The sequence below is a fragment of the Mustela lutreola genome, chromosome 6 (assembly GCF_030435805.1).
Source record: "Mustela lutreola isolate mMusLut2 chromosome 6, mMusLut2.pri, whole genome shotgun sequence".
NCBI lineage: Eukaryota > Metazoa > Chordata > Mammalia > Carnivora > Mustelidae > Mustela > Mustela lutreola.
In genome coordinates this window covers 116,715,700-116,787,234 of record NC_081295.1, presented here as the reverse complement: position 1 = coordinate 116,787,234, position 71,535 = coordinate 116,715,700, and the positions used below count along the sequence as shown (strand labels likewise).

Below are 71,535 nucleotides of genomic sequence, written 5' to 3'. Positions count from 1 at the left end.
AACCCTCCTACACTGTTGGTGGGAATGCAAGCTGGTGCATCCACTCTGGAAAACAGCATGGAGGTTCCTCAAAATGTTGAAAATAGAACTGCCCTATTACCCAACAATTGCACTATTGGGTATTTACCCTAAAGATACAAACGTAGTGATCCAAAGGGGCACGTGCACCCGAATGTTTATAGCAGCAATGTCCACAATAGCCAAACTATGGAAAGAACCTAGATGTCCATCAACAGATGAATGGATCAAGAAGATGTGGTGTATATACACAATGGAATACTATGCAGCCATCAAAAGAAATGAGATCTTGCCATTTGCAACAACATGGATGGAACTAGAGCGTATCATGCTTAGTGAAATAAGTCAAGCAGAGAAAGACAACTATTATATGATCTCCCTGATATGAGGAAGTGGTGAGGCAACATAGGGGCTTAAGTGGGTAGGAGAAGAATCAATGAAACAAGATGGGATTGGGAGGGAGACAAACCATAAGTGACTCTTAATCTCACAAAACAAACTGAGGGTTGCTGGGGGGAGGGGGTTTGGGAGAAGGGGATGGGATTATGGACATTGGGGAGGGTATGTGCTTTGATGAGTGCTGTGAAGTGTGTAAACCTGGTGATTCACAGACCTGTACCCCTGGGGATAAAAATATATGTTTATAAAAAATAAAAAATAATAATTAAGAGTAAAATAAACAAAACCAACCAAAAAAAAAAAAAAAGAATAAGCAGGGGAGATAGAGAAATTTGGGAGTGAGACGAAAGGGGTGACTACCTCTACCCCTTGCTAAAACACATTAGCAAAGCCATATTAATCCAAGGATGAAAAAAAGGCAGGAAATGGACAGAATCTAGTAAGGATAAATACAGAACAAAGAGAGCATCACAATTTTGTTTCACCAAAGTTGTTTTTGAAAGAACCAGTTAGCTATTTCCATCTGACCTTCCAGCGTTAAATAAAATACATTTCAAAGAGCATAAAAAATTTACTATGTTTAAAAACAAACAAACAAACAAATGAAAATGTACTAATTCAACACTTATTTGTAGAATGCCTACCATGTAGCTGGTGTTAATGGTTCTGGGGTTACAACCACAAACAAAACTGTTGAAAGTCCCTACCTTCATGGAACTTATAATGTGATGGCAGAGATGTGGGATAAACAAATAGACAAGTATAATCAAAGTTTTGTCCAGAGTGGCAAAGGTAAAGCAGTATGACATACAGAGGGCACAGCAATTCAAAAGGCCCTGTGATGAGAGCATCCCTGGTGGGTTGGGGATAGAAAGGTCTTCAGGGTAGCTGGAGTGAATGAGTGAGGGGCAGGAGGGTGGGCTATGAGATCACAGAAGTACATGCTATCAGGCCAGAATGAAGGACACTAGAGGCCACTGTGAGTGAAACAGGAAGTCACTGAAGGGTTTTAAGTAGGAGAGTGAAATCATGCAACTTAAAAAAGATCCCTGTCTGCTGTCGTGAAAATTGACCATAAGGAAACAAGAGTAAATGCTATTTAGGGAAATCAAGGTGAGAGATGGTGGTGAAAAATGTTCAGATTATGAATGCATTTTAAAGGAATGTGAGGACATACTCAATGAGGATTTTGAGGAAAGAAAGGAAATCTCAATATGTCTCTAAGTATTTGGCCAGAACAGCTGGAAAAATAGAGTTGTCATTTACTGAGATGGGAAATCTGTGGGAGGACCATTTGGGGACACCATTAGCAGTTCAACTTTGGACATGTTAGTTTGAGACTCTGATGTGATATCCAAATGAAGATTTCAAGTGGGCCATCAGATATAGTCTGCAATCTGGGAAAGAGGTCCGGGGTTGGAGAATATAGTACTAGATATATGAATGTGTGTATATATTAGATATAATAGTACCGGAATTTTCAGAACTTAGCTAGTATTTGAAGTTGTGAGATGTGAGTAAATAAAGATGAGAAGAGAACTGAGGACTGAGCCTTGGGGCTTGAAGAAATGAGATAAAATCAACAAAGGAGACAGAAAGACACCAGTGAGGTGGGAAGAAAATCAGGAGAGTGTATTGTCTTTGAAGTCAAGAGGAGAAAAAAACTGTTTCAAGGGGAAGTGTGGATAGAGCTCAATGCTCTGGATGGTCAAAAGAACAGAGCACTGTCCATTGCATTTTTAATAAGGATTTATTTATTTACTTTAGAGAGAGTAAGAGAGTGTGCACACTCAAGCGCAAGGGGAAGTGGGGGTTGGAATGGGGAATCCCTAAGCCAACTCTTTACGGAGCACAGAGCCCCCAGTGGGCCTCCAACCCACCACCCATGAGATCACAATCAGAGCCAAAACCAAGAGCCAGCACTTAGGCCGAGCCACCCAGGCATCCCTGCACTTCGCATTTTGAAGGTGGAAGATATGGTTACAGAGTTAAGGTCTGTTGTGGTGGAGTCAATGGAACAAAACCTGAATGGCGTAGGTTGAAGAGAGAATGAGTTAAGAGGAATCAAAGACAGTGAATACATATAATCTTTTGGAGAGTATTGCCCTAAAGAGGAGCAGAAAAGAAAAATGTCTGGGAGGAGATAGCGGACTGAGGAGAGGAATTTTGGTTTCTTTGGTTGTTTATTAAGAGGAGAAAAACTGCTACAATACATTAGGTTGCCATTAGGAATTACATAATAAAAAAAAAAAAAACTGATGAGGCAGGGCAAGGAAGAAAAATTACAGAAACAATGACTTGAGCAGGTGAAGGTGCGTTCTCTTTATTTAAGATTTTATTTATTCATCTGAGAGAGAGAGAGAGAGAGAACACGAGCAGCAGGGAGAGACAGAGGATGAAGCAGGTTCCCCCTGAGCCAGGAGCCCAACATGGGGCTTGCTCCCAGGACCCAGAGATCATGACCTGACCCAAAGTCAGCTGCTTAACCATCTGAGCCACCCAGGTGCCCTGTGAAAGTAGATTCTAATGTAAAAGCAGAGGTTGACTTTCATTAGGTGAGGGACAGAACATCAATAGTTACATGAAAGAACATGGACATGCGATCACAGATTTAGGTAAAGTGGTTGATGTGGTCATCAGGTATGGTAAATAATATTTAATTAGTTGTTGTAATTTTCAATTATGTCTACCAACATTTCCTCCCAACCCTGTACTCACATGCACTTTCTCACATCAGGGGGTTGAATCTGTTTTCCATCTTTTTTTTTTTTTTTTAAGATTTTATTTATTTATTTGACAGAGATCACAAGTAGGCAGAGAGGCAGGCAGAGAGAGAGAGAGAGAGAGAGAGAGGAGGAAGCAGGTTCCCCCCGAGCCAGGAGCCCAACATGGGGCTTGCTCCCAGGACCCAGAGAGCTGAGCAGAGAGCCTGATGTGGGGCTCCGATCCCAGGACCCTGGGATCATGACCTGAGCCGAAGGCAGAGGCTTTCACCCAATGAGCCACCCAGGTGCCCCTGTTTTCCATCTTTTGAATACACCAGGTCATATGTCTTGCTTTGACCAATAGAATCAGTTTGGGGTGATGTTTGGGATTTCTAAGCACAAGGCTTAAGAAATTGGGATATCCTACTTCCTCTTTCTTAGAGCGCAGCTGTTTTGCTCTATGGAAATCCAGGCTACTGAATACTTAAGGGACTCATGTAGAGTTATGGAGGATGAGAGGCCATCTTGGAGATCTAGGCTAGCATGGCTCCTAGCTACATAACCCTAGCAGCTGCACATTGTGTATAAGAAGTTCCCAGTCACACCCTGACTAAATTCCTAGTTTGTCACACTATTAAGTTTGGGGAGCTTTATTAGACAGACCTAATTCATTGAAATATTGGTGCAATTAATTTTTTTTTCACTTGAAAGTTGAGTTGGAGAAAGTTTTAGAAGTTTGAGGGGAGAAAAAAGACATGAAAAAGTCAGAGAGTAGGAGATTTACAGAACAAATAGTACAATTGTTGGGAACATGAGGATGAATTTGAAGGGAAACCATCAGTGTGTCTGTCTCCAGTCACATTCAGCTACACTGGTGTAGGCTTGGACCTGGGTGGAGTGAGGGTTGGATTTCAGCAGACTGAGTTTGTGACAGGTGAGTATAGTGAAGGGAATGGAAGGATGTCGAAGGTAGACAAGAGATGTATTATAATGAATGGCCATGGGATTCTGTCTTATAGGCAAATAAATTTTATATTTTCAACTCCTTCTCTGCTGGTGTAAAAGAAATGACATGCTTTGTCAATCCACATTGAACTCTACTGGGAAAGAAAGAATTTAGCTCCCCTCATAACCACCCTTACCTTTTTTTGTAAGAAAGTGAGGAAGTAAAAAGTAAAAGTAAAAAAGTAAAAATAAAAGTAAAAAAAGTAAAAGTAAAAGTAAAAAAAAGTAAAAAGTAAAATAGTACCTGAGGAACACCTTGTGCAGTCATTTTTATGAGTTATTATGGATTATAAACTGTTAGAGTTTCTGTATGCCATTTTGAAAATCCTTAATAGAGCATAGCATAGTGCTTTGCAAAGTAATCTAGAAAAAAATTACTCAAGTAAATTAATAAGTGAATGTCTCTTTTAGTTTTTTTTTTAATTTTTTTTAAATTTTTTATTTCTCTTTTAGTTCTATTCTGGTTTTAAAAATAATTATTTAGTGAAAAGGGCAGACTTTATTAAATGTGAACTAGTCTAGTTGTGTGGTCAGGCTAATCAGGACACTTGGTCAACGGTAAACACGGTATTGGTCTGTTGGCTGGGTGAATGAATGATCTTTCTGGTAAAACTCACATTCTCATTAAGTGAAGAAAAAGCAAACTCTGCTAAATTTTTTTCCAAGTTTTTCACATACATTAATAAAATTTCTAATATAAGAGGGTTTTTTTCCTGAGAGAGATTAACAGTCTGACATTTCAACGTTTCTTCAAATCCTATCATCTTGATTTTCAAGAAAGTGAGTAATAACAGTTTCACTTTTAAATCTCCACTTCTTATATTTGTTGCAATATAATTGCACTGTATTCCTAAAAACATAGGTGCTTGGGTGAATCATTGACAACCTATGAGCTATCATAAATCATACAACTTCTTTTCAAATGTTTCATGCTGTGAAGTAGTAAAGTTTGGCCTATTTTGAAGTGTTAAGACATGTTGCTTTAAAGGGAATTTTTTTTTTTCTGATGTGAATGGATACAGACTTGTCCATTTCATTCCAGAAAATGAGTAAAAGTCTACTAATGTACCTCCACTTCGGGAAGATTCCAATTTCATGACCCAGCCAAGACTCAGCCAAGAAGGCAATTAAGATTCCAGAGGTAAGAAGTGTATAATCTGCCAAGGATAGACAACTGATGATACTGTGCTTCACCGTCCATTAATGCTTTCTTTCTTCAGAGAATTACCATTATCAAATTTTTCAGTTATTTTCCCAGAAAAGAGTATCACTTACATAGAATACTGTGGTGAGGGGAGAGTTCGTTGGTCAGCTACTAACATATGAAATATGATTTAGTCCAACTGTTTCAAAACCTGGTCATAGGAATTACCACAGATGCTATTGTAGAATTAAGATCCCTGGCCTCCCCCCCACCCCAAGGATTTTAATTCAGGTGGACTGGGGAGACACATATAACAAGCTCCTTGAATGATTCATCTCTAGCCAGTCTGGCACTGGTTTACTGACAGGTCTTTAAAAGTCACTGATTTACTCAACTGAAATACATGGCAGGTGCTTGCTGGTGTGACTCTATAAAAGGTGACATGGTAATAAATATGTTCTTGTCTCTGCACGAAAGCAGATGCATTTACGATTATTGCTGTCAAGTAGAGAACAACTGACACTTTTAGTCCAGCATTCAACTTTGCAAATATGTGCGGCCACCGTTGGCTGTCAGTGGATTTCTGTTCATTTCCTATGAGATGAACTTATCAATGATTCAAGAGAAATCAGCATCATACATAGCTCGGTGGCATTTCCCCTTTTGGTTGTCATTCTCTACAGGACATGTTGCTTCTTCAACACCCACCAAATCTATGATTCTGAATTAGAAAGCCACAGCCTCCAAGGAGTATAGTTGAATCTCAGAGTTGTAGAAAGAACACATGTATATGTTGATAATCATATCCAATGTTATACTCAGATTTTTAATTGGGACCAAAGATTGTTTTTAGAATAAAATCTACAGAAAATAGAGCTTAACAAAACCTTGAATAGTGGGAATACACAGAAGATAATGAAGTCCTCTGGGAACTCCCCCTCTGGCATGATATGTCAAAATTGGCAGGGATTGCAAAAGCATTCTTGTCCTATGGGTATCAAGGGAAATGTATTACAAAACATGGATCAACATGGCTTATGTGATCATTGATCATTCTCTTAAACCTTAAGGCACCATGGGTTGTAGCATCTTTCAGCAGCCCTCTGACTCACTTCTTTCCTTCCCACCATCATTTTCCAGCTCCAGGAGCCCCTTGCCTCTTCCACTGCTTCTACCCAGGTCCTAATGATACTCTGCCCTGTCCACAGTCAGGACAATTAAAAGGAAGACACTGTTGCCCAAGAGGAGCTGTCGCTTGGGTCTTGTGTACTGACTTCCAGATTAATGAGATAATTGTAAAGCTCTATTTCACCATCTCAGAATAGTCCCTGATTGAGTTTTGAAGCCATTTACCCTGAAGCTTAACCCATAAATTTGTAGTGACAATGAAATAAAGATCCAGTGAATTATGTGCAGTATCAAACACCTATTACATTTGGCATTTGGAAAATGTTAAATCACTGTAAAATAGCTGAATTTCACTTGCCAAGCATTTCCATTGCCATGATTTTTTGCTAGAAAATTTCTCAAAGCCCATTAGGTAAATTTAATGTTAACGAGGAAACATGCATCACGCACTTATTTCATGTCTTTGAGATTCAATCACCAAAATTTCCCTCCCTTTCTTTGCCATTTTAGTAGCAAAGATAGAAGATTCTGAATTTAGGTGAGAAAAGCATATAGTTCATTTCCAGGTCTAAATCTTCTCTTTCATGAATTGGCAAATTCAAATTTGTATTTTTTAATCAATGCAATATACTTTATTTTTTTATTTTATAATGGTTTTATCTGAGTATAGTTGACACCCAAGTTACATGAGTTTCACATGTACAAAATAGTAATTTGACTTCCCTGTACATTATGCTATGGTCAGACTTCTATTTTTCTAGCAGGAAAGTAAGATAGAGAAAGGTCACACAGCATATAAATAACACATCCAATGTTAGAAGCCAGACCCCATTTTATTCAGCAAATATAGTTGAGGTCTATTATGTGCCAGGCACAAAGGTCAATGGTACATACTTTCTTCTCCAGTTGCTCATTATCTGCTTGAGACAGTTGAATGACTGACAAGGCCACTGCATAACACAAGTATACACATAGATCCCTAGAAGGTTGAGTAAAAGGGGCAGCTTAGAGATGACTTCCTGGAGGAGATGGCATCTAATGTGACCTCTAGGATGTGTATAGGAAAAGAGAAGTAGAAAGATATTTCCAGCATAAGGAGTATTTCCTCAGGCTCAGAGACAAGAAAGGGCAAACTGTTCAGGGAATTCTAGCTCTCTTCTCCCTGGAGCATGGGGGGTGGTGAGTAGCAGGAGTCATGGAGAGATAGACTGGGCTGGTGAGGGGTCTTGAAAGTTGCCAATTTTAGAAACTAGGAAATTATTGTGAAGGCCTTTGAGGAATCACTGGAAGTCTTTTGACAGAGGAATAAAGACATGTAATTTGCATTTTAGGAGCAATTATCAGACTACAGTGTGAATATTGGATTGGAGAAAGGGAGAAAAAATGGGCAGGGCAATACTTCCTCAATCACAATAAAAAGGCTCTTTGTGAGAATTTTAAAAAGGCAACCCTTCCTGTTGGAACATTGTTATAACATTGAGAATTTATCAGAACAAGACTCTCTTTACTGCTGTTTGCCAGAAAATCATTGACCTAGATGTAGAAATCTACATGATACACTGTGACACCTTTGTGTAATGCGTTGCCTGTTCAACTGGCCTGAACCACACATTGCTTCTAGGAACCCTAAACTGGAAGACTGACTTTGTACAACTCTTGAAAATGTACAAGCCACTTTCATAAACATTATTTATTTATTCTTCCTGATGAGCCTGTGAGGTAGTTACAAAAGGTACTATTTTTATCCTCATACTTAGATGGTGTGTTAAAAATTGGGTTAGGGGAGGGGCGCCTGGGTGGCTCAGTGGGTTAAAGCCTCTGCCTTTGGCTCAGATCATGATCCTAGGGTCCTGGGATCGAGCCCCGCATCAGGCTCTCTGCTCAGCAGGGAGCCTGCTTCCTCCTCTCTCTCTCTGCCTGCCTCTCTGCCTACTTGTGATCTCTGTCTGTCAAAAAATAAATAAAATATTTTTTAAAAAAAATTGGGTTAGGGGAAATTGGGGAGATTATTTCAATTTCCTTTTTCAAATCTTCACTAAGAGGGGGAAAAAACTCTACGAAGTAACATTCCCTTTTTACTGCTAAGTGTTAGCACCTCTTTTATCTAACTATCTTTAAAAAGAAAGGATACAGAATAGTGTAGTTGAAATCCTCTGGTTGCTCAAAAAACAGACACAATTAAGACCATAAGTTATAATTGCATGGGAGGGAAAATCTAGGTTAGGAAGGCATCACTGTATTTACTCATATCTGGAAGTCTGAATATGTATAATACAGCATTTGCAAGCTGATTCTGAATGATGACCATACATGGTGTGAAGAAATCCCTCAAAATTCTCAAGCAGCCTTGTCATTGTTTACAGGTGAACATCATGTGAATGAATTCCAATAAACAATGTTTTAAAACATAAAGGTAAAGATCCAGGCAACATAAGCATTGATTTTCGTTCATTTAGTGGTTTATATGTTCATCTCCTCCACTCAAATAAGAGATTCTCAAAACAAGAGCTATTTAATTTTTTAAAAAATATTTTTACCTAGAAACAAAAAGTAAACTTCAATTACTTTTCAATAAAGTAATCACTCAGCAACATTCTTGCTATCTCAAAAGAGAAAAAAATTCAGGTTTGTCATGGCCCAGATAGCAGACCACTGCTCTGCATTCTGGTAACTAAAGAACATACAGCTGTGAACTTTATACCATAATTTAAAACAGACTGAAAGATACTATAACTTTCCATAGATAGTCATTTAATTATTTCCAAGGAAATACCATTCTTCTTAGATTTCAAATGTTTCAAATTTTGTAATACACCACAGTTTTGCAATAAAATGTTTAGAGAAAAGTAATTTCAAAATTTTTTGCTGTCTGGAAAAAAAGAACAGGACAGTTTTTAAAGAGCTGAGTTGTAATGGTTAGACTTCTTTTGATTACAAGCGCATGAAAATCCAAACCAAACTGGTTTTTTACCAAAATAGAATTTATTGCCTCACCTAACCCAAAAGTTCAAGAATAAATCTAGCTTTGGTCAGAATTTGACCAGACTCGGATGATATCATCAGGATATGGTTTTCTCTGTAACTCTTGGATCTGCTTTCTACTTATTGTAGAAAATTATTGTTCAAATCACAGACAAGGTTGACTTCATGCTTCTAAGTTGGCTACCACAGCTCCAGTACTTCACACTTCCAGGTTCCCACCACGGAGGGAAGAGAGGCTGCTTCTCGAGAGCTGTACTAAAACACCTGGAGAGTGAAGTCTCAGCAGCTGTGATTGGCGACCACGGCTCACTGTGGCGAGACAGAGAAGGCACCCTCCCCTCCTCCTATGGTTCTGGTCTTAGATCAAATACACCAGTTTGGGAAGCTGGGGAGAGTTAGTGTCTCCTAATGCACAAGACCTAATAATGGCAGAGAGGAGCTTGCCTCAGAGCAAAATGGTGATATCATTATTGCTTTTGGTTTAATGCTCTCTGGGTAAGTTTTCAGCTACATGAAAGTAAGGACCTTACCAATTTTGCTCACCATTTTTTCCATTATTTATCATTTTATAATTTATTGAGAACCCGTACTGTGTCCGATATAGCAGAAGCCAATAAGTTTTTACTAATTAGATGGAGATAATAACGATATGCTCTCTTTTCCACTAGGATGAATAAAGATGAGCCAGAGTAAGAATTCTTTTAGTCTGTAGCATTTGCGTTCTGCCACCCAAATACTAAACAGACCTGGCCTTGTTTAGCTTCTGAGACGAAACAAGATCGGGCACATTCAGGGTGGTATGGCCATTGACCATAGCATTTTACATTCTTGATGACCTCTGCTTCTTAGGAGTCATCCTTCCTTGGTTTTGATGATTCTATCCCATCCAGTGTCTGCTCCAAAGAGTTACACTTCCCCCAGGATTCCCATTGGTAGTTCCCAGCCATCCATTCCCATTGTCACTGTGATAGTCTTGATCTTTCTTATCTGTCACTTGTAAAAGTTATAGCCTCCTTATTAGTTCTTCTACTCTTTCTCCCTCTCTTCTCTTCAACTACATTGCTTTCAGAATACTTTGCTTAAAAGGCAGTTTGAATATTGTCATTAACAGCACTCATCTCTTATCATCTCAAGTGAAGTTCAAACTCCTTAGTACTCAAGTGACATCCTTAACGTATTACTGTATTTCTTTTTCTTTCCCATTTGTTCTCAAAAACACTCTCAATGACCTGAGAGGAAGGATTATGTCTAATTTATTGTCTTATTTTATTTGACTACTTCCCTTTCTAGAACCTATATTGATGGTTTTCTGCATAATATACCACCAATAACTAAAAGTTAATGAATAAACAAAAAAAAATACCCCACATTGAGTGTACAATGGTATTTCTGGAATTTCACCTTTTGGGGATAATAAAGAGCAAACATATATCCAGTGAGTAGAAGGTTCCTTTTTCTGCTGCTCATTGTAGCCGGTTCTGACATTCTACTTCTTGGTGGCTTTCAGAGACTTTTCCCTAAAATCAGATTTTTAACGCATAATATTTGTACAAAGGGAAAAAGAAAGTATGTCCATCTTGGTTTGAAAGATGCTTTTTCTCTCACTTACAGCATCATATCACACATGTAGCACAGACTGTGGTCTGATGTCTCTTAAAAAATCATTCCTGGGTAATTCACTTAAAAAGTAAGAACCCCATGTTTATGTAGCTACCTGTCAGGATATTTCTACTCACACATAAAAAAGCATGTTAATTCAATTGGCCATTTTCAGCATTGTGCCCCAGGCTTGTGACTTCCTGTTAGTTTGAATGAGTGGCACTTTGTTTTTCTTGAAACACAAAATAATTGAAAACAGGTTTCTGAGCATAGGTTAGCTCCATAATCAGCAGCCTGAGAAAGCAGAGCAGGGTTGCCCTCTGACTGGGACACCACCATTGACCCATCTGAATCAGACTGAGGTCTAAGAGTCAAACTCCACTCTTTTTGGCAGCATAAAGTCAACTATGCATCATAGGGTCTCATCACACATTCCATTAACTCATCAAGGGAACACTAGATAGTGTTGACATTTTTGATTCAACATAGATTTTACTAGGGTAGATCTGCCAGGTCTTTTAAAAAATAATTAACTGTTTCCTTTAATAAACATGTCTTCATGATGATGTTTTTATAATACTGACTGAAATAGGGATGTATGATTTATTTCTTAAAAGAACAAAACACATGAATTATGAATCAGAAACTGACTTGGTCAAGCAAGAAATTGAAATTCTCACAGTGTTCAGTGGGTTTTTGCTAGAATGGAGTGGCCAATGGCATTAAGTCCAGGCCATTGTCTAATGATGGCTTGGGTAAATATACATCCACAGTTGGAAGTACTGTGGCCTTCAATACAACCACATTAATAACAAGGGAAGCTTAAATAATAATGAAAATTTCAGGGTGCCAGGGTGGCTCAGTGGGTTAAGCTTCAGCCTTCAGCTCAGGTCATGATTTCAGGGTCCTGGGATCCAGCACAGCATCAGGCTCTCTGCTCAGCAGGGAGCCTGCTTCCCCTTCTTTCTCTGCCTGCCTCTCTGCCTACTTGTGATCTCTCTTCCTGCCAAATAAATAAATAAATAAAATTTTAAAATAATAATAATGAACATTTAATGTTTGTACTTTATATATTACTATCACTGGGAAATCAGAAAGCATCAGAGAACTGCTTCATCCCAATGGCTCAACCGAATGGTAACTTAACATAATTTTCCCCATTTCCTTACTTTAGGTGTGTCTGTAGCCCATAGAATTCTCTTCACACTAGTAGGGGTAGACAGTGTAGATGGTTAATATACAGTGTAGCAGTGTAGATGGTTAATAGACAGTGTAGATGGTTAATAGACAGTGTAGATGGTTAAATTGGTTCTCTGGTTTTCAGGACCATCCATGTCAGCAATACAGAATCTAATGAAAAGCAGCACAATTCCTGCAAACTGTATGTGTTGTGTTGTAGAATTTTGAATTTGTCTTTCCAGATTGTTGATTAACAGATACTAAAGCCTGTTACTCATTTCCAATGCCCCTTGCCATTTTGTAGTTAAGAAGGCAAGTGTTGGGTTTTGTTTTGTTTTGTTTTTTAAATCTATATGGATATACCCTGACCTGCAGAGTATTTTTATTCAAGGTACCTATGAGGGTATCATTTCAAATGCTTTCTCCTGCTCCTCCATAAATACATTTTAATTCTTGTTATGGCATGTTTTTTAATTTTGCACTAAATCAGAAGCATATTGGTCAAGAAAAAAGAAACTATTGAAAATCTTAGCTACTTTTCTTTCTCATAAAAGTCTATTGCTCGGGGCACCTGGGTGGCTCAGTAGGTTAAAGCCTCTGCCTTCGGCTCAGGTCATGATCTCAGGGTTCTGGGATCGAGGTCCACATCGGGCTCTCTGTTCAGTGGGGAGCCTGCTTCCTCCTCTCCCTCTGCCTGCCTGTCGGCCTACTTGTGATCTCTATCTGTCAAATAAATAAATAAAATCTTTTAAAAAAAGCTTATTGCTCACATAACCTCTTAAAATTCATTGAAATCTGTAGAAACACCAAGTATATTATGACATAGCTCTACTCCTATACCTTTGAGCAGCTAGATTTTTTTTCTGTCCCTTGTTTTTTACATAACATGTACCCAAAGTGTCTGTTTGTAACATCTAATTCAATCCCCCACCCCAATCCTAAAGGTCTAAGTTACTAAGTCCAATGTACAATGAACTAATATTTTGTATATAAACATTGTTCTTCATTTACACAGGGTTTTCATTGGTCAGTGACTATTCAGGACTTCTAAATACATCATCATATTCCTCTTGAACTACTAGAATTTCCACTTGCGGAAAATTGGACATATGCACGACACATATTTAAATAAAACTTTCACAGTGATGTGAAGAAAAATAATTGAAAATAAAGTTGTATTCATTGGTAGTTTGTTTCTTTGGTTGTGAAGCATGTTATTCTAAATAAAAGTGTCCAAAAATATGAAGGAATAAGATCACTGATGCCAACTATTACAGGATATATAAATACTTGAGTAAATCCTTATGAGAGGGAAAAACGCTTTCAAATTCTCAACTTTTCAGAACAGAAAGAGTGTTGATTCTGGCATTGACTATAAACCACCTACGTATCATTTTTCATGAGCTACCAAGAGATGAAGGCAAAGGGCAAAAATGTGCACTGAAATTCCCTGTTGAGAAGATGGGAAAAAAGAGAGAGAGAGAGAGAGAGGAACCCCCCAAATAATGGAAATATTGTCTGCATATTTAATAATCCCTGACTATGCCAACCGAGAAGTGAGAATTATAAATACTCAGTCATATTCGCATCTTATATTTCATTTGTTGTTGATTTTGAAAAACATGAGGCAGCCTGGCCTACATTTTACCCATGTGATTGACATTGTGGATTTGTCCAAGTTCAGCTTCAGGGAAATGAAATTTTTTTGTCTTGTTTTTGTTTTTGTTTTAATCTGCAGACTTTATTCCCCTGAAAAGGAAAAAGGTTAATGCCAAATCTGTTTCTGCTCTTGACTATATATCTCTATCCAAGGCCACGTTCTAACCAGAACACGATGTTTTTACTCTGTTAGCACAAATGACAAAGTCAGTTCTTTTAAATAAAACAAGAGGAAGACTATTTGATATTATTATCTTAATATGTATTTGATTGACTCCTGTGAACTGCCTACCTGTTTCTAAGAAATATTGATCTCCTTCCTTTTAGAACACTTTCAAAGAACCTCAGTCTAGCCAAATTGTTGGGTAGGATTTCTCCATTTGTGGTGTGTAGTTTATAGAGACCACTGTTGCAAGGAGTTCTCGTCAACCTCCAGGGACTGTTTGATCTCCTAGGTGCCCAGTGCGAAAAAAATTATGTTAAATCCATCATATGTGGTTATTAGTTATTCAGTAACTGTACTTATGCAGTTATTGAAAAGTGTGTTTAAAAATAATTTTAATATTATGAAATAATGCTTTCTGTAAGAAATGATGCTTTTCTCCAAAACAAAGCAAAATACATTATTTTAAATGTAGTAGGAACTTAATTACGCATACAATACATGAAGAATGAAGACAGGAAAGAAACATTTCAAAGTAGGAATATTGGCTGCAATGGATGTAGTTCTATGACAATTTCTTTTATCTTTTGTACCCACACATCCTCAAGCCTTCTCCTCTTCCTCTGTTACTATTTTGGGTCCACTGGCTAATGAGGCATCCCAAAGTATGCCCAGACCTCCTCTCTTCCTCAGATCTAATCACTGTACACAGTGTCAGATCTAATCACTGTACTCCAGGATCCCTTTCAAAGTATTTCTTCTAGCTTGTTCTTTTCCTCTCCATCCTTGCTATCACTGTCCTAAATCAGATTTTATCCACCTCTTGTCTGGGCTATGCAACAGCCTCCCACCTTGTCTCCCTACCTCTAGGCTTGCCCCCTTTGGAGCCTCTCTCTCTACAACATAGTTTAAGAAATCTAGTTCAGGTGGAGATATCACTACTGTAATTCTTCTCCTGATATCTCTAGAATCCAGTTTCTTAGTGAGGCAGAGAATAATCCTTCTGTGGCCGAGACCTAACCTCACTCTTCAGCCTCATCTTTCTCTCCCCATATTTTGCCGTATACTATAGAATGTATACATTATGTACTTCCATACTTCACAGGTTTTATCAAGCTATTATTCCCTGAATAAAGTTTATTCTTACTGGAACTTAGCTTTTCCTTCCTCGAGCATTTTTATCTGAACCAAGTTAACTAAATATCTCTCCCATAAAACCCATCCTTCTCAGTTGGCTTTTCCTGTATAATATTGAATTGATTTACTTGGAAACTTGTTTCCTTCACTAGATTATAAGCTTTTGGAAACAGAGATTGTGAGTAACTCATAATTCATAAGCACACTGGTGCTTACCATGGGTCTGAAATAGAGCGGTTGCTCAATGAACGTCTGAGGTATCAACTTACAGTCACCTGAAATTAATTGTAGATTTACTATGTTGCTCTACAAAAATAACACTCAAGCATATTAAGAAAAGTCAAACAGATGTTGAATACTGCAATTGGGCAGTGCTTTCACTTATTTGGTACAATTACTAATATCTCAAGAAATCAGTTAACCTTTTGATGTTTCTGCCTCTTATTCTATAATAGAGAACTCATATCTGGAAGTTCCTCAGAGATGTGAGGGCCAAAGGAGACATCTTCTTTAAAGCTGCATCATAAAAACATAGGCAACAACAATGTTTCACAAATTAGGTGGGCACAAGGTCAAACACTGTCTCAGTTCTACGTAGGTTTTGTGGCTTGGAAACTTCTTTTAGAGGCATCATATTTTTCCTAACACTTACCTAAAAGGACATACCTAAGGTTTGGAAATCAGTAGGGAGCATCCATTCCTGAGGACTTTCCAGTACTTTGTGGTTCTGGTCAAGATGTCAAAAGCACTGTGCCGTGTATCCTCTTGGTCTGATCCCAGGCTTCGCAAAAGAAGATTCCTGAGATCCAGGTTCAGATACTGATTAACCACAGGTTTTGGGGGAAGCACATTAAATGCTTGGGTTTCAATTTCCATCTCTGTGACGTGTCAACATCAATCTGCTCCATGGAGAAGAGGTTGTGTGTCCCACAGAGCAAGGCCGGACTGTTGCTTTCACTACACATTTTAGTCTCAGAAACTACCTGGCAGAAGCACAGAGCAAAAAAAAGCTCTGCCTTTTAGCATGGATTATCAGTTCTTTAAGATACTTGTCAGAAATTAGACCTATCATGTCAGTTTTTTCAGGAATGAGTCATATTTGCGGTAGGGCTTCTGTTTCAGTTTTGCAGGCCTCTGCTAAATGTCTATGCTCCAAAAGTTATCAAGACCTGTAACCTTCTTTCATCTTTCCAAGAAGAATTTTACAGCTTATTTTTTTCTTTTCCTCATAAGCCAGACATTAGATGTCTGTTGCTTGCACATATTATTTAAATAAATACACAAATTGCATTCAGTATTAACAATTGGAAAAGTGTCTTTGAAATGTAGTGAAAGCATTTGGATAGTCCTCAAAGAATTAGGCTAAATATAATAATTTTTTCTTAGCCCTGAACTGTATTACTTCACGATCAAACATTATTTGTGAGAAATAAGAAGTGAATACAAATGTTCTAAATGCATTTAAATTGCTGAAATATTATCTAGGATTAAGAGAATCAAATGAAATTTTCATTATATTTTAAAATAAGCATTTTAATGGCATGTGAGGTGATGATATAAGAAAAATATTACCATGATTACTTGTGTGAGGGAAATATTACAATGGACAATAGTAGATTGTTCTAATCAGTCATGCTTATTTTATGGAGATAAATATGAAAAATAAAGAAATTTATTCTAAATAATATAATCCACTCCCAAAGATCAGTTATGACTGTTATATCTTGGGCACTTTCATTACATTATAACTAGATAACTAAATAAGTGCTTATTAGAGCGAACTCTACTGGTCAGACTCTGTCATATGGAGAATATACCACCTCTTCAGAAATTCCCGATTACAGAAATTCTTAGACGTTTTAGAAGAGAATGATTATTAAAGAAACCAGGTAGCTGGACTGGATTAGTCAAGATGGCGGAAAAGTAGCAGGCTGAGACTACTTCAGCTAGCCGGAGATCAGCTAGATAGCTTATCTAAAGATTGTAAACACCTGAAAATCCATCGGCAGATCGAAGAGAAGAAGAACAGCAATTCTGGAAACAGAAAAACAACCACTTTCTGAAAGGTAGGACCGGCGGAGAAGTGAATCCAAAGCGACGGGAAGATAGACCCCGGGGGGAGGGGCCGGCTCATGGCAAGCGGCGGAGCAACTGCGCACAAAATCAGGACTTTTAAAAGTCTGTTCCGCTGAGGGACATCGCTCCAGAGGCTACACGGGGCAAAGCCCACACGGGGTCAGCGTGGCCTCAGGTCCTGCAGGGTCACAGAAGGATTGGGGGTGTCTGAGTGTCGCAGAGCTCGCGGGTATTGGAACAGGAAAGCCGGCTACAGAGACAGAGCCAACAGTAAGCTCGCAGCTCAGTGTTACCTTGAACCGGTCACAGCCTCGGTGAGCTCGGACTGCGGCCAGAGGTCAGGCAGACGGGAGTAACTGGCGCTGTTCTCTGAGGGCGCACTGAGGAGTGCGGCCCTGGGCTCTCGGCTCCTCCAGGCCGGAGACCAGGAGGCCGCCATTTGTATTCCCGTCCTCCGGAACTCTACAGAAAGCGCTCAGGGAACAAAAGCTCCTGAAAGCAAACCCGAGCGGATCACTCACCCCGACCCCGGGTAAGGGCGGTGTAATTCCGCCTGGGGCAAAGACACTTGAGAATCACTACAACAGGCCCCTCCCCCAGAAGATCAACAAGAAATCCAGCCGAGACCAAGTTCACCTACCAAGGAATGCGGTTTCAATACCAACGAGAGCAGCAGAATTCTAGAAGAGGAGAAAGCAAAGCAAGGAACTCATGGCTTTTTCCCTGTGATTTTTTTTAGTCTTGCAGTTAATTTACTTTTTTTCTTTTTCATTTTTTTTTTTTTCTCGCCTTCGGGTAAATTTTTTTTTTAACTGTTACCTTTTTCTTTTTTAATGATTTTTTACTAGTTTATCTAATATATATATTTTTTCTTTTTTATATTTTTCATAGGTGTTTTCTTTTTTTAAAATTCTTTTCTTTTTTTTTTCTCTTTTTTCTTTTTTTTTTTCTTTCTTCCTTTTTGAACCTCTTTTTATCCCCTTTCTCCCCCCTCACGATTTTGGATCTCTTCTAATTTGGTTAAAGCATATTTTCCTGGGGTTGTTGCCACCCTTTTAGTATTTTACTTGCCCCTTCATATACTCTTATCTGGACAAAATGACAAGACGGAAAAATTCAACACAAAAAAAAGAACAAGAGGCAGTACCGAAGGCTAGGAACCTAATCAATACAGACATTGTTAATATGTCAGATCTAGAGTTCAGAATGACAATTCTCAAGGTTCTAGCCGGGCTCGAAAAAGGCATGGAAGATATTAGAGAAACCCTCTTGAGAGATATAAAAGCCTTTTCTGGAGAAATAAAAGAACTAAAGTCTAACCAAGTTGAAATCAAAAAAGCTATTAATGAGGTGCAATCAAAAATGGAGGCTCTCACTGCTAGGATAAATGAGGCATAAGAAAGAATTAGTGATATAGAAGAAAAAAATGACAGAGAATAAAGAAGCTGAGCAAAAGAGGGACAAACAGCTACTAGACCACGAGGGGAGAATTCGAGAGATAAGTGACACCATAAGATGAAACAACATTAGAATAATTGGGATTCCAGAAGAAGAAGAAAGAGAGAGGGGAGCAGAAGGTATACGAGAGAGAATTATTGGGGAGAATTTCCCCAATATGGCAAAGGGAACGAGCATCAAAATTCAGGAGGTTCAGAGAATGCCCCTCAAAATCAATAAGAATAGGCCCACACCCTGTCACCTAATAGTAAAATTTACAAGTCTCAGTGACAAAGAGAAAATCCTGAAAGCAGCCCGGGAAAAGAAGTCTGTAACATACAATGGTAAACATATTAGATTGGCAGCTGACTTATCCACAGAGACCTGGCAGGCCAGAAAGAGCTGGCATGATATTTTCAGAGCACTAAATGAGAAAAACATGCAGCCCAGAATACTATATCCAGCTAGGCTATCATTGAAAATAGGAGAGATTAAAAGCTTCCAGGACAAACAACAACTGAAAGAATTTGCAAACACCAAACCAGCTCTACAGGAAATCTTGAAAGGGGTCCTCTAAGCAAAGAGAGAGCCTACAAGTGGTAGATCAGAAAGGAACAGAGACCATATACAGTAACAGCCACCTTACAGGCAATACAATGGCCCTAAATTCATATCTCGCAATAGTTACCCTGAACGTTAATGGGCTAAATGCCCCTGTCAAAAGACACAGGGTATCAGAATGGATAAAAAACAAAACCCATCTATATGTTGCCTCCAAGAAACACATTTTAAGCACGAAGACACCTCCAGATTTAAAGTGAGGGGGTGGAAAAGAATTTACCATGCTAATGGACATCAGAAGAAAGCAGGAGTGGCAATCCTAATATCAGATCAATTAGATTTTAAGCCAAAGACTATAATAAGAGATGAGGTAGGACACTATATCATACTCAAAGGGTCTGTCCAACAAGAACATCTAACAATTTTAAATATCTATGCCCCCAACGTGGGAGCAGCCAACTATATAAAGCAATTAATAACAAAATCAAAGAAACACATCAACAATAATACAAAAATACTAGGGGACTTTAACACTCCCCTCACTGAAATGGAGAGATCATCCAAGCAAAAGATCAGCAAGGAAATAAAGGCCTTAAACGACACACTGGACCAGATGGACATCACAGATATATTCAGAACATTTCATCCCAAAGCAACAGAATACACATTATTTTCTAGTGCACATGGAACATTCTCCAGAATGGATCACATCCTCGGTCCTATATCAGGACTCAACCGGTATCAAAAGATTGGGATCGTTCCCTGCATATTTTCAGACCACAATGCTCTAAAGCTAGAACTCAACCACAAAAGGAAGTTTGAAAAGAACCAAAATACATGGAGACTAAACAGCATCCTTCTAAAGAATGAATGGGTCAACCGGGAAATTAAAGAAGAATTGAAAAAAATCATGGAAACAAATGATAATGAAAATACAATGGTTCAAAATCTGTGGGACACAACAAAGGCAGTCCTGAGAGGAAAATATATAGTGGTACAAGCCTTTCTCAAGAAACAAGAAAGGTCTCAGGTACACAACCTAACCCTACACCTAAAGGAGCTGGAGAAACAACAAGAAAGAAACCCTAAGCCCAGCAGGAGAAGAGAAATCATAAAGATCAGAGCGGAAATCAATGAAATAGAAACCAAAAAAACAATAGAACAAATCAATGAAAGTAGGATCTGGTTCTTTGAAAGAATTAATAAAATTGATAAACCCCTGGCCCGACTTATCAAAAAGAAAAGAGAAAGGACCCAAATAAATAAAATCATGAATGAAAGAGGAGAGATCACAACTAACACCAAAGAAATACAAACTATTATAAGAACATACTATGAGCAACTTTACAGCAATAAATTTGACAATCTGGAAGAAATGGATGCATTCCTAGAAACATATAAACTACCACAACTGAACCAGGAAGAAATAGAAAGCCTGAACAGACCCATAACCAGTAATGAGATTGAAACAGTCATTAAAAATCTCCAAACAAATAAAAGCCCAGGGCCAGACGGCTTCCCGCGGGAATTCTACCAAACATTTAAAGAAGAACTATTTCCTATTCTCCTAAAACTGTTCCAAAAAATAGTAATGGAAGGAAAACTTCCAAACTCATTTTATGAGGCCAGCATCACCTGGATCCCAAAACCAGACAAGGATCCCACCAAAAAAGAGAGCTATAGACCAATATCCTTGATGAATACAGATGCGTAAATACTCAACAAAATACTAGCCAATAGGATTCAACAGTACATTAAAAAGATTATTCACCACGACCAAGTGGGATTTATTCCAGGGCTGCAAGTTTGGTTCAACATCCGCAAATCAGTCAATGTGATACAACACATCAATAAAAGAAAGAACAAGAACCATATGATACTCTCAATAGATGCTGAAAAAGCATTTGACAAAGTACAGCATCCCTTCCTGATCAAAACTCTTCAAAGTGTAGGGATAGAGGGCACATACCTCAATATCATCAAAGCCATCTATGAAAAACCCACCGCAAATATCATTCTCAATGGAGAAAAACTGAAAGCTTTTCTGCTAAGGTCAGGAACACGGCAGGGATGTCCATTATCACCACTGCTATTCAACATAGTACTAGAGGTCCTAGCCTCAGCAATCAGACAACAAAAGGAAATTAAAGGCATCCAAATCGGCAAAGAAGAAGTCAAATTATCACTCTTCGCAGATGATATGATACTATATGTGGAAAACCCAAAAGACTCCACTCCAAAACTGCTAGAACTTATACAGGAATTCAGTAAAGTGTCAGGATATAAAATCAATGCACAGAAATCAGTTGCATTTCTCTACACCAACAGCAAGACAGAAGAAAGGGAAATTAAGGAGTCAATCCCATTTACAATTGCACCCAAAACCATAAGATACCTAGGAATAAACCTAACCAAAGAGACACAGAATCTATACTCAGAAAACTATAAAGTTCTCATGAAAGAAATTGAGGAATACACAAAGAAATGGAAAAATGTTCCATGTTCCTGGATTGGAAGAATAAATATTGTGAAAATGTCTATGCTACCTAAAGCAATCTACACATTTAATGCAATTCCTATCAAAGTACCATCCATCTTTTTCAAAGAAATGGAACAAATAATCCTAAAATTTATATGGAACCAGAAAATACCTCGAATAGCCAAAGGGATATTAAAAAAGAAAGCCAACGTTGGTGGCATCACAATTCCGGACTTCAAGCTCTATTACAAAGCTGTCATCATCAAGACAGCATGGTTCTGGCACAAAAACAGACCCATAGATCAATGGAACAGAATAGAGAGCCCAGAAATAGACCCTCAACTCTATGGTCAACTCATCTTTGACAAAGCAGGAAAGAATGTCCAATGGAAAAAAGACAGTCTCTTCAATAAATGGTGCTGGGAAAATTGGACAGCCACATGCAGAAAAATGAAATTGGACCATTTCCTTACACCACACACAAAAATAGACTCAAAATGGATGAAGGACCTCAATGTGCGAAAGGAATCCATCAAAATCCTTGAGGAGAACACAGGCAGCAACCTCTTCGACCTCAGCCGCAGCAACATCTTCCTAGGAACATTGCCAAAGGCAAGGGAAGCAAGGGCAAAAATGAACTATTGGGATTTCATCAAGATCAAAAGCTTTTGCACAGCAAAGGAAACAGTTAACAAAATCAAAAGACAACTGACAGAATGGGAGAAGATATTTGCAAACGACATAACAGATAAAGGACTAGTGTCCAGAATCTATAAAGAACTTAGCAAACTCAACACCCAAAGAACAAATAATCCAATCAAGAAATGGGCAGAGGACATGAACAGACATTTCTGCAAAGAAGACATCCAGATGGCCAACAGACACATAAAAAAGTGCTCCATATCACTTGGCATCAGGGAAATACAAATCAAAACCACAATGCGATATCACCTCACACCAGTCAGAATGGCTAAAATCAACAAGTCAGGAAATGACAGATGCTGGCGAGGATGCGGAGAAAGGGGAACCCTCCTACACTGTTGGTGGGAATGCAAGCTGGTGCAACCTCTCTGGAAAACAGCATGGAGGTTCCTCAAAATGTTGAAAATAGAACTGCCCTATTACCCAGCAATTGCACTATTGGGTATTTACCCTAAAGATACAAACGTAGTGATCCAAAGGGGCACGTGCACCCGAATGTTTATAGCAGCAATGTCCACAATAGCCAAACTATGGAAAGAACCTAGATGTCCATCAACAGATGAATGGATCAAGAAGATGTGGTATATATACACAATGGAATACTATGCAGCCATCAAAAGAAATGAAATCTTGCCATTTGCGACAACATGGATGGAACTAGAGCGTATCATGCTTAGCGAAATAAGTCCAGCGGAGAAAGACAACTATCATATGATCTCCCTGATATGAGGAAGTGGTGATGCAACATGGGGGCTTAAGTGGGTACGAGAAGAATAAATGAAAGAAAATGGGATTGGGAGGGAGACAAACCATAAGTGACTCTTAATCTCACAAAACAAACTGAGGATTGCTGGGTGGAGGGGGTTTGGGAGAAGGGGGTGGGATTATGGACATTGGGGAGGGTATGTGCTTTGGTGAGTGCTGTGAAGTGTGTAAACCTGGTGATTCACAGACCTGTACCCCTGGGGATAAAAATATATGTTTATAAAAAGTAAAAAATTATAAAAAAAAAAAAAAAGAAAAGAAACCAGGTAGCCAAATGTATTTAAAATAATGTAACATAACCCCCGATGACTTCTGAAAATTAAAAGCCAAATGTCTTATTAAACTATACTATGGAGTCAGCCTATTCAAAAGAGTGGCATGGAAAACCTACTTAGAAGGATGCAGGTTTTTTCCTTAAAATTGAAACACCCTAAGTGCAGATGCACGGGGGTCAATCATCTCTCTTCCCTATTTAGAAAGATGAGTTAGGGAGTTTTTGTAAGGTGAGGTTGTCATGTAGTTGTTGGAGGAGAAATTCAGAACTAGAAGGATAGATAAGGGGCTGGCATATATCATGGTCTGCCTTATACACTGACTAGACAGGTGAGAAAAATCAGAAAAGACATAACATGGCCCCTTTGATCAGGGGTCAGCAACCTTCCCTGTATAGGGCCAGACAGAGAATATTTTTGGTGCTGTGGGTCATCACAGTTTCCCTTGTAACTACTCAACTCTGCCACATAGCAAGAAAGCAGACATAGACAATATGTAAATGAATAAACATGACTTTATTCTAATATAACTTCATTTATGGATATCGAAATTTAACCTTTATATCACTTTCTTGTGCATTAAATATTCTTCTTTTGACTTGTCTTTAACTACTTAAAATTGTAAAACCATTCTTAGTCTGTGGACCACGCAAAAACATAGAGAGGAGAAGGGAGTTTGGGGAAATTGGAAGGGAAGGTGAACCATGAGAGACTATGGACTCTGAAAAACACTCTGAGGGTTTTGAAGGGGCAGGGGGGTGGGAGGTTGGGGGAACCAGGTGGTGGGTATTAGAGAGGGCACGGACTGCATGGAGCACTGGGTGTGGTGCAAAAATAATGAATACTGTTATGCTGAAAATAAATAAAAAATAATTTTAAAAAAATCTTAAAAAAAAAACAAACAAACAGGCAGCAGGCCAGTTTGGGCCTATAGGCCGTGGTTGCCAACCATGGTTGCATTAAATGAATGGATGGTTTCTTGTCTGGATGGAAAAAGAAGGCTTTGAACAGACATGACCTGGGGAGCACCCACATGGCACATCTCAATGCCTGTGGCAGACACCACCTGGGCAGATCACAACCAGTTCTGTTTGGACCAGGACTCAGGGACACTGTGGGTACTGCATAGTGGCAAGCAGTGAAAACACAACTCTTCTAAAGTCTGAAGACTGGTTTGTTGTGTAGGTCTTCATAGTCAATGCCTGTCTTTCCCCAAAGCCTGGAAACTCAGGAAGCCCAGGGCTCTGTCAATCACATTCACTGCTCTCCGCCAATGCTTAGATCTGCTGGGCACATAGTAACTATCCTTACATATTAGATGAACTTAACTGAACAGGGACTTCAAAGGGACCCATGGAGGGCCCAAAATATTCCAAATGCATCAATTCAGCTGCTGTATGATAATGATTCTGATGTGGAAAGAAAAAAACAAAATAAGAGCTGTGGCAGACATGGCTGCTTATTTACTTAACTAGCTAAAAACACATAACAGCTCTGAGTGACTTTGACAGCTCACTAAGAGGTCAAAAGTACATTATGTAGAGGCAGGTCTCTGTCTTTTAACAGGACTTCATAAAGTTGCTGCGAATATATAAAGTTCCCTATAAACTTTAGCCGATACATAAAGAACACCACCAGAATGAGGCCTAATGAAATGTGTCTGCTTCAGCTTGAGTACAGAAGCTCGGCTCGTTCTCTGCCACTGAATCAAATTAGGAGCAGATGGTAATTGGGACCAGATGAAATTTCAAAGGGAAGAGACGCAGGACATTCCAAAGTGCACACTAAACTTTTTTCCACAAAAATAATGTCAATAATAAAGACATCGTATTCACCAAACTTACACACTGGATTACCTCAAAAGTGAAGCAATTCATTTTTACAGATTGACATCATTACATATTTGGGGAAAAATTAATAATAATCAGAAGACATGCAACTTATGAACAAGAGGTGAGTTCTAGACTGTGTACCAGCATACAGATGTTTGGGGGCTTACCATGGAACTCCATGGGATGTTTTTTTGGGGGGAGGGGGGCCATGACGGCACACATTCCCACACTTAAATTAGGCTCTAGAGGGAAGGCAACTCCACCTCAGATTGCGACTCAAAATGGGGTGAGTGTGCTAGAGAACACCTGAGGTAGTCTTCTGGACAGTCTCAGGACTGCTCAGTGCTAAAACAAAAAACCAGATGTCCATGACCTCTCTTGCTACCATACTTGTAGCTTCTGGTCCAGGTTATCATTGAACCTACATTATCTGATTGTTGGGGCCACAGAAAGAATGCAGACTTGATGCTGTGGAGGCCCTGAGGGGGACATTAGGTGGAAAGGAGACCCGGGCAAGAACCCTGAAGAGGTGAGGAGGGGGTACAGGAGACTCGAACATCTATGCGGACAGACCAGCCAGTAACCCAGCCTGACGGGTCCTACATCATCTCATTTTAGAGTCCATTATGGCAAATCCAGGGCACTACGTGCCACCCTGTAGAGCTTATTACGGGAAATACTTCTGCCATCAGAAATACGATAGTCTGACATTCTGTCCTTTTGCCTCATGCCCCGTCCTTCTAGCTTATATGTCCCTGTGCATTTTGCTACTCCACATCATCCACTTTCCACTTCTTGCCTCTCCAGCAAGGCCTTCTTCTTCCTTCCCTCACTCTCCAAGGAAGAACTGATGGCTTGTTGGGAAACCAACATATGAAAAGCACCAGTGCAGCTTAGGAAATAGAGTCCATGGCACTGGAACAGCGTTATCTCATGACATGTGGTAGCTGCAGTTGTGGTGAGCACAGCACCGCATAGAGCGCTACACCTGACACTAATGTGATCTTGCATCAGCCCCTCTTCAATTCAAAAAACAAAACAAAACAAAACAGGCTCCAGTACAGGTGGATGACCCCATCTAATCCCGTTCAGTCCTTCCTGCCTGGCAAAATCTTGTCTCTCTGCCTCTTTTAGAAATGCCTTTCTGTATGTAAAAGATTATTGTTGCATTAAATCTCCCATGTCAAAACTGAGTCTACTCACACCTGAGTCTACTGATGCCACATGAAATTCAGCCCCAGCACTACCTGGAAATCATTCATTCACTCCACCAATACTTATCCAAGACTTACTAGCTTGAACAAAATAAATGGAGTTAGGTCACTATTTCCTTAGTACATTCTCTCCTCAGTGTACTCAGATGTAATTTATCTTATATTAAACGTTATCTGACAGAGAGCAGGAGCACAATCAGAGGGAGTGGCAGAGGGAGAGGGAGAAGCAGGCTCCCTGCTTGGGGAGCCTCAATCCCAGGACACCAGGGTCATCACCTGAACTGAAGACAAATTCTTAACGGACTGAGACACCCAGGTGGCCCTCAGATCTATTTCAGATTTCCTTTACTTCCCTCAAACATAGACCATCTTCGCTTGCTCAGCAGATGTGCTGGACCAGAGCTCACAGAGGACCAAGAAAGCAGTGACCGAGGCTCTCACAAAACAAAACAAAACAAACCCAAATCCCGCCCCCAAAATCTCCCCATTGTTATTTTTCCTCTTCCTTCCTGTTATAGGGAAAGAGGTTTCCTTCCCAATCTCAAAGGAAGTATACTTTCTGAAATGTCTTTATTGAGACAGAGTTAACTTCTAGTCTTGATGGACTGATCCACCCTTGCCAGGTCTCCTTCTGACCCCTCCTCCCTGTCCTTAGGAGGCACCCAACCTCTTTTTTTTTATGGTTTGACTACATCTTTTTTTATTTAAAGTTTTTACTACAGAAACATGTCCAAGAGCACATATAACAACATAACGTCCCACATATCCGCCACCCAACTTGCACGATTATCATTGGGCGGGTGTGATACACTGGGATTAAAGTCCAAAAGCCCCTTTGACACATCTTGCCATCCATCTCTGAGACATATGCTCTGTGTCCACGTCAAAGCTCTCACATTTCTTTGATATTTATCATCTGTGCTGCACACTTATTCACAACAGGTGTATGCAGCATTGGTGTCGAAAAGGCATTGGGCTTTAGAGGCTGTTGGCCATCAATTCTGTTCTGCCTTCGTTTTTGGTTTTTTTTTTTTTTTTTTTTTTTTGGCTGTACTTTTTTTTTTAATTTTTTATTTTTTATAAACATATATTTTTATCCCCAGGGGTACAGGTCTGTGAATCACCAGGTTTACACACTTCAGAGCACTCACCAAAGCACATACCCTCCCCAATGCCTCTATTGAAAATCAAGGAATTATACACATTAAATGGGTAGATTGTATGGTATGTGACCTGTATTTCAATAAAGCTGTTAAAACAAGTAAAGGGTTTAAAAACAAGTGCTTAAGGATGACAAGAAGGGGAGCATAAAGAACAAAAGCTGTCAATACATTTTTGGAAGATGTGTTGGAGGAGTGGAAATCTGACTAGCAGAGCAAAGGAAGTGCCGGCAAGTCAATGGCACGGCAAAACCCAGGAGAAGAGCAACCTGGTGGCACCAGAGAAAAATGATATTAGGGGTTCTGTGTTCGTAAACATGTAGAATTTTTGTTCTTTGTTGTTTGCTTATATTGCATATAATTTCTAATTTCTTTTAATGGGGGCACTCTTTGCCCATTTTGTAAAACCTTGTTGAAATGTTACCATGTTTCCAGTGTGCAGAGAGGATCCCAGGTTTCCTGCATAGGACAGAACCTGAGACAGCTGTTTTAAAGTTGGCATTGCACACATCTGGGCTCGGAGTATGGTGGAGGCACTAGCTTCTGGAATCAAAGTCATTAATATCAAAGGTTGGGTTAAATTCATTTTTAAAATGTATTTGAAAATAAAGTTGTGGAAATGTTGGTATAGATGGTAAAGCCATATACCCTTTATCCAGATGTACCTGTTATGATTTTGACATGTTTACAATCTCTCTCGCCCTCCCTCCTTCCCCTTGTTTCTATATAGGAAGACATATATATGCCTACGAAAACTGTGCATACATTCTTGAGTATTTGAGAATATATTTCATTCATCCCGCACTTTCTCCATGAATATTTCATTGTGTATTTCTTAGGAAAAAGAACATTCTCTGACACCACAGTTATCTCCTTCGGTAACTGTCATATGGACATAAAATTTTTAACTAATTTCCCACTCACATTCCATTTTGATCAATTTATTAAGTAATGTCCTGCATGTGTGTGTGTGTGTGTAAATCTCTTTACAGGATTGAGTCTTGGATGAAATACTCCATCCTGTTGCTGTGTATCTTTAGTTTCCTTTAATCTGGATCAATTTCTCAGCCTCTTTTAGAACAAGGCCAGGTTTGAAAATAAATTCATTGTGCCATATTTATTACTCCTTCTCACCTGGAAATTTTGGGGGTGGAACTTACCTCGCTCAGACTTTAAAGGATGTTTTTATAGTTGTGAGTCCTAGGGGCATTAGGGACAGTTAAGACCACATTTTCTATTTAAAAACAATTCCAGAAACTCAAAGATATGTGGAAGCATTTTTCTTAACAGACATACATACATCATGCACTCAAGGGAGGGTATGTGAAGTGGGGTGGTCTCAAAGTGTACCTTCCTTAGGAAGAGATAGTGGTGAAGCTTTAGAAGCAGGATAAAGGAGGGAAAATAGGAACTGTCATTACAGGCAAACCCTCTTCAAATGGCAGGGAAAGGATTGGGTGTCTAGGGCCAAGACAGACTCATCAGCAAGGGAATGTAGGCGAGTCAAGTAAGGAAATGATACAGGGCTTGATTTCAACAGTTCATAATCTAGGGCACCTGGGTGGCTCAGTGGGTTAAGCCGCTGCCTTCGGCTCAGGTCATGATCTCAGGGTCCTGGGATCGAGTCCCGCATCGGACTCTCTGCTCAGCAGGGAGCCTGCTTCCCACTCTCTCTCTCTGCCTGCCTCTCTGTCTACTGTGATCTCTCTCTGTCAAATAAATAAATAAAATCTTTAAAAAAAAAAAACAGTTAATAATCTAAATAATGAAGCTGTAAGAGTGCCAACTATTAAATGACTACGTAGCATGGGGAGAAGAAATAAATACATATAGCCATCAAAAAATGACATTATCGTTTAAAATTGGTAGAGATGACAATAAGGTATTTTGGTGAAAAGGTAGAAGGCATGTGGGAAAAATACTTTTCTTGGAAGAAATAAACATAATTGTCATTCAAAAACAAACAAAAAAAAAACTTGCCACCATGGTATAGACAATGTGGATACTCTCAGCCATGCAGCTGCTCTAATTTTAAAACTAAGATGGCTTTTTAGGATATCACTTATTATTTAAAATAGAGGTGTTGAGAAACTTGGGGATTTCATCATCACTGCTCTACGGGTTACAGCTGAGTGAGGCACTTACCCTCTCCGAGCTTCAGTTTTGTTCTTTCATAATAGAGACCCAGGAATACCTGAGCTGCTTACATCACAGGGTGATTGTGAGGTGCCTCCCAGTAAACTTCTTGAAAAAGTAGCAAATCATTTACACTTACTATTAGTGTAGGAGGAGAAGTGCTGGGAAGCTCCCCTACTGAACTTCAGTAGAGGTAATATTTGCTGAAATTAAAGTTATACCTTTCAGGTCTTGTTTCCTTAAGTTTTGAAAGCACGTCTACTGGGTTCTGAGAAAAGTTCTAACTCAAGGCACATAAATGTACATAAGGATATCTGACCCACATATGCCCTTTTAAAAGAGAAAAGCCGTTCTTCGACTATCTTCTCAGAGAGTCAATAATTTCTACCAGATAATCACAGAGATTAGACACGCAGAGTGGCCTTTCTAAGGAGCACGGTGTGTGTGAGCATTTGTGACCCATTGTACCTGTTACTTTGTTCCTGTGTTCCAGAGATTACCTGCCAATTCACAAATGTGGCAGGATACCTGTCCTGTATCCTGTGTAACCCTCACCCTGCTGTTCCCTAGAACAGCTCCATGAGCTCCTTAAGAACAGAGACCAGGACTTAACAGGTGTTTGTGTCTCTGGCTTTCAATGTAACCATTTATAAAATGAAAATATGGCTGAAAATGCATGTCAGGTTGAGAAAGACGTGGTGCCTCTTGGCAGGTCTGATCTTCCAGGCAGGTGACCTGTTCGTGCAGAACTGAAAGGAGACTCTGCTGGGCCAGGCGGAAGGCTGTCCTACCCTTTCACAGATGACCAAGTTCATAATGCTAGGCCAGGGGTGTCTAATAAAGGGCATCCCAGTTTAAGAACGACATGAGAAGTTAGGAGGCAGTTCAGAGGAGAGCTGTCCTGAAGATAAAAGTGTTTAGAAAAGATGGAGCAAGTGTGGAGGGAAATACCAGGATTATTTGAATCTGACAAAAAGGAACCTTGAAAAACTCTCACAGGGAGTTGATTTTCAAGCATATATGTGGGGATGATAATATAGGGTGGAGCATCTCAACCACTTTTCCTGGAAAGGCAATCCTAGGAAAGGATATACATGGCCCACAAGGGCAATCAGGTAAGGCTCTTCCAGACTACATTCTGCAGGAAGGCTGTGACCCTCCTGGGACCCACCCTGCCACCAGAGGAGGGGATCAATGGCTTACTTAGCAGCCTGTCACCTATCCAGGCCTTTGGGGAGTTTAGGAACTGTATGTATGTGCTCCTCCCCCAAATTCACATGTTGAAACTCTAATCGCATTTTTTTTTTTTTTTAAACAATTCCCAAGTTTTATTAGAAACAGGCTGTGGCTCCCCCAGCAAAGGCTCAGGGTCGGCTGGTGCATGGCGTCCAGGCCCAGACTTCACGGCCCGCCGCGGCTCCGTGCGGCTGGGCACAGGCTTCGGTTGAGGCAGGCGTGGAAACGCGGGCAGACGGGCATACATGTCTGCTGGCCAAATCCCACCCACAGTCTGTTGATCTCACTCCAAAGCTCCCGGGGCAGCAAGGCCTCCAGCGCCCCCACGGGTCTTCTCCAGGGACTTGGTCACAGTCTTGGCCCACCCGAGTCTGTTGGCGATTCTGTGCACATGCGTGTCCACCGCAATGCCAGACATGGCGCCCCAGGCCACCGCCATGGCCAAGTGCGCCACCTTGGGCCCAACGCACGGCAGTGCCACCAGCTCTGCCACTGAAGATGGGATGTCCCTGCCATAACGCTGCTGCAAGATGGCACTGCTCTTGGGAGGTGATTAGGTCATGAGGGTGGGGCCCTCATGAATGAGTTAGTAGCCTTAGAAAAGAGACCCCAGAAACCTCTCACCCACTTTTTCTGCCACATCAGGTTGCAGGGAGAAGATGCGCCTGTGAACCAGGAGGAAGGTCTCAACAGGCACGGAATCTGCTATGCCTTGATCTTGGAAGTCCCATTCTCCAGAACTATGAAAAGTATATGCGTGTCATTTAAGCCACCCCGTCTATGGCATTTGTTACAGGGCTGCAACTCACTGAGAAGGGATTTGTACACCTATGAGGGTATTGAGGTACAGAACACAGTAATTTAGTTTGAGTAAGTACAACTGGGGTCAACATTTTATGAAAGGATGAAATAAAAGGAGAAAACACTTTATTCTTCAATATGAAGTATACTGGATTGTTTTGTCTAAGGGTGTGTGTGTGAGTGTGTGTGTGTTAGATAGTCCCCAAAAACTTTATGCAGTTTAACTTCACTAACGTTAGGAATACAAGTGCTACAGGGATACCCCCAAGACCATTTGAAGTTTTAATTCCTTACATTTATTTTCTATTGATTTTAGTTAGGGGATTATTGAATAACACATTGATTTTAATTGTGTCAGCCTCATTGACTGAAGATACTAAAGGCTGAATAAAACAAAAACTGAAATGTGCCGTGCAACATGTAAAAAACTAAATGTGAAAGAACTTTACGGTCTCTCTCTCGGTTCATACAAGGCAAACATTTTCTTTTAAAGGTTTTATTTATTTGACAGAAAGCACACAAGCAGAGAAGCTGCAGGCAGAGGGAGTGGGGGAAGCAGGCTCCCTGTGGAGCAAGGAGCCAGATGTGGAGCTTGATCCCAGCACCCTGAGATATTGTCCTGAGCTGAGGGCAGTTACTTAACTGACAGAGCCATCCAGGTGTCCCAGGCAAACACATTACATATGAAAGATGTGTCTGAGGACCTATGGGATCCTGAGTATAAATATCAGGGGACAAGCAAAAATTCCAGGTAGCCTTGCAGACATTCAAGGCATGGAACTAGTAAGACCCAAGTCAAGGTCTCAAACACTAAAGGGGGACCCAAGTAATATATGCATAATACATGGAACAAACAGAAAATTTCATAAATTTCATAAGCTAGTGAGTGGGGCAGGGGCTGGGGACACACCTTGTTCAATTGTCACCTACCTCACCCTCAGAAACTCTTTGTGACCCTGCTCTGTGATGTAAGCCTGGGGAGGATATATATTCAGCGTGTGCGCACAGTCTAGGCTGTCTTGTGATTCAGACAATGGACTTCAAACACTGGAGTGTTCTCCCATTTCTGAATGGCGATACTAAACCATGTCTGAGCTTTGGCTCAACATGCCTAGAGACTGATCCCAACATCACCTTCCTGTGTGGGTTGGGATTGCTCCTTCTGTTCCTGTGCTACCTGGTGGGGATTCCATTACCAACTCAGAAAACCAAAACCACCCAAAAGGTAAGAAATATTTGCGGGGGGTGGGAGGCCTCAACATAGATTATTACGGTTTCCATTTCTAATCCCAATTAATCTGTTTTTTAATATTTTGTTTAAGAGAAAGCAAGTGAGCAGAGGTGGGGGGGGGCACGGAGAGAGCTAAGCAGGGAATGCAATGTGGGGATAGATTCCAAGACCCTGGTATCCTGACCTGAGCCCAAAGCAGACACTTAAGCAACTGAACTATCCAGAAGCCCCCAATCCCAAATTTTAAAACGAGTCTGGTAGAATCAGAGAAACACCTAAAACGGGATGTTTTAAAAAACAGACATTCATTCCTCTAGGAAAAGAGGCCTGGTAGGGGACGGGTTAAGGAAGGACTAAGGTTTCTACTTGAAACTCACAATCTCCTGGGTTTGGTGGCAGGTTTTGGGTAAAATCCCAAACACAGGGAATCTATAGTCCTGGATTGGGTTACTTTGAGAGTATGGGGTCTGTGTAAAAAAACAGTTTCCCAGCACTTGATCATGAGGCCCTTCCCCAGGTCAAGCGTCACTCGATTAAGCTTTCCTTCATGCTGGGCTGAGGAGGAGAATAGTCCTGAGCCTCTGAGAAGAGAGTGGGGTCTGAGCTATGACTTAGGATACAGGGTCCCGCCTAAGGGAGCACAAACATGACTGTCAGCCTTCATTTTCTATGTCCTCCTTGAACAAAGGAATTCTGACTGAGAATACCAAGTGTGGACCTCCCAGACAAAGTCCTCAGACTTGTTCAAAGTAGCAAATACTGGAAATATTTTATCACCTCAAAAACTGAAAAAAGCAAGGAACACAACGTTCTGTTAATGAAAGTCACAGCCTCCTTGGATAAAGAATGTCTCCATTTCTGAGAGGAGAGTAAGACGTGGAGTCCAGCCTCCCTCATTCTTTTTATTTTTGTTCTAGCGCCAGGGCAGAGCCAAGAGGAGAAGGAAAGGTGGGACTCTGGAAGGTAAGGTTCTGCCTATTCCACCTGAGCTCTCCAAGACTGATCCTTGCTGTCCTCTCCGTGAGGGCCCAGTCCATGAGCTCTGGGGATGTGAGCCTCTAGGTACATTTCCCTCTCAGAAAGGAGAGGCTCATGGAAATGCAGCCAGAGTGCAATACCCTTCTCAGATTCCCTGCTCTGACCACTACTGAGCATGAGGCAGTGATGGATCTGGACAATGAGTGCTGCCCAATAGGTGGCCGTGTGACGTGTCAAGAGTCAGAACTTCTGTCTCCTGACTTTGTGAAAGCTCTGTGACATCACAGATACTCGAAGTCTTCCCTCAGGTAACCACAGGCCCCTGGTCTGATCATCATATGGGATAATTGCATGAAAATAGTTTATACGTGAAGCAAGATACTAACCAGCTTCACATCCCTGGCCATTTGCCCTCACCTATGGATTATCAGGGCCTCCAGAGTCCCAAGAGCCCAAGGCCGTCCCATAGGAGGACTCCTGTAGTATTGCCTATGTTTCTACTTTCACTACATAACCCATTCTCCTGGTTTCCCAGGTGACAGATGGCACCGAAGAGAAGCGGAAGACACCCGGAAGCTGATCTCTGTTTTAAGAAGGTGACCAGTCTCTCCCCTGCTATCCTGATGCCTCTTAGAGCACATTTTATGCAATTGCAGGATTCCCTGCAGTCTGTCATAGCCATGGGAGGGGGTTGCCATAGGAACAGAGAGTGGGGTGAAGGCTACTGAGTACTCTGGGAAGTCATAATGGTGGGGCACTGTGAAGGGACAGCAGGCTTCAGGTGGCCCCTCCCTCTTCAGGCCTGCATGTCCTCCTCCCTTGGTTCTGGTCCAGGCTGCATCTTTGTACCTCTGTCTCCTGCAGCCCCCTCGGCCGGCATCATGATACCATCCACTTTCGTCAACTGTTATGTCCAGACCCCTCTTGTGAGGTGTGTAATAGCGCAACGGCTGAGATCAATCAGCTGGTGTTCCTGCAGGCGCTGGAAGATTCGACTCCCTTGACTTCCACAGCTCCTGTGACTACTTCATCGTTCACTCGCTCCCCTGACTTCTCAGCAGTCCCTCCAGGAGACCTAATATCAGCTCCTCTTCCTAAGCCTTCCCCACCACCTGCTTCCATCTTCTCACCTAACCCAGTGATCCCTGTGGCAGACTTTTTTGCACCCTCGCCACCGGGTGATCCTTTGCCACCAAAGCCTTTTCCTCCCTTGGATTCCAAATTCCCAAGGGATCATTTCCCACCCCAGCCCCTTGCCTTTCCTTCTGTCCAACCACATCACGCCCATACAGTGGGCCGTAGTGTCCAGACAGAGACCGTGTCTCTAAGTACCACCTTCTCTCTGGACCCTACCCTTTCCCAAGATGTCAGCCCCTTACCGGAGTTGTCTCAGAGGGTGAATCCCACTGAGACCTTTGCTCGTCATCCCACACCACCAACCCGGTCTGCTTCACCAGCGCCAGACTGCAATTTAACTGTGCCTCAATCCAAACCGATTTCCATCTCAAGGAAGCCTGTTCCACAGAGCTCACCCCCAGATAGCTCTGGTGGGTTGTCTCCTTATGTCTCCAAAATCGTAGGCATTGACCCCTCCAACTTGTCAATTTTAGACCTCCCTTGGTGGCAAACTCATGCCAAAGGCTTCTTCCCTTCAACCCTGGCTCCACGTGATTTCCGTCAAGAAGTCCTGGCCCTCCATTCTTCAGAGGCTTCTTCCAGGGGAGACCCTGGAGCCAAACTTGTAGAGCCTGGTGACCTCTCACTTCTCAGTCCTGATGCCCTGGCACTTCTAGAGAAACAAAGGCAAAAGAGGAGTGACTTCCTCCTGTGGAAGCAATCAAAGGGATCTTTTGCAAAACAAACAATTGTTGATACCCATGATTTGGCATCGTCCCTTCCTTTCTGGAGCACCAGAAACACATCAAAGGAGCTGCATATGCATCAGCAGCGCCCATATCCTACAACCTGGCAAGAGGGCCATTTACAGCAAACCCCCATCCAGCTCTTCTGGGGTCTCCAAACTCCACCTAGCGAGTCCTTCTTCCCTGCTGCCGATGCCTCAGATCGCATCTGGAATGCCTCCCCAGAGCAGGAATCCCCAGTAGTTCCCCATCCACTTCCTCCATCCTTGCCTGAGAACCCGCCTCAACTCCTGCCTCAAACCCCGCCCTTACCTAGCCCTCCTGTCCAGCCCCAGGCCCACCTTCAATCCCCAATCCCAATCCTGCCATCTGGTCCTCTACCTGACATCAAGATCTGTGGAGTGTGTCTTCACAGACCTCGGAACGAACCGGAGAATCTCACTCCAACAGAAATGCAACATCTGGAGTGGAACGTGTTGCAGAAGGTACAGAAACGTGTGTGGGGTTTACCCACTCTCGTCCAACGATCCCAGGAGGACTACTGTCCTTCAGCTCCTAACCCTTCTCTCAGCCACAAGGCCACCAAGGCCCAAGTGGTCATCTCTATCCCCCCTGGACAGTTTCCTCTGAATGAAGAGCTTCGGAGAAAACTTGAGAGTCACCTTCGAAAGAGGCTCATCCAACACCGGTGGGGCATTCCCCGCAGGATTTATGAGTCTCTCGCGCTGATGAGCCGTCCCAGTACACTTTCTCAGCTACCTGAGTCGCAGCGCTTTCGTGGACGCTCATGGATCCCTAAGAGTCCGAGCAAATTGAATGACACTGAAAGCGTCAGTGACGAGGACTCAGAAAAGCTTCATCTAGAGGACGGTGAACTGGACAAGGACAATGACAACCTGAAGAGGGGTCAGGAACACAGCCCAGAGAATGGCCCAAAAGAGGATCTGTTGAGTGACCTAGAGAGCTCTTCAGATAAGGACATGGGCCATGATTCTGACAGTAAACTTACTAGTCCATCAGAGAACAGCTCCACGGTGTCTGTGGAGACTGTAGGTCAGACAAAACTGGAAAATGTCCTGAAAATACATTTGCACAAAAAATCTGAGGAAGTCAGTGAGGGTCATCTCCCTGAGACTGTGCATCATTCATGGAATACAATACAGCAGACATCACTTCCTTCTCAGAAATCCCAGGCTGAAATTACACAAAGACGTTTGCCACCATCAGAGTTTGAGGTGAATACCTGCCAGGAGCTTCCCTTTGTGGAACCTCGTGTACAACAGATGCTGGAATCCCATCTTAAAAGGTTTCGTTGGAGGATGCTATGGGGCCTTCCCTCCAGGGTCCTTGAATCCATAGAGATCTTTAAGTCAAGAAAGGCCACATCTCCCTGTAGCCCTTCCTGCTCCACCAAACTGATTCCTGCAGCAAATTCTAAACCTGGGGGCGTCAGCCCCCTTAGAGGAAGCTTGAGATCTCTCCATGCAGACAAAGCAGGAACGGCAAATTCAGCCTCCATTCTGGATCATCCTCGCCCTGCGGCCTCAACTGTGGGCAAGGAAGAGCGGAGAATTCCGAGGCAATTATCCTCCAATATCCATCTGCTTGTAGAGGATGTTCCAAAAATGAAGCATGAGAGACAGACTCTTAAACCTGTCAAACATGTCACCATAGCCAACAGGTGGCCCCCAAAGCCGCCGGCAAGACAATGAGCCAAAGTATAAGGATGCAAACACCAACAGTAGCAGAGGAGGGCAACAAGGCATGAAGATGAAGACTCCTGAACGATATTCAGGACCAAGGAATTTCATACACTTCAGTCACAACCTAGCATCTTGACAACCAACAAGCCAGTTAGCTCCCAAATTATAAAGGGGAATGAGCATCAGCTGACATCCCACCATGCATACCAGTTCCACAAGATCCTAAATCATTGAATCTCAAAGAACCGCTCTTGCATGAGTTAAAGCTTATGCTGGAGGACAGGGAGCATAGCCAGGCCCAAGCCCAATACACTGGCCTGCCCCCTGCCTCAGATCATTGGACTTATAAGGCCTCACTGACACATGCCCCGAGGGTCTCCCTCAGGGACAAGAGAGGTTCCCAGGTGTTGTGTGTCCCTCCAGAGGATACAGGAATTCCTATGGAACAACAGCAGGAGCCCTGGGTCTCTAAGCATGTCATAAGAAAGTTCCAGAATAAGAATCCCCCACCGGCCACAGAGAGCATGAGGCCTCCGGGATCCAAGGCCCAAGAGCATGGTGAAGGGGATGCAGGACTGGGAACATCCCAACCGAGAACAGACAGGTTCCCTACTAAAGCCGAGGCACTGAAGAAGAGGTTCCCTACTCAGGACTCGGTATTGAAGGTAAAGCTGGGAAGCAGCCTTCCCAGATCCTATCACAGAAGGGTCAACTGCCTCCTGAAAGCCTTTCACAGAAGGGTCAGCCTCCTCCTGAAATCACTATCGGTTAAAAAATTTTTTTTTTTTTTTTTTGCAATGGCTTACTCCTGGGGTAAAATGCAAAGGGCAAGAAAATTCCCAGGAGAAGCCCAGGCCCCTATCATCTGTGGAAAGCAGAGGCCTACTTCATGGTAGAGCTGCCTTTACCGGGATGCCCAAAGCTCAGGAAATCATGACAGCTTTTGGGAAGTTCCAAAAGGAGAGAATGGGGCATCTGGCATGCAATAGGCAGCACCTGCCCTCAGAAGCCCATTCCCTCTCCAACCCAAGTTTGGGAAAACCCAGAAGAAAGTACAAGTGCAGGTCCAGACACAGCCTGTCCCAGGGTTTCCTTTCAACTACAGGGTTCCTGCCTGTAAGGAGACAAATACCAGGTCCTGCCAGCAAGAAGCTGTCTCTGCTGGCCAAGGCCTTCCTGGAAGTAACAGACAGCTCAGAAACAAGGACAGACAGCCCCAGTACGTTGTGGCATTTAAGGACCAGATACCACATCAGAAGTATCCGCTCTTCCATGCCCGTCATGGATCCTGCGCCCCACCCAAAGGCCACCTACGGGCATCAGGCTGCCCAGTGACCTCCGGCCACTCTCACGACTCCTGAAGGCACTGTGTGCAGAGATGTGTCTCTACTAGTTAGACGTAAAACTTCTCCAGAATTTCCGATGAGAGGGTATTGGGGGGCATTTCTTACCCCCAAATAATCCCTTGTGAGGAATAAATATTTCTCTAATAAAGTAATGTCTGTTCTGTGTACTCTCTTGGGAGCATGGGTTTTGGGTAAATCAGCTCAGCTGTCACTGCTTGCTTCCTTCGGCTTCTAAAAGGTGACCAATCTCCAGGACCTCTTGGAAAATATGTAACATATGCCCCCCAAAGCCCATTCCCTCTCTGATGAAGTTTGAGGAGATGGGCTCTCTCTCCTGTCCCATGGCTTAGCCTTACTGAAAATGTATAGTAGCTCACACCTCTCTCATTGAATGTTTTACACCCTTTTCAGCAAGTCTTCTCTCTCTGAGGAGGATCAAAGACTGGTATAGTTTTCAGAAAATAATGAATAAGCCACTGTTTCTTCACTGTTATTGTGTTACAGTAGCTTAATCATCATTTAGAAGTCAGTGATCAGAGGATCCCTCAGGTGGATGAACTCTGAATAAGAGTGTTTTTTGGCGGTGGGGTTTGTTCGGCTTGATCTTGGTCTGGTTGGGGTAGCATCAAAGAATACCCTAGGTGATGCTGAAGAATCCATCCTGGTTCCAACCGAAGTGCTTCCCTCCCTGGGTGTTTCATCACGCTGCTGGACTGATGTTTTTTTGCAGAACAATAGCATCATTTAACTGTTAGTAGTAAAAATTTTGAGAAAGCAGGTACCACCTTCCAGAGTAAGACACCTTTGAAGAAATGAAAAGGTGAAAGAGGGAACTTGCTGGTAGAACAAAATTTTATGCCTAATCACCCCTTCTCAGAACCTGTCCCACTCCAGGCTCTAACATCAATGCGGACAGACCAGCCAGTAACCCAGCCTGCCGGGTCCTACATCATCTCATTTTAGATGATTTAGATTTATGGCCCATCCGGTGCACTTCGTGCCACCCTGTAGAGCTTATGACCAGGAGTGCTTCTGCAATCAGAAATACTATAGTCTGACATTCTGTCCTTTTGCCTCATGCCCCTGTCCTTCTAGCTTATATGTCCCTGTGCATTTTGCTACTCCACATCATCCACTTTCCACTTCTTGCCTCTCCAGCAAGGCCTTCTTCTTCCTTCCCTCACTCTCCAAGGAAGAACTGATGGCTTGTTGGGAAACCAACATATGAAAAGCACCAGTGCAGCTTAGGAAATAGAGTCCATGGCACTGGAACAGCGTTATCTCATGACATGTGGTAGCTGCAGTTGTGGTGAGCACAGCACCGCATAGAGCGCTACACCTGACACTAATGTGATCTTGCATCAGCCCCTCTTCAATTCAAAAAACAAAACAAAACAAAACAGGCTCCAGTACAGGTGGATGACCCCATCTAATCCCGTTCAGTCCTTCCTGCCTGGCAAAATCTTGTCTCTCTGCCTCTTTTAGAAATGCCTTTCTGTATGTAAAAGATTATTGTTGCATTAAATCTCCCATGTCAAAACTGAGTCTACTCACACCTGAGTCTACTGATGCCACATGAAATTCAGCCCCAGCACTACCTGGAAATCATTCATTCACTCCACCAATACTTATCCAAGACTTACTAGCTTGAACAAAATAAATGGAGTTAGGTCACTATTTCCTTAGTACATTCTCTCCTCAGTGTACTCAGATGTAATTTATCTTATATTAAACGTTATCTGACAGAGAGCAGGAGCACAATCAGAGGGAGTGGCAGAGGGAGAGGGAGAAGCAGGCTCCCTGCTTGGGGAGCCTCAATCCCAGGACACCAGGGTCATCACCTGAACTGAAGACAAATTCTTAACGGACTGAGACACCCAGGTGGCCCTCAGATCTATTTCAGATTTCCTTTACTTCCCTCAAACATAGACCATCTTCGCTTGCTCAGCAGATGTGCTGGACCAGAGCTCACAGAGGACCAAGAAAGCAGTGACCGAGGCTCTCACAAAACAAAACAAAACAAACCCAAATCCCGCCCCCAAAATCTCCCCATTGTTATTTTTCCTCTTCCTTCCTGTTATAGGGAAAGAGGTTTCCTTCCCAATCTCAAAGGAAGTATACTTTCTGAAATGTCTTTATTGAGACAGAGTTAACTTCTAGTCTTGATGGACTGATCCACCCTTGCCAGGTCTCCTTCTGACCCCTCCTCCCTGTCCTTAGGAGGCACCCAACCTCTTTTTTTTTATGGTTTGACTACATCTTTTTTTATTTAAAGTTTTTACTACAGAAACATGTCCAAGAGCACATATAACAACATAACGTCCCACATATCCGCCACCCAACTTGCACGATTATCATTGGGCGGGTGTGATACACTGGGATTAAAGTCCAAAAGCCCCTTTGACACATCTTGCCATCCATCTCTGAGACATATGCTCTGTGTCCACGTCAAAGCTCTCACATTTCTTTGATATTTATCATCTGTGCTGCACACTTATTCACAACAGGTGTATGCAGCATTGGTGTCGAAAAGGCATTGGGCTTTAGAGGCTGTTGGCCATCAATTCTGTTCTGCCTTCGTTTTTGGTTTTTTTTTTTTTTTTTTTTTTGGCTGTACTTTTTTTTTTAATTTTTAATTTTTTATAAACATATATTTTTATCCCCAGGGGTACAGGTCTGTGAATCACCAGGTTTACACACTTCAGAGCACTCACCAAAGCACATACCCTCCCCAATGCCTCTATTGAAAATCAAGGAATTATACACATTAAATGGGTAGATTGTATGGTATGTGACCTGTATTTCAATAAAGCTGTTAAAACAAGTAAAGGGTTTAAAAACAAGTGCTTAAGGATGACAAGAAGGGGAGCATAAAGAACAAAAGCTGTCAATACATTTTTGGAAGATGTGTTGGAGGAGTGGAAATCTGACTAGCAGAGCAAAGGAAGTGCCGGCAAGTCAATGGCACGGCAAAACCCAGGAGAAGAGCAACCTGGTGGCACCAGAGAAAAATGATATTAGGGGTTCTGTGTTCGTAAACATGTAGAATTTTTGTTCTTTGTTGTTTGCTTATATTGCATATAATTTCTAATTTCTTTTAATGGGGGCACTCTTTGCCCATTTTGTAAAACCTTGTTGAAATGTTACCATGTTTCCAGTGTGCAGAGAGGATCCCAGGTTTCCTGCATAGGACAGAACCTGAGACAGCTGTTTTAAAGTTGGCATTGCACACATCTGGGCTCGGAGTATGGTGGAGGCACTAGCTTCTGGAATCAAAGTCATTAATATCAAAGGTTGGGTTAAATTCATTTTTAAAATGTATTTGAAAATAAAGTTGTGGAAATGTTGGTATAGATGGTAAAGCCATATACCCTTTATCCAGATGTACCTGTTATGATTTTGACATGTTTACAATCTCTCTCGCCCTCCCTCCTTCCCCTTGTTTCTATATAGGAAGACATATATATGCCTACGAAAACTGTGCATACATTCTTGAGTATTTGAGAATATATTTCATTCATCCCGCACTTTCTCCATGAATATTTCATTGTGTATTTCTTAGGAAAAAGAACATTCTCTGACACCACAGTTATCTCCTTCGGTAACTGTCATATGGACATAAAATTTTTAACTAATTTCCCACTCACATTCCATTTTGATCAATTTATTAAGTAATGTCCTGCATGTGTGTGTGTGTGTGTGTAAATCTCTTTACAGGATTGAGTCTTGGATGAAATACTCCATCCTGTTGCTGTGTATCTTTAGTTTCCTTTAATCTGGATCAATTTCTCAGCCTCTTTTAGAACAAGGCCAGGTTTGAAAATAAATTCATTGTGCCATATTTATTACTCCTTCTCACCTGGAAATTTTGGGGGTGGAACTTACCTCGCTCAGACTTTAAAGGATGTTTTTATAGTTGTGAGTCCTAGGGGCATTAGGGACAGTTAAGACCACATTTTCTATTTAAAAACAATTCCAGAAACTCAAAGATATGTGGAAGCATTTTTCTTAACAGACATACATACATCATGCACTCAAGGGAGGGTATGTGAAGTGGGGTGGTCTCAAAGTGTACCTTCCTTAGGAAGAGATAGTGGTGAAGCTTTAGAAGCAGGATAAAGGAGGGAAAATAGGAACTGTCATTACAGGCAAACCCTCTTCAAATGGCAGGGAAAGGATTGGGTGTCTAGGGCCAAGACAGACTCATCAGCAAGGGAATGTAGGCGAGTCAAGTAAGGAAATGATACAGGGCTTGATTTCAACAGTTCATAATCTAGGGCACCTGGGTGGCTCAGTGGGTTAAGCCGCTGCCTTCGGCTCAGGTCATGATCTCAGGGTCCTGGGATCGAGTCCCGCATCGGACTCTCTGCTCAGCAGGGAGCCTGCTTCCCACTCTCTCTCTCTGCCTGCCTCTCTGTCTACTGTGATCTCTCTCTGTCAAATAAATAAATAAAATCTTTAAAAAAAAAAACAGTTAATAATCTAAATAATGAAGCTGTAAGAGTGCCAACTATTAAATGACTACGTAGCATGGGGAGAAGAAATAAATACATATAGCCATCAAAAAATGACATTATCGTTTAAAATTGGTAGAGATGACAATAAGGTATTTTGGTGAAAAGGTAGAAGGCATGTGGGAAAAATACTTTTCTTGGAAGAAATAAACATAATTGTCATTCAAAAACAAACAAAAAAAAAACTTGCCACCATGGTATAGACAATGTGGATACTCTCAGCCATGCAGCTGCTCTAATTTTAAAACTAAGATGGCTTTTTAGGATATCACTTATTATTTAAAATAGAGGTGTTGAGAAACTTGGGGATTTCATCATCACTGCTCTACGGGTTACAGCTGAGTGAGGCACTTACCCTCTCCGAGCTTCAGTTTTGTTCTTTCATAATAGAGACCCAGGAATACCTGAGCTGCTTACATCACAGGGTGATTGTGAGGTGCCTCCCAGTAAACTTCTTGAAAAAGTAGCAAATCATTTACACTTACTATTAGTGTAGGAGGAGAAGTGCTGGGAAGCTCCCCTACTGAACTTCAGTAGAGGTAATATTTGCTGAAATTAAAGTTATACCTTTCAGGTCTTGTTTCCTTAAGTTTTGAAAGCACGTCTACTGGGTTCTGAGAAAAGTTCTAACTCAAGGCACATAAATGTACATAAGGATATCTGACCCACATATGCCCTTTTAAAAGAGAAAAGCCGTTCTTCGACTATCTTCTCAGAGAGTCAATAATTTCTACCAGATAATCACAGAGATTAGACACGCAGAGTGGCCTTTCTAAGGAGCACGGTGTGTGTGAGCATTTGTGACCCATTGTACCTGTTACTTTGTTCCTGTGTTCCAGAGATTACCTGCCAATTCACAAATGTGGCAGGATACCTGTCCTGTATCCTGTGTAACCCTCACCCTGCTGTTCCCTAGAACAGCTCCATGAGCTCCTTAAGAACAGAGACCAGGACTTAACAGGTGTTTGTGTCTCTGGCTTTCAATGTAACCATTTATAAAATGAAAATATGGCTGAAAATGCATGTCAGGTTGAGAAAGACGTGGTGCCTCTTGGCAGGTCTGATCTTCCAGGCAGGTGACCTGTTCGTGCAGAACTGAAAGGAGACTCTGCTGGGCCAGGCGGAAGGCTGTCCTACCCTTTCACAGATGACCAAGTTCATAATGCTAGGCCAGGGGTGTCTAATAAAGGGCATCCCAGTTTAAGAACGACATGAGAAGTTAGGAGGCAGTTCAGAGGAGAGCTGTCCTGAAGATAAAAGTGTTTAGAAAAGATGGAGCAAGTGTGGAGGGAAATACCAGGATTATTTGAATCTGACAAAAAGGAACCTTGAAAAACTCTCACAGGGAGTTGATTTTCAAGCATATATGTGGGGATGATAATATAGGGTGGAGCATCTCAACCACTTTTCCTGGAAAGGCAATCCTAGGAAAGGATATACATGGCCCACAAGGGCAATCAGGTAAGGCTCTTCCAGACTACATTCTGCAGGAAGGCTGTGACCCTCCTGGGACCCACCCTGCCACCAGAGGAGGGGATCAATGGCTTACTTAGCAGCCTGTCACCTATCCAGGCCTTTGGGGAGTTTAGGAACTGTATGTATGTGCTCCTCCCCCAAATTCACATGTTGAAACTCTAATCGCATTTTTTTTTTTTTTAAACAATTCCCAAGTTTTATTAGAAACAGGCTGTGGCTCCCCCAGCAAAGGCTCAGGGTCGGCTGGTGCATGGCGTCCAGGCCCAGACTTCACGGCCCGCCGCGGCTCCGTGCGGCTGGGCACAGGCTTCGGTTGAGGCAGGCGTGGAAACGCGGGCAGACGGGCATACATGTCTGCTGGCCAAATCCCACCCACAGTCTGTTGATCTCACTCCAAAGCTCCCGGGGCAGCAAGGCCTCCAGCGCCCCCACGGGTCTTCTCCAGGGACTTGGTCACAGTCTTGGCCCACCCGAGTCTGTTGGCGATTCTGTGCACATGCGTGTCCACCGCAATGCCAGACATGGCGCCCCAGGCCACCGCCATGGCCAAGTGCGCCACCTTGGGCCCAACGCACGGCAGTGCCACCAGCTCTGCCACTGAAGATGGGATGTCCCTGCCATAACGCTGCTGCAAGATGGCACTGCTCTTGGGAGGTGATTAGGTCATGAGGGTGGGGCCCTCATGAATGAGTTAGTAGCCTTAGAAAAGAGACCCCAGAAACCTCTCACCCACTTTTTCTGCCACATCAGGTTGCAGGGAGAAGATGCGCCTGTGAACCAGGAGGAAGGTCTCAACAGGCACGGAATCTGCTATGCCTTGATCTTGGAAGTCCCATTCTCCAGAACTATGAAAAGTATATGCGTGTCATTTAAGCCACCCCGTCTATGGCATTTGTTACAGGGCTGCAACTCACTGAGAAGGGATTTGTACACCTATGAGGGTATTGAGGTACAGAACACAGTAATTTAGTTTGAGTAAGTACAACTGGGGTCAACATTTTATGAAAGGATGAAATAAAAGGAGAAAACACTTTATTCTTCAATATGAAGTATACTGGATTGTTTTGTCTAAGGGTGTGTGTGTGAGTGTGTGTGTGTTAGATAGTCCCCAAAAACTTTATGCAGTTTAACTTCACTAACGTTAGGAATACAAGTGCTACAGGGATACCCCCAAGACCATTTGAAGTTTTAATTCCTTACATTTATTTTCTATTGATTTTAGTTAGGGGATTATTGAATAACACATTGATTTTAATTGTGTCAGCCTCATTGACTGAAGATACTAAAGGCTGAATAAAACAAAAACTGAAATGTGCCGTGCAACATGTAAAAAACTAAATGTGAAAGAACTTTACGGTCTCTCTCTCGGTTCATACAAGGCAAACATTTTCTTTTAAAGGTTTTATTTATTTGACAGAAAGCACACAAGCAGAGAAGCTGCAGGCAGAGGGAGTGGGGGAAGCAGGCTCCCTGTGGAGCAAGGAGCCAGATGTGGAGCTTGATCCCAGCACCCTGAGATATTGTCCTGAGCTGAGGGCAGTTACTTAACTGACAGAGCCATCCAGGTGTCCCAGGCAAACACATTACATATGAAAGATGTGTCTGAGGACCTATGGGATCCTGAGTATAAATATCAGGGGACAAGCAAAAATTCCAGGTAGCCTTGCAGACATTCAAGGCATGGAACTAGTAAGACCCAAGTCAAGGTCTCAAACACTAAAGGGGGACCCAAGTAATATATGCATAATACATGGAACAAACAGAAAATTTCATAAATTTCATAAGCTAGTGAGTGGGGCAGGGGCTGGGGACACACCTTGTTCAATTGTCACCTACCTCACCCTCAGAAACTCTTTGTGACCCTGCTCTGTGATGTAAGCCTGGGGAGGATATATATTCAGCGTGTGCGCACAGTCTAGGCTGTCTTGTGATTCAGACAATGGACTTCAAACACTGGAGTGTTCTCCCATTTCTGAATGGCGATACTAAACCATGTCTGAGCTTTGGCTCAACATGCCTAGAGACTGATCCCAACATCACCTTCCTGTGTGGGTTGGGATTGCTCCTTCTGTTCCTGTGCTACCTGGTGGGGATTCCATTACCAACTCAGAAAACCAAAACCACCCAAAAGGTAAGAAATATTTGCGGGGGGTGGGAGGCCTCAACATAGATTATTACGGTTTCCATTTCTAATCCCAATTAATCTGTTTTTTAATATTTTGTTTAAGAGAAAGCAAGTGAGCAGAGGTGGGGGGGGGGCACGGAGAGAGCTAAGCAGGGAATGCAATGTGGGGATAGATTCCAAGACCCTGGTATCCTGACCTGAGCCCAAAGCAGACACTTAAGCAACTGAACTATCCAGAAGCCCCCAATCCCAAATTTTAAAACGAGTCTGGTAGAATCAGAGAAACACCTAAAACGGGATGTTTTAAAAAACAGACATTCATTCCTCTAGGAAAAGAGGCCTGGTAGGGGACGGGTTAAGGAAGGACTAAGGTTTCTACTTGAAACTCACAATCTCCTGGGTTTGGTGGCAGGTTTTGGGTAAAATCCCAAACACAGGGAATCTATAGTCCTGGATTGGGTTACTTTGAGAGTATGGGGTCTGTGTAAAAAAACAGTTTCCCAGCACTTGATCATGAGGCCCTTCCCCAGGTCAAGCGTCACTCGATTAAGCTTTCCTTCATGCTGGGCTGAGGAGGAGAATAGTCCTGAGCCTCTGAGAAGAGAGTGGGGTCTGAGCTATGACTTAGGATACAGGGTCCCGCCTAAGGGAGCACAAACATGACTGTCAGCCTTCATTTTCTATGTCCTCCTTGAACAAAGGAATTCTGACTGAGAATACCAAGTGTGGACCTCCCAGACAAAGTCCTCAGACTTGTTCAAAGTAGCAAATACTGGAAATATTTTATCACCTCAAAAACTGAAAAAAGCAAGGAACACAACGTTCTGTTAATGAAAGTCACAGCCTCCTTGGATAAAGAATGTCTCCATTTCTGAGAGGAGAGTAAGACGTGGAGTCCAGCCTCCCTCATTCTTTTTATTTTTGTTCTAGCGTCAGGGCAGAGCCAAGAGGAGAAGGAAAGGTGGGACTCTGGAAGGTAAGGTTCTGCCTATTCCACCTGAGCTCTCCAAGACTGATCCTTGCTGTCCTCTCCGTGAGGGCCCAGTCCATGAGCTCTGGGGATGTGAGCCTCTAGGTACATTTCCCTCTCAGAAAGGAGAGGCTCATGGAAATGCAGCCAGAGTGCAATACCCTTCTCAGATTCCCTGCTCTGACCACTACTGAGCATGAGGCAGTGATGGATCTGGACAATGAGTGCTGCCCAATAGGTGGCCGTGTGACGTGTCAAGAGTCAGAACTTCTGTCTCCTGACTTTGTGAAAGCTCTGTGACATCACAGATACTCGAAGTCTTCCCTCAGGTAACCACAGGCCCCTGGTCTGATCATCATATGGGATAATTGCATGAAAATAGTTTATACGTGAAGCAAGATACTAACCAGCTTCACATCCCTGGCCATTTGCCCTCACCTATGGATTATCAGGGCCTCCAGAGTCCCAAGAGCCCAAGGCCGTCCCATAGGAGGACTCCTGTAGTATTGCCTATGTTTCTACTTTCACTACATAACCCATTCTCCTGGTTTCCCAGGTGACAGATGGCACCGAAGAGAAGCGGAAGACACCCGGAAGCTGATCTCTGTTTTAAGAAGGTGACCAGTCTCTCCCCTGCTATCCTGATGCCTCTTAGAGCACATTTTATGCAATTGCAGGATTCCCTGCAGTCTGTCATAGCCATGGGAGGGGGTTGCCATAGGAACAGAGAGTGGGGTGAAGGCTACTGAGTACTCTGGGAAGTCATAATGGTGGGGCACTGTGAAGGGACAGCAGGCTTCAGGTGGCCCCTCCCTCTTCAGGCCTGCATGTCCTCCTCCCTTGGTTCTGGTCCAGGCTGCATCTTTGTACCTCTGTCTCCTGCAGCCCCCTCGGCCGGCATCATGATACCATCCACTTTCGTCAACTGTTATGTCCAGACCCCTCTTGTGAGGTGTGTAATAGCGCAACGGCTGAGATCAATCAGCTGGTGTTCCTGCAGGCGCTGGAAGATTCGACTCCCTTGACTTCCACAGCTCCTGTGACTACTTCATCGTTCACTCGCTCCCCTGACTTCTCAGCAGTCCCTCCAGGAGACCTAATATCAGCTCCTCTTCCTAAGCCTTCCCCACCACCTGCTTCCATCTTCTCACCTAACCCAGTGATCCCTGTGGCAGACTTTTTTGCACCCTCGCCACCGGGTGATCCTTTGCCACCAAAGCCTTTTCCTCCCTTGGATTCCAAATTCCCAAGGGATCATTTCCCACCCCAGCCCCTTGCCTTTCCTTCTGTCCAACCACATCACGCCCATACAGTGGGCCGTAGTGTCCAGACAGAGACCGTGTCTCTAAGTACCACCTTCTCTCTGGACCCTACCCTTTCCCAAGATGTCAGCCCCTTACCGGAGTTGTCTCAGAGGGTGAATCCCACTGAGACCTTTGCTCGTCATCCCACACCACCAACCCGGTCTGCTTCACCAGCGCCAGACTGCAATTTAACTGTGCCTCAATCCAAACCGATTTCCATCTCAAGGAAGCCTGTTCCACAGAGCTCACCCCCAGATAGCTCTGGTGGGTTGTCTCCTTATGTCTCCAAAATCGTAGGCATTGACCCCTCCAACTTGTCAATTTTAGACCTCCCTTGGTGGCAAACTCATGCCAAAGGCTTCTTCCCTTCAACCCTGGCTCCACGTGATTTCCGTCAAGAAGTCCTGGCCCTCCATTCTTCAGAGGCTTCTTCCAGGGGAGACCCTGGAGCCAAACTTGTAGAGCCTGGTGACCTCTCACTTCTCAGTCCTGATGCCCTGGCACTTCTAGAGAAACAAAGGCAAAAGAGGAGTGACTTCCTCCTGTGGAAGCAATCAAAGGGATCTTTTGCAAAACAAACAATTGTTGATACCCATGATTTGGCATCGTCCCTTCCTTTCTGGAGCACCAGAAACACATCAAAGGAGCTGCATATGCATCAGCAGCGCCCATATCCTACAACCTGGCAAGAGGGCCATTTACAGCAAACCCCCATCCAGCTCTTCTGGGGTCTCCAAACTCCACCTAGCGAGTCCTTCTTCCCTGCTGCCGATGCCTCAGATCGCATCTGGAATGCCTCCCCAGAGCAGGAATCCCCAGTAGTTCCCCATCCACTTCCTCCATCCTTGCCTGAGAACCCGCCTCAACTCCTGCCTCAAACCCCGCCCTTACCTAGCCCTCCTGTCCAGCCCCAGGCCCACCTTCAATCCCCAATCCCAATCCTGCCATCTGGTCCTCTACCTGACATCAAGATCTGTGGAGTGTGTCTTCACAGACCTCGGAACGAACCGGAGAATCTCACTCCAACAGAAATGCAACATCTGGAGTGGAACGTGTTGCAGAAGGTACAGAAACGTGTGTGGGGTTTACCCACTCTCGTCCAACGATCCCAGGAGGACTACTGTCCTTCAGCTCCTAACCCTTCTCTCAGCCACAAGGCCACCAAGGCCCAAGTGGTCATCTCTATCCCCCCTGGACAGTTTCCTCTGAATGAAGAGCTTCGGAGAAAACTTGAGAGTCACCTTCGAAAGAGGCTCATCCAACACCGGTGGGGCATTCCCCGCAGGATTTATGAGTCTCTCGCGCTGATGAGCCGTCCCAGTACACTTTCTCAGCTACCTGAGTCGCAGCGCTTTCGTGGACGCTCATGGATCCCTAAGAGTCCGAGCAAATTGAATGACACTGAAAGCGTCAGTGACGAGGACTCAGAAAAGCTTCATCTAGAGGACGGTGAACTGGACAAGGACAATGACAACCTGAAGAGGGGTCAGGAACACAGCCCAGAGAATGGCCCAAAAGAGGATCTGTTGAGTGACCTAGAGAGCTCTTCAGATAAGGACATGGGCCATGATTCTGACAGTAAACTTACTAGTCCATCAGAGAACAGCTCCACGGTGTCTGTGGAGACTGTAGGTCAGACAAAACTGGAAAATGTCCTGAAAATACATTTGCACAAAAAATCTGAGGAAGTCAGTGAGGGTCATCTCCCTGAGACTGTGCATCATTCATGGAATACAATACAGCAGACATCACTTCCTTCTCAGAAATCCCAGGCTGAAATTACACAAAGACGTTTGCCACCATCAGAGTTTGAGGTGAATACCTGCCAGGAGCTTCCCTTTGTGGAACCTCGTGTACAACAGATGCTGGAATCCCATCTTAAAAGGTTTCGTTGGAGGATGCTATGGGGCCTTCCCTCCAGGGTCCTTGAATCCATAGAGATCTTTAAGTCAAGAAAGGCCACATCTCCCTGTAGCCCTTCCTGCTCCACCAAACTGATTCCTGCAGCAAATTCTAAACCTGGGGGCGTCAGCCCCCTTAGAGGAAGCTTGAGATCTCTCCATGCAGACAAAGCAGGAACGGCAAATTCAGCCTCCATTCTGGATCATCCTCGCCCTGCGGCCTCAACTGTGGGCAAGGAAGAGCGGAGAATTCCGAGGCAATTATCCTCCAATATCCATCTGCTTGTAGAGGATGTTCCAAAAATGAAGCATGAGAGACAGACTCTTAAACCTGTCAAACATGTCACCATAGCCAACAGGTGGCCCCCAAAGCCGCCGGCAAGACAATGAGCCAAAGTATAAGGATGCAAACACCAACAGTAGCAGAGGAGGGCAACAAGGCATGAAGATGAAGACTCCTGAACGATATTCAGGACCAAGGAATTTCATACACTTCAGTCACAACCTAGCATCTTGACAACCAACAAGCCAGTTAGCTCCCAAATTATAAAGGGGAATGAGCATCAGCTGACATCCCACCATGCATACCAGTTCCACAAGATCCTAAATCATTGAATCTCAAAGAACCGCTCTTGCATGAGTTAAAGCTTATGCTGGAGGACAGGGAGCATAGCCAGGCCCAAGCCCAATACACTGGCCTGCCCCCTGCCTCAGATCATTGGACTTATAAGGCCTCACTGACACATGCCCCGAGGGTCTCCCTCAGGGACAAGAGAGGTTCCCAGGTGTTGTGTGTCCCTCCAGAGGATACAGGAATTCCTATGGAACAACAGCAGGAGCCCTGGGTCTCTAAGCATGTCATAAGAAAGTTCCAGAATAAGAATCCCCCACCGGCCACAGAGAGCATGAGGCCTCCGGGATCCAAGGCCCAAGAGCATGGTGAAGGGGATGCAGGACTGGGAACATCCCAACCGAGAACAGACAGGTTCCCTACTAAAGCCGAGGCACTGAAGAAGAGGTTCCCTACTCAGGACTCGGTATTGAAGGTAAAGCTGGGAAGCAGCCTTCCCAGATCCTATCACAGAAGGGTCAACTGCCTCCTGAAAGCCTTTCACAGAAGGGTCAGCCTCCTCCTGAAATCACTATCGGTTAAAAAATTTTTTTTTTTTTTTTTTTGCAATGGCTTACTCCTGGGGTAAAATGCAAAGGGCAAGAAAATTCCCAGGAGAAGCCCAGGCCCCTATCATCTGTGGAAAGCAGAGGCCTACTTCATGGTAGAGCTGCCTTTACCGGGATGCCCAAAGCTCAGGAAATCATGACAGCTTTTGGGAAGTTCCAAAAGGAGAGAATGGGGCATCTGGCATGCAATAGGCAGCACCTGCCCTCAGAAGCCCATTCCCTCTCCAACCCAAGTTTGGGAAAACCCAGAAGAAAGTACAAGTGCAGGTCCAGACACAGCCTGTCCCAGGGTTTCCTTTCAACTACAGGGTTCCTGCCTGTAAGGAGACAAATACCAGGTCCTGCCAGCAAGAAGCTGTCTCTGCTGGCCAAGGCCTTCCTGGAAGTAACAGACAGCTCAGAAACAAGGACAGACAGCCCCAGTACGTTGTGGCATTTAAGGACCAGATACCACATCAGAAGTATCCGCTCTTCCATGCCCGTCATGGATCCTGCGCCCCACCCAAAGGCCACCTACGGGCATCAGGCTGCCCAGTGACCTCCGGCCACTCTCACGACTCCTGAAGGCACTGTGTGCAGAGATGTGTCTCTACTAGTTAGACGTAAAACTTCTCCAGAATTTCCGATGAGAGGGTATTGGGGGGCATTTCTTACCCCCAAATAATCCCTTGTGAGGAATAAATATTTCTCTAATAAAGTAATGTCTGTTCTGTGTACTCTCTTGGGAGCATGGGTTTTGGGTAAATCAGCTCAGCTGTCACTGCTTGCTTCCTTCGGCTTCTAAAAGGTGACCAATCTCCAGGACCTCTTGGAAAATATGTAACATATGCCCCCCAAAGCCCATTCCCTCTCTGATGAAGTTTGAGGAGATGGGCTCTCTCTCCTGTCCCATGGCTTAGCCTTACTGAAAATGTATAGTAGCTCACACCTCTCTCATTGAATGTTTTACACCCTTTTCAGCAAGTCTTCTCTCTCTGAGGAGGATCAAAGACTGGTATAGTTTTCAGAAAATAATGAATAAGCCACTGTTTCTTCACTGTTATTGTGTTACAGTAGCTTAATCATCATTTAGAAGTCAGTGATCAGAGGATCCCTCAGGTGGATGAACTCTGAATAAGAGTGTTTTTTGGCGGTGGGGTTTGTTCGGCTTGATCTTGGTCTGGTTGGGGTAGCATCAAAGAATACCCTAGGTGATGCTGAAGAATCCATCCTGGTTCCAACCGAAGTGCTTCCCTCCCTGGGTGTTTCATCACGCTGCTGGACTGATGTTTTTTTGCAGAACAATAGCATCATTTAACTGTTAGTAGTAAAAATTTTGAGAAAGCAGGTACCACCTTCCAGAGTAAGACACCTTTGAAGAAATGAAAAGGTGAAAGAGGGAACTTGCTGGTAGAACAAAATTTTATGCCTAATCACCCCTTCTCAGAACCTGTCCCACTCCAGGCTCTAACATCAATGCGGACAGACCAGCCAGTAACCCAGCCTGCCGGGTCCTACATCATCTCATTTTAGATGATTTAGATTTATGGCCCATCCGGTGCACTTCGTGCCACCCTGTAGAGCTTATGACCAGGAGTGCTTCTGCAATCAGAAATACTATAGTCTGACATTCTGTCCTTTTGCCTCATGCCCCTGTCCTTCTAGCTTATATGTCCCTGTGCATTTTGCTACTCCACATCATCCACTTTCCACTTCTTGCCTCTCCAGCAAGGCCTTCTTCTTCCTTCCCTCACTCTCCAAGGAAGAACTGATGGCTTGTTGGGAAACCAACATATGAAAAGCACCAGTGCAGCTTAGGAAATAGAGTCCATGGCACTGGAACAGCGTTATCTCATGACATGTGGTAGCTGCAGTTGTGGTGAGCACAGCACCGCATAGAGCGCTACACCTGACACTAATGTGATCTTGCATCAGCCCCTCTTCAATTCAAAAAACAAAACAAAACAAAACAGGCTCCAGTACAGGTGGATGACCCCATCTAATCCCGTTCAGTCCTTCCTGCCTGGCAAAATCTTGTCTCTCTGCCTCTTTTAGAAATGCCTTTCTGTATGTAAAAGATTATTGTTGCATTAAATCTCCCATGTCAAAACTGAGTCTACTCACACCTGAGTCTACTGATGCCACATGAAATTCAGCCCCAGCACTACCTGGAAATCATTCATTCACTCCACCAATACTTATCCAAGACTTACTAGCTTGAACAAAATAAATGGAGTTAGGTCACTATTTCCTTAGTACATTCTCTCCTCAGTGTACTCAGATGTAATTTATCTTATATTAAACGTTATCTGACAGAGAGCAGGAGCACAATCAGAGGGAGTGGCAGAGGGAGAGGGAGAAGCAGGCTCCCTGCTTGGGGAGCCTCAATCCCAGGACACCAGGGTCATCACCTGAACTGAAGACAAATTCTTAACGGACTGAGACACCCAGGTGGCCCTCAGATCTATTTCAGATTTCCTTTACTTCCCTCAAACATAGACCATCTTCGCTTGCTCAGCAGATGTGCTGGACCAGAGCTCACAGAGGACCAAGAAAGCAGTGACCGAGGCTCTCACAAAACAAAACAAAACAAACCCAAATCCCGCCCCCAAAATCTCCCCATTGTTATTTTTCCTCTTCCTTCCTGTTATAGGGAAAGAGGTTTCCTTCCCAATCTCAAAGGAAGTATACTTTCTGAAATGTCTTTATTGAGACAGAGTTAACTTCTAGTCTTGATGGACTGATCCACCCTTGCCAGGTCTCCTTCTGACCCCTCCTCCCTGTCCTTAGGAGGCACCCAACCTCTTTTTTTTTATGGTTTGACTACATCTTTTTTTATTTAAAGTTTTTACTACAGAAACATGTCCAAGAGCACATATAACAACATAACGTCCCACATATCCGCCACCCAACTTGCACGATTATCATTGGGCGGGTGTGATACACTGGGATTAAAGTCCAAAAGCCCCTTTGACACATCTTGCCATCCATCTCTGAGACATATGCTCTGTGTCCACGTCAAAGCTCTCACATTTCTTTGATATTTATCATCTGTGCTGCACACTTATTCACAACAGGTGTATGCAGCATTGGTGTCGAAAAGGCATTGGGCTTTAGAGGCTGTTGGCCATCAATTCTGTTCTGCCTTCGTTTTTGGTTTTTTTTTTTTTTTTTTTTTGGCTGTACTTTTTTTTTTAATTTTTAATTTTTTATAAACATATATTTTTATCCCCAGGGGTACAGGTCTGTGAATCACCAGGTTTACACACTTCAGAGCACTCACCAAAGCACATACCCTCCCCAATGCCTCTATTGAAAATCAAGGAATTATACACATTAAATGGGTAGATTGTATGGTATGTGACCTGTATTTCAATAAAGCTGTTAAAACAAGTAAAGGGTTTAAAAACAAGTGCTTAAGGATGACAAGAAGGGGAGCATAAAGAACAAAAGCTGTCAATACATTTTTGGAAGATGTGTTGGAGGAGTGGAAATCTGACTAGCAGAGCAAAGGAAGTGCCGGCAAGTCAATGGCACGGCAAAACCCAGGAGAAGAGCAACCTGGTGGCACCAGAGAAAAATGATATTAGGGGTTCTGTGTTCGTAAACATGTAGAATTTTTGTTCTTTGTTGTTTGCTTATATTGCATATAATTTCTAATTTCTTTTAATGGGGGCACTCTTTGCCCATTTTGTAAAACCTTGTTGAAATGTTACCATGTTTCCAGTGTGCAGAGAGGATCCCAGGTTTCCTGCATAGGACAGAACCTGAGACAGCTGTTTTAAAGTTGGCATTGCACACATCTGGGCTCGGAGTATGGTGGAGGCACTAGCTTCTGGAATCAAAGTCATTAATATCAAAGGTTGGGTTAAATTCATTTTTAAAATGTATTTGAAAATAAAGTTGTGGAAATGTTGGTATAGATGGTAAAGCCATATACCCTTTATCCAGATGTACCTGTTATGATTTTGACATGTTTACAATCTCTCTCGCCCTCCCTCCTTCCCCTTGTTTCTATATAGGAAGACATATATATGCCTACGAAAACTGTGCATACATTCTTGAGTATTTGAGAATATATTTCATTCATCCCGCACTTTCTCCATGAATATTTCATTGTGTATTTCTTAGGAAAAAGAACATTCTCTGACACCACAGTTATCTCCTTCGGTAACTGTCATATGGACATAAAATTTTTAACTAATTTCCCACTCACATTCCATTTTGATCAATTTATTAAGTAATGTCCTGCATGTGTGTGTGTGTGTGTGTAAATCTCTTTACAGGATTGAGTCTTGGATGAAATACTCCATCCTGTTGCTGTGTATCTTTAGTTTCCTTTAATCTGGATCAATTTCTCAGCCTCTTTTAGAACAAGGCCAGGTTTGAAAATAAATTCATTGTGCCATATTTATTACTCCTTCTCACCTGGAAATTTTGGGGGTGGAACTTACCTCGCTCAGACTTTAAAGGATGTTTTTATAGTTGTGAGTCCTAGGGGCATTAGGGACAGTTAAGACCACATTTTCTATTTAAAAACAATTCCAGAAACTCAAAGATATGTGGAAGCATTTTTCTTAACAGACATACATACATCATGCACTCAAGGGAGGGTATGTGAAGTGGGGTGGTCTCAAAGTGTACCTTCCTTAGGAAGAGATAGTGGTGAAGCTTTAGAAGCAGGATAAAGGAGGGAAAATAGGAACTGTCATTACAGGCAAACCCTCTTCAAATGGCAGGGAAAGGATTGGGTGTCTAGGGCCAAGACAGACTCATCAGCAAGGGAATGTAGGCGAGTCAAGTAAGGAAATGATACAGGGCTTGATTTCAACAGTTCATAATCTAGGGCACCTGGGTGGCTCAGTGGGTTAAGCCGCTGCCTTCGGCTCAGGTCATGATCTCAGGGTCCTGGGATCGAGTCCCGCATCGGACTCTCTGCTCAGCAGGGAGCCTGCTTCCCACTCTCTCTCTCTGCCTGCCTCTCTGTCTACTGTGATCTCTCTCTGTCAAATAAATAAATAAAATCTTTAAAAAAAAAAACAGTTAATAATCTAAATAATGAAGCTGTAAGAGTGCCAACTATTAAATGACTACGTAGCATGGGGAGAAGAAATAAATACATATAGCCATCAAAAAATGACATTATCGTTTAAAATTGGTAGAGATGACAATAAGGTATTTTGGTGAAAAGGTAGAAGGCATGTGGGAAAAATACTTTTCTTGGAAGAAATAAACATAATTGTCATTCAAAAACAAACAAAAAAAAAACTTGCCACCATGGTATAGACAATGTGGATACTCTCAGCCATGCAGCTGCTCTAATTTTAAAACTAAGATGGCTTTTTAGGATATCACTTATTATTTAAAATAGAGGTGTTGAGAAACTTGGGGATTTCATCATCACTGCTCTACGGGTTACAGCTGAGTGAGGCACTTACCCTCTCCGAGCTTCAGTTTTGTTCTTTCATAATAGAGACCCAGGAATACCTGAGCTGCTTACATCACAGGGTGATTGTGAGGTGCCTCCCAGTAAACTTCTTGAAAAAGTAGCAAATCATTTACACTTACTATTAGTGTAGGAGGAGAAGTGCTGGGAAGCTCCCCTACTGAACTTCAGTAGAGGTAATATTTGCTGAAATTAAAGTTATACCTTTCAGGTCTTGTTTCCTTAAGTTTTGAAAGCACGTCTACTGGGTTCTGAGAAAAGTTCTAACTCAAGGCACATAAATGTACATAAGGATATCTGACCCACATATGCCCTTTTAAAAGAGAAAAGCCGTTCTTCGACTATCTTCTCAGAGAGTCAATAATTTCTACCAGATAATCACAGAGATTAGACACGCAGAGTGGCCTTTCTAAGGAGCACGGTGTGTGTGAGCATTTGTGACCCATTGTACCTGTTACTTTGTTCCTGTGTTCCAGAGATTACCTGCCAATTCACAAATGTGGCAGGATACCTGTCCTGTATCCTGTGTAACCCTCACCCTGCTGTTCCCTAGAACAGCTCCATGAGCTCCTTAAGAACAGAGACCAGGACTTAACAGGTGTTTGTGTCTCTGGCTTTCAATGTAACCATTTATAAAATGAAAATATGGCTGAAAATGCATGTCAGGTTGAGAAAGACGTGGTGCCTCTTGGCAGGTCTGATCTTCCAGGCAGGTGACCTGTTCGTGCAGAACTGAAAGGAGACTCTGCTGGGCCAGGCGGAAGGCTGTCCTACCCTTTCACAGATGACCAAGTTCATAATGCTAGGCCAGGGGTGTCTAATAAAGGGCATCCCAGTTTAAGAACGACATGAGAAGTTAGGAGGCAGTTCAGAGGAGAGCTGTCCTGAAGATAAAAGTGTTTAGAAAAGATGGAGCAAGTGTGGAGGGAAATACCAGGATTATTTGAATCTGACAAAAAGGAACCTTGAAAAACTCTCACAGGGAGTTGATTTTCAAGCATATATGTGGGGATGATAATATAGGGTGGAGCATCTCAACCACTTTTCCTGGAAAGGCAATCCTAGGAAAGGATATACATGGCCCACAAGGGCAATCAGGTAAGGCTCTTCCAGACTACATTCTGCAGGAAGGCTGTGACCCTCCTGGGACCCACCCTGCCACCAGAGGAGGGGATCAATGGCTTACTTAGCAGCCTGTCACCTATCCAGGCCTTTGGGGAGTTTAGGAACTGTATGTATGTGCTCCTCCCCCAAATTCACATGTTGAAACTCTAATCGCATTTTTTTTTTTTTTAAACAATTCCCAAGTTTTATTAGAAACAGGCTGTGGCTCCCCCAGCAAAGGCTCAGGGTCGGCTGGTGCATGGCGTCCAGGCCCAGACTTCACGGCCCGCCGCGGCTCCGTGCGGCTGGGCACAGGCTTCGGTTGAGGCAGGCGTGGAAACGCGGGCAGACGGGCATACATGTCTGCTGGCCAAATCCCACCCACAGTCTGTTGATCTCACTCCAAAGCTCCCGGGGCAGCAAGGCCTCCAGCGCCCCCACGGGTCTTCTCCAGGGACTTGGTCACAGTCTTGGCCCACCCGAGTCTGTTGGCGATTCTGTGCACATGCGTGTCCACCGCAATGCCAGACATGGCGCCCCAGGCCACCGCCATGGCCAAGTGCGCCACCTTGGGCCCAACGCACGGCAGTGCCACCAGCTCTGCCACTGAAGATGGGATGTCCCTGCCATAACGCTGCTGCAAGATGGCACTGCTCTTGGGAGGTGATTAGGTCATGAGGGTGGGGCCCTCATGAATGAGTTAGTAGCCTTAGAAAAGAGACCCCAGAAACCTCTCACCCACTTTTTCTGCCACATCAGGTTGCAGGGAGAAGATGCGCCTGTGAACCAGGAGGAAGGTCTCAACAGGCACGGAATCTGCTATGCCTTGATCTTGGAAGTCCCATTCTCCAGAACTATGAAAAGTATATGCGTGTCATTTAAGCCACCCCGTCTATGGCATTTGTTACAGGGCTGCAACTCACTGAGAAGGGATTTGTACACCTATGAGGGTATTGAGGTACAGAACACAGTAATTTAGTTTGAGTAAGTACAACTGGGGTCAACATTTTATGAAAGGATGAAATAAAAGGAGAAAACACTTTATTCTTCAATATGAAGTATACTGGATTGTTTTGTCTAAGGGTGTGTGTGTGAGTGTGTGTGTGTTAGATAGTCCCCAAAAACTTTATGCAGTTTAACTTCACTAACGTTAGGAATACAAGTGCTACAGGGATACCCCCAAGACCATTTGAAGTTTTAATTCCTTACATTTATTTTCTATTGATTTTAGTTAGGGGATTATTGAATAACACATTGATTTTAATTGTGTCAGCCTCATTGACTGAAGATACTAAAGGCTGAATAAAACAAAAACTGAAATGTGCCGTGCAACATGTAAAAAACTAAATGTGAAAGAACTTTACGGTCTCTCTCTCGGTTCATACAAGGCAAACATTTTCTTTTAAAGGTTTTATTTATTTGACAGAAAGCACACAAGCAGAGAAGCTGCAGGCAGAGGGAGTGGGGGAAGCAGGCTCCCTGTGGAGCAAGGAGCCAGATGTGGAGCTTGATCCCAGCACCCTGAGATATTGTCCTGAGCTGAGGGCAGTTACTTAACTGACAGAGCCATCCAGGTGTCCCAGGCAAACACATTACATATGAAAGATGTGTCTGAGGACCTATGGGATCCTGAGTATAAATATCAGGGGACAAGCAAAAATTCCAGGTAGCCTTGCAGACATTCAAGGCATGGAACTAGTAAGACCCAAGTCAAGGTCTCAAACACTAAAGGGGGACCCAAGTAATATATGCATAATACATGGAACAAACAGAAAATTTCATAAATTTCATAAGCTAGTGAGTGGGGCAGGGGCTGGGGACACACCTTGTTCAATTGTCACCTACCTCACCCTCAGAAACTCTTTGTGACCCTGCTCTGTGATGTAAGCCTGGGGAGGATATATATTCAGCGTGTGCGCACAGTCTAGGCTGTCTTGTGATTCAGACAATGGACTTCAAACACTGGAGTGTTCTCCCATTTCTGAATGGCGATACTAAACCATGTCTGAGCTTTGGCTCAACATGCCTAGAGACTGATCCCAACATCACCTTCCTGTGTGGGTTGGGATTGCTCCTTCTGTTCCTGTGCTACCTGGTGGGGATTCCATTACCAACTCAGAAAACCAAAACCACCCAAAAGGTAAGAAATATTTGCGGGGGGTGGGAGGCCTCAACATAGATTATTACGGTTTCCATTTCTAATCCCAATTAATCTGTTTTTTAATATTTTGTTTAAGAGAAAGCAAGTGAGCAGAGGTGGGGGGGGGGCACGGAGAGAGCTAAGCAGGGAATGCAATGTGGGGATAGATTCCAAGACCCTGGTATCCTGACCTGAGCCCAAAGCAGACACTTAAGCAACTGAACTATCCAGAAGCCCCCAATCCCAAATTTTAAAACGAGTCTGGTAGAATCAGAGAAACACCTAAAACGGGATGTTTTAAAAAACAGACATTCATTCCTCTAGGAAAAGAGGCCTGGTAGGGGACGGGTTAAGGAAGGACTAAGGTTTCTACTTGAAACTCACAATCTCCTGGGTTTGGTGGCAGGTTTTGGGTAAAATCCCAAACACAGGGAATCTATAGTCCTGGATTGGGTTACTTTGAGAGTATGGGGTCTGTGTAAAAAAACAGTTTCCCAGCACTTGATCATGAGGCCCTTCCCCAGGTCAAGCGTCACTCGATTAAGCTTTCCTTCATGCTGGGCTGAGGAGGAGAATAGTCCTGAGCCTCTGAGAAGAGAGTGGGGTCTGAGCTATGACTTAGGATACAGGGTCCCGCCTAAGGGAGCACAAACATGACTGTCAGCCTTCATTTTCTATGTCCTCCTTGAACAAAGGAATTCTGACTGAGAATACCAAGTGTGGACCTCCCAGACAAAGTCCTCAGACTTGTTCAAAGTAGCAAATACTGGAAATATTTTATCACCTCAAAAACTGAAAAAAGCAAGGAACACAACGTTCTGTTAATGAAAGTCACAGCCTCCTTGGATAAAGAATGTCTCCATTTCTGAGAGGAGAGTAAGACGTGGAGTCCAGCCTCCCTCATTCTTTTTATTTTTGTTCTAGCGTCAGGGCAGAGCCAAGAGGAGAAGGAAAGGTGGGACTCTGGAAGGTAAGGTTCTGCCTATTCCACCTGAGCTCTCCAAGACTGATCCTTGCTGTCCTCTCCGTGAGGGCCCAGTCCATGAGCTCTGGGGATGTGAGCCTCTAGGTACATTTCCCTCTCAGAAAGGAGAGGCTCATGGAAATGCAGCCAGAGTGCAATACCCTTCTCAGATTCCCTGCTCTGACCACTACTGAGCATGAGGCAGTGATGGATCTGGACAATGAGTGCTGCCCAATAGGTGGCCGTGTGACGTGTCAAGAGTCAGAACTTCTGTCTCCTGACTTTGTGAAAGCTCTGTGACATCACAGATACTCGAAGTCTTCCCTCAGGTAACCACAGGCCCCTGGTCTGATCATCATATGGGATAATTGCATGAAAATAGTTTATACGTGAAGCAAGATACTAACCAGCTTCACATCCCTGGCCATTTGCCCTCACCTATGGATTATCAGGGCCTCCAGAGTCCCAAGAGCCCAAGGCCGTCCCATAGGAGGACTCCTGTAGTATTGCCTATGTTTCTACTTTCACTACATAACCCATTCTCCTGGTTTCCCAGGTGACAGATGGCACCGAAGAGAAGCGGAAGACACCCGGAAGCTGATCTCTGTTTTAAGAAGGTGACCAGTCTCTCCCCTGCTATCCTGATGCCTCTTAGAGCACATTTTATGCAATTGCAGGATTCCCTGCAGTCTGTCATAGCCATGGGAGGGGGTTGCCATAGGAACAGAGAGTGGGGTGAAGGCTACTGAGTACTCTGGGAAGTCATAATGGTGGGGCACTGTGAAGGGACAGCAGGCTTCAGGTGGCCCCTCCCTCTTCAGGCCTGCATGTCCTCCTCCCTTGGTTCTGGTCCAGGCTGCATCTTTGTACCTCTGTCTCCTGCAGCCCCCTCGGCCGGCATCATGATACCATCCACTTTCGTCAACTGTTATGTCCAGACCCCTCTTGTGAGGTGTGTAATAGCGCAACGGCTGAGATCAATCAGCTGGTGTTCCTGCAGGCGCTGGAAGATTCGACTCCCTTGACTTCCACAGCTCCTGTGACTACTTCATCGTTCACTCGCTCCCCTGACTTCTCAGCAGTCCCTCCAGGAGACCTAATATCAGCTCCTCTTCCTAAGCCTTCCCCACCACCTGCTTCCATCTTCTCACCTAACCCAGTGATCCCTGTGGCAGACTTTTTTGCACCCTCGCCACCGGGTGATCCTTTGCCACCAAAGCCTTTTCCTCCCTTGGATTCCAAATTCCCAAGGGATCATTTCCCACCCCAGCCCCTTGCCTTTCCTTCTGTCCAACCACATCACGCCCATACAGTGGGCCGTAGTGTCCAGACAGAGACCGTGTCTCTAAGTACCACCTTCTCTCTGGACCCTACCCTTTCCCAAGATGTCAGCCCCTTACCGGAGTTGTCTCAGAGGGTGAATCCCACTGAGACCTTTGCTCGTCATCCCACACCACCAACCCGGTCTGCTTCACCAGCGCCAGACTGCAATTTAACTGTGCCTCAATCCAAACCGATTTCCATCTCAAGGAAGCCTGTTCCACAGAGCTCACCCCCAGATAGCTCTGGTGGGTTGTCTCCTTATGTCTCCAAAATCGTAGGCATTGACCCCTCCAACTTGTCAATTTTAGACCTCCCTTGGTGGCAAACTCATGCCAAAGGCTTCTTCCCTTCAACCCTGGCTCCACGTGATTTCCGTCAAGAAGTCCTGGCCCTCCATTCTTCAGAGGCTTCTTCCAGGGGAGACCCTGGAGCCAAACTTGTAGAGCCTGGTGACCTCTCACTTCTCAGTCCTGATGCCCTGGCACTTCTAGAGAAACAAAGGCAAAAGAGGAGTGACTTCCTCCTGTGGAAGCAATCAAAGGGATCTTTTGCAAAACAAACAATTGTTGATACCCATGATTTGGCATCGTCCCTTCCTTTCTGGAGCACCAGAAACACATCAAAGGAGCTGCATATGCATCAGCAGCGCCCATATCCTACAACCTGGCAAGAGGGCCATTTACAGCAAACCCCCATCCAGCTCTTCTGGGGTCTCCAAACTCCACCTAGCGAGTCCTTCTTCCCTGCTGCCGATGCCTCAGATCGCATCTGGAATGCCTCCCCAGAGCAGGAATCCCCAGTAGTTCCCCATCCACTTCCTCCATCCTTGCCTGAGAACCCGCCTCAACTCCTGCCTCAAACCCCGCCCTTACCTAGCCCTCCTGTCCAGCCCCAGGCCCACCTTCAATCCCCAATCCCAATCCTGCCATCTGGTCCTCTACCTGACATCAAGATCTGTGGAGTGTGTCTTCACAGACCTCGGAACGAACCGGAGAATCTCACTCCAACAGAAATGCAACATCTGGAGTGGAACGTGTTGCAGAAGGTACAGAAACGTGTGTGGGGTTTACCCACTCTCGTCCAACGATCCCAGGAGGACTACTGTCCTTCAGCTCCTAACCCTTCTCTCAGCCACAAGGCCACCAAGGCCCAAGTGGTCATCTCTATCCCCCCTGGACAGTTTCCTCTGAATGAAGAGCTTCGGAGAAAACTTGAGAGTCACCTTCGAAAGAGGCTCATCCAACACCGGTGGGGCATTCCCCGCAGGATTTATGAGTCTCTCGCGCTGATGAGCCGTCCCAGTACACTTTCTCAGCTACCTGAGTCGCAGCGCTTTCGTGGACGCTCATGGATCCCTAAGAGTCCGAGCAAATTGAATGACACTGAAAGCGTCAGTGACGAGGACTCAGAAAAGCTTCATCTAGAGGACGGTGAACTGGACAAGGACAATGACAACCTGAAGAGGGGTCAGGAACACAGCCCAGAGAATGGCCCAAAAGAGGATCTGTTGAGTGACCTAGAGAGCTCTTCAGATAAGGACATGGGCCATGATTCTGACAGTAAACTTACTAGTCCATCAGAGAACAGCTCCACGGTGTCTGTGGAGACTGTAGGTCAGACAAAACTGGAAAATGTCCTGAAAATACATTTGCACAAAAAATCTGAGGAAGTCAGTGAGGGTCATCTCCCTGAGACTGTGCATCATTCATGGAATACAATACAGCAGACATCACTTCCTTCTCAGAAATCCCAGGCTGAAATTACACAAAGACGTTTGCCACCATCAGAGTTTGAGGTGAATACCTGCCAGGAGCTTCCCTTTGTGGAACCTCGTGTACAACAGATGCTGGAATCCCATCTTAAAAGGTTTCGTTGGAGGATGCTATGGGGCCTTCCCTCCAGGGTCCTTGAATCCATAGAGATCTTTAAGTCAAGAAAGGCCACATCTCCCTGTAGCCCTTCCTGCTCCACCAAACTGATTCCTGCAGCAAATTCTAAACCTGGGGGCGTCAGCCCCCTTAGAGGAAGCTTGAGATCTCTCCATGCAGACAAAGCAGGAACGGCAAATTCAGCCTCCATTCTGGATCATCCTCGCCCTGCGGCCTCAACTGTGGGCAAGGAAGAGCAGAGAATTCCGAGGCAATTATCCTCCAATATCCATCTGCTTGTAGAGGATGTTCCAAAAATGAAGCATGAGAGACAGACTCTTAAACCTGTCAAACATGTCACCATAGCCAACAGGTGGCCCCCAAAGCCGCCGGCAAGACAATGAGCCAAAGTATAAGGATGCAAACACCAACAGTAGCAGAGGAGGGCAACAAGGCATGAAGATGAAGACTCCTGAACGATATTCAGGACCAAGGAATTTCATACACTTCAGTCACAACCTAGCATCTTGACAACCAACAAGCCAGTTAGCTCCCAAATTATAAAGGGGAATGAGCATCAGCTGACATCCCACCATGCATACCAGTTCCACAAGATCCTAAATCATTGAATCTCAAAGAACCGCTCTTGCATGAGTTAAAGCTTATGCTGGAGGACAGGGAGCATAGCCAGGCCCAAGCCCAATACACTGGCCTGCCCCCTGCCTCAGATCATTGGACTTATAAGGCCTCACTGACACATGCCCCGAGGGTCTCCCTCAGGGACAAGAGAGGTTCCCAGGTGTTGTGTGTCCCTCCAGAGGATACAGGAATTCCTATGGAACAACAGCAGGAGCCCTGGGTCTCTAAGCATGTCATAAGAAAGTTCCAGAATAAGAATCCCCCACCGGCCACAGAGAGCATGAGGCCTCCGGGATCCAAGGCCCAAGAGCATGGTGAAGGGGATGCAGGACTGGGAACATCCCAACCGAGAACAGACAGGTTCCCTACTAAAGCCGAGGCACTGAAGAAGAGGTTCCCTACTCAGGACTCGGTATTGAAGGTAAAGCTGGGAAGCAGCCTTCCCAGATCCTATCACAGAAGGGTCAACTGCCTCCTGAAAGCCTTTCACAGAAGGGTCAGCCTCCTCCTGAAATCACTATCGGTTAAAAAAATTTTTTTTTTTTTTTTTGCAATGGCTTACTCCTGGGGTAAAATGCAAAGGGCAAGAAAATTCCCAGGAGAAGCCCAGGCCCCTATCATCTGTGGAAAGCAGAGGCCTACTTCATGGTAGAGCTGCCTTTACCGGGATGCCCAAAGCTCAGGAAATCATGACAGCTTTTGGGAAGTTCCAAAAGGAGAGAATGGGGCATCTGGCATGCAATAGGCAGCACCTGCCCTCAGAAGCCCATTCCCTCTCCAACCCAAGTTTGGGAAAACCCAGAAGAAAGCACAAGTGCAGGCCCAGACACAGCCTGTCCCAGGGTTTCCTTTCAACTACAGGGTTCCTGCCTGTAAGGAGACAAATACCAGGTCCTGCCAGCAAGAAGCTGTCTCTGCTGGCCAAGGCCTTCCTGGAAGTAACAGACAGCTCAGAAACAAGGACAGACAGCCCCAGTACGTTGTGGCATTTAAGGACCAGATACCACATCAGAAGTATCCCCTCTTCCATGCCCCTTAGAACGCCTGCCCCTCACCCAAATGCCACCTGCGGGCATCAGGCTGCCAGTGGCCTCCGGCCACTCTCACGACTCCTGAAGGCACTGTGTGCAGAGATGTGTCTCTACTAGTTAGACATAAAACTTCTCCAGAATTTCTGATGAGAGGGTACTGTGGAGCATTTCATACCTCCAAATAATCCCTTGTGAGGAATAAATATTTCTCTAATAAAGTGATGTCTGTTCTGTGTACTGTCTTGGGAGCATGGGTTTTGGGTAAATCAGTTCCACTATCATTGCTTGCTTTCTTTGGCTTCTAAAAGGTGACCAATCTCCAGGACCTCTTGGGAAATATATATCATGTTTCCTCCAAATCCCCCTTTTGTGTTGTGTTCTTAAATGTTTCATTTTACAAGGACCACTCCTTGTAAAAGGAATAGTCCTTTGATATTGTGCTTTTTTTTACTCACTATAATCCTTCAATATTTGGAAAAATGATCTAAGCCAGCAAAATCAAAGAACAAACAAACATACAAAAAAAACTTTTCCATTAAGTATAAACTTAAAATTTTTTGCCATATATTATTTTTCCTGCTATGTGATCCCAAGGCATTCTTTAAACAAATAAAAACTCAGACATTTAAATTATAATGCTCTCAACTTTAGCATAATCCAGAAACAGACTTTTTGAACTTTAGAACCGCAGGGATTGACAGCTATTTATACGCTATGGGAATAGCCACATGAGAAGGTATTCTTATTTACTTATCCCCTATAGAGGCCCATACATATTACCTAGTAGTAGCTCTGACTGCCAGGCACCATTCATGCCAGGGAGATCATGCCCGCTGCAGGTCAGTCACCTCGAGTGGAAATCACTGAGCATTACTTTTGAGGTTAAGCAGACTAGCAGGAAAAGCATGTCCTGACTTGACAGATTGTAATGATTTCAGGGACAGGTTAGTTAGATGAAAGAGTATACTAGAGTCACTATCCTCCTCAAGGTCCTTTGGGTGCTACATTCAATAGAGTGACTTAGCCAATTGGATTTCTTAGGACACACACCTTCTGCTTTCTTATCTTTGGGCTTTATTCATTCATCTTATTGTCTATTCCCTGAAACCAATGATTCCTTGTCTTCTTTAGGACCTGAGAATCCAGGTCTGTGGTATCCCTCTCTTCCAAAAGTCCACAGCAGTGATTAGTTTAACTCAAAGTTTGAAAATTTAGCCGCATACAGAGGCCAGGATCACAATGAATGAGCTGGACTGGATGTAACAAGCTAGAGCCTTACAAGGAGTCTCAATGTTGCACAAATGTGTCTGAAATAGACCTGCCTCCTTTTGGACCCACTGAAGTTCCAGAAGGAATGTGGGCCTTATGTCACTATGAGTTCTGATTTTTAAAAGAATTTTGCAAAGTCAATGTGAAAATCTCTAATTTGTAAGTGCCGGCACTCATAAATTCAAATTATCAAATATGTGCATTGCACACCCTCAGCCCAAGGGCAATCAAACTGGAGCCTCTTTTTAACCATTTGATGAACTCCTTTGTATATGACACTTTCAGTATTTTACATTCACTATGTGAGTATCATAGATTTTTATTTAAATAGGTCATAGTTTTATAATACTGATTTTACTTCTTTGTCAAATAGATCAGGCGCCTTTATATATATTTTTTCAATTTATTTATTTTCAGAAAAACAATATTCATTATTTTTTCACCACACCCAGTGCTCCATGCAATCCGTGCCCTCTATAATACCCACCACCTGGTACCCCAACCTCCCACACCCCCGCCACTTCAAACCCCTCAGATTATGGGTGCCTGGGTGGCTCAGTGGGTTAAGCCGCTGCCTTCGGCTCAGGTCATGATCTCAGGGTCCTGGGATCGAGTCCCGCATCGGGCTCTCTGCTCAGCGGGGAGCCTGCTTCCTCCTCTCTCTCTCTCTGCCTGCCTCTCTGCCTACCTGTGATCTCTCTCTGTCAAATAAATAAAATCTTAAAAAAAAAAAAACCTTAGATTGTTTTTCAGAGTCCATAGTCTCTGGTGTTAGTCTCTCTAACACCCCTTGTCCTCCATGATATTTGTTATGCTCCACAAATAAGTGAACCCATATATTGAGACTGTATCATGTCCATTTTTACTTTAAAACCAATAAGGTGATTTACACATAAAAGCGTTAGTAGGTATTAATTTGGTTGATAGGCTAATTAAAATTTTTTAATGAAACAAATTATTATGGAAAATATATAGGAGTAAAATTGAAATGGAAGAGTAGAAATTTTTCAATAAAAATATATCTTAAGGAATATTATTCAGCCATAAAAAGAATGAAATCTTGCCATTTGCAACAACCTGGATGGAGCTAGAGAGTACTAAGATAAGCCAAATAAGTCAGAGAAAGGAACATACCATATGATTGTGCTCATATGTGGAATTTAAGAAACAAAACAAGTGAGCAAAGAAAAAAAAAAGAGACAAAGCAAGAAACAGCCTCTTAACTATAGAAGCACAAACTGAGAGTTTTCAGAAAAGAGATGGGTGGGGGGAATGGAAGAAATAGGGGATGAGCATTGAGAGTACACTGATGATGAAAATAATGACATAAAATGGAAAAAATCAAGAATGAATTAAGATGCACATACTTTTATAAGGACATGGGGCATGTTACCTGAAAATGTATAGTTGCTCATAACATTTTAGATTTTAATAAATAATACAGATTTGATTTATGTCTATATTAATGTAACTGCATTAGATTAACATGATTTAAAGATGAGACACAGTAGCCTCATCGAAGGCAAAGTTGAGAATGTGAATAATTTTCTTACCTAGTTAAGAATTTCTCAGGAACTTGGACAAAATGGGAAGAATAAAAGCATGGAAAACAGAGAAGACCTAACCCATCTGCTAGGCAATTATTTCAATGGAACAAATCTAGGAAGTTTTTAAAGTAACTGTTGCTTGATAAACACATGCTTAACACAAATTATTTAGCTTTAAATTTTTAACAATTACCATCTCACTAAAGATCATTTGCTTAACTTTTTAGCAGTTAATTACTCATAGAACTTGGCTTTCAGCAAAGTAATGCAAAAGACAGAAAGGCAAATACCCTACAAATGCATACAGACAATTAATCGGTTTCATATAACCAGAATCTAGGGATCTGATTATTTTTTAAGTAATTCAAGTTAAGAGGATTCTTACTGAAAGATTTAGCCATTGCTTGGTCATTGTTCCCAAAAGTTTTCTTATCCAATTGGACATTTCTCCAGAAACAAGCAAACAAAAAAGTAGTTCTGACTTTTTGAGTGGGCACAGGATACTGGGTAAAATAACTTTTGGGGACAATATTAAAGAGTCTGTCTTGCTTAAGCTTACTAATAAACAAGGTATTAATCAGAAAAAAAGATATGTCTTAAGAGAAACATTAGCCCAGAAGAAGAATTTGTTATAAGGGTCAGATGAGTTAGGGATCTGAGACTTTTCAGAGAGTTTTTTCCAAATTGCAGAGAACTACATAGATGTTAAATGTGTTATTGTGAAAAAAAAAAATACACAGAAACCTTTGTACTTCATTAATAACATAAACAGTGGCAATTTTATTTGTTCATCCACTAATGGTTGATAAATATGTCTATGTCTGGTCTATAGTTGGTAGTTTGACACACACAAAAAAGAAATATCTGAGTAAAGTCATTTTCATTTCTTTAGGATTTCTTCCCTGTGTATTAGTTTCCTTTCAAACAGTCCTGTGTTTTGGATTAGAGGAAGCCCCTACATTTGAGTAGGACAAAGAGAAATAATCTGAGAAGAGATAAACTAAGACATTTCAAGGCAGAGCTTTTTACGTTTCTTTGTTTACTCCTGTAGGATAGCTCCCTTGAGACAAAAGCTTTCAAGCAAAAGCCTGTTTCAAATGAATAACTTTTTAAGAGAAAGAAATAATTAAAGCTGTTTGAATGAAGTCAAAGTTTCATACTATCATAAAGATGGGGAAAATACAGAAAATTGCCTTTTTGTTTATATCTTCACTGGGAACTTTTATGTACGCACATTTGAAAAAGAGAAAAGTGGGGGGGAAATGTTATTACATTTATCTCAAGAAGCAAGAATGCTTCCTGACCTGCTTGAGATGTCAAACAGGGAGTTCTGTTTGCGGTAAGAGGTAGGTCATTTATAAGATTACTTTTCAGTACACATTACATTACATTTTAGAGGACACCATTATGCACTAATTTTTTCCCTTTCTCCCCAACAAGGGACTTTCTTATGTCTGAAAGGGGCACTCTATGTGTGAGTGAGATTAATTCAAGCCTCTCCTTTCACACCCTTACTTAGGTCCCAAATGATGGGCTTGCCTCTGCTGTTGGCACCCAGGCAGGGTGTTCCTACTGCCCGTCAGGGTGTTCCTACTGCCCTCTCCAGTGTGGGTGTGAGCCACCCAGTCCACTGAAGGCCTGACTAGAACAAAAAGGCAGAGTAAGAGGGAATCTCTCGCCATCAAATTGTTTTGAACCTGGAACAGCAATCTTCTTCAGACTCCCAACTCACAGCTTCTACCACCAACTTTCCCGGTTCTCAGATTTTCAGACTCAGTCTGAAACTTACACCATTCCTGGTTCCTAGGTTTTGGATTCAAAGAGGAGCTCTCCTATTGGCTCCTCTG

At 43.1% G+C, this 71,535-nt stretch overlaps 3 protein-coding genes and 3 pseudogenes across 3 annotated transcripts; 3 read left to right on the top strand and 3 right to left on the bottom strand.

Moving 5' to 3' along the window:
* Window positions 1-31,078: 31,078 nt before the first annotated feature.
* On the bottom strand, window positions 31,079-32,982 carry LOC131834665 (endonuclease III-like protein 1; annotated as a pseudogene).
* Window positions 32,983-33,480: 498 nt separating this feature from the next.
* On the top strand, window positions 33,481-37,572 carry LOC131834664 (spermatogenesis-associated protein 31D1-like). Its single transcript, XM_059179340.1, has 4 exons — window positions 33,481-33,485; window positions 33,949-33,983; window positions 34,534-34,594; window positions 34,863-37,572. Exons 1-4 carry the CDS (start codon window positions 33,481-33,483, stop codon window positions 37,570-37,572), a joined length of 2,811 nt encoding a protein of 936 aa, XP_059035323.1.
* Window positions 37,573-45,093: 7,521 nt separating this feature from the next.
* On the bottom strand, window positions 45,094-45,646 carry LOC131834663 (endonuclease III-like protein 1; annotated as a pseudogene).
* A 1,192-nt stretch (window positions 45,647-46,838) lies between these two features.
* Window positions 46,839-51,589, top strand: LOC131834661 (spermatogenesis-associated protein 31D4-like). The gene is made up of 4 exons (XM_059179339.1): window positions 46,839-47,030; window positions 47,955-48,000; window positions 48,551-48,611; window positions 48,880-51,589. Exons 1-4 carry the CDS (start codon window positions 46,839-46,841, stop codon window positions 51,587-51,589), a joined length of 3,009 nt encoding a protein of 1,002 aa, XP_059035322.1.
* Window positions 51,590-59,089: 7,500 nt separating this feature from the next.
* Window positions 59,090-59,663, bottom strand: LOC131834660 (endonuclease III-like protein 1; annotated as a pseudogene).
* Window positions 59,664-60,855: 1,192 nt separating this feature from the next.
* On the top strand, window positions 60,856-65,606 carry LOC131834659 (spermatogenesis-associated protein 31D4-like). The gene is made up of 4 exons (XM_059179338.1): window positions 60,856-61,047; window positions 61,972-62,017; window positions 62,568-62,628; window positions 62,897-65,606. Exons 1-4 carry the CDS (start codon window positions 60,856-60,858, stop codon window positions 65,604-65,606), a joined length of 3,009 nt encoding a protein of 1,002 aa, XP_059035321.1.
* Window positions 65,607-71,535: the final 5,929 nt, after the last annotated feature.

Coding starts and splice junctions, on each gene's coding strand:
- LOC131834659 (XM_059179338.1), top strand. CDS start 60,856: ATGGACTTCAAACACTGGAGTGTTCTCCCATTTCTGAATGGCGATACT. Junction 62,018..62,567: donor GAAAGGTGGGACTCTGGAAG/GTAAGGTTCTGC, acceptor CTGGTTTCCCAG/GTGACAGATGGCACCGAAGA. Junction 62,629..62,896: donor CTGATCTCTGTTTTAAGAAG/GTGACCAGTCTC, acceptor TGTCTCCTGCAG/CCCCCTCGGCCGGCATCATG.
- LOC131834661 (XM_059179339.1), top strand. CDS start 46,839: ATGGACTTCAAACACTGGAGTGTTCTCCCATTTCTGAATGGCGATACT. Junction 47,031..47,954: donor AAACCAAAACCACCCAAAAG/GTAAGAAATATT, acceptor TTTTTGTTCTAG/CGTCAGGGCAGAGCCAAGAG. Junction 48,001..48,550: donor GAAAGGTGGGACTCTGGAAG/GTAAGGTTCTGC, acceptor CTGGTTTCCCAG/GTGACAGATGGCACCGAAGA.
- LOC131834664 (XM_059179340.1), top strand. Junction 33,984..34,533: donor GAAAGGTGGGACTCTGGAAG/GTAAGGTTCTGC, acceptor CTGGTTTCCCAG/GTGACAGATGGCACCGAAGA. Junction 34,595..34,862: donor CTGATCTCTGTTTTAAGAAG/GTGACCAGTCTC, acceptor TGTCTCCTGCAG/CCCCCTCGGCCGGCATCATG.